The sequence below is a fragment of the Panthera onca genome, chromosome F1 (genome assembly GCF_046562875.1).
Source record: "Panthera onca isolate mPanOnc1 chromosome F1, mPanOnc1 haplotype 2, whole genome shotgun sequence".
Lineage (NCBI taxonomy): Eukaryota > Metazoa > Chordata > Mammalia > Carnivora > Felidae > Panthera > Panthera onca.
The window spans coordinates 61,139,431-61,210,724 of record NC_138355.1 but is presented as its reverse complement, the minus strand read 5'-3'; the positions used below and the strand labels follow the sequence as shown (position 1 = coordinate 61,210,724).

The 71,294-nt window shown below is 46.7% G+C and overlaps 1 protein-coding gene and 1 long non-coding RNA gene across 2 annotated transcripts; one reads left to right on the top strand and one right to left on the bottom strand.

Annotated features, from left to right (window-relative positions):
* Positions 1 to 1,477: 1,477 nt before the first annotated feature.
* LOC132685767 (uncharacterized) lies at positions 1,478 to 2,365 on the bottom strand. Its single transcript, XR_009613317.3, has 2 exons — positions 2,194 to 2,365; positions 1,478 to 1,727 (listed from the first exon to the last, which is right to left on the bottom strand). It is a non-coding gene; the product is annotated as an uncharacterized LOC132685767 (long non-coding RNA).
* A 17,779-nt stretch (positions 2,366 to 20,144) lies between these two features.
* DUSP10 (dual specificity phosphatase 10) lies at positions 20,145 to 59,342 on the top strand. Its single transcript, XM_060644403.3, has 4 exons — positions 20,145 to 20,757; positions 22,981 to 23,819; positions 54,802 to 55,173; positions 58,764 to 59,342. Exons 2-4 carry the CDS (start codon positions 23,024 to 23,026, stop codon positions 59,027 to 59,029), a joined length of 1,434 nt encoding a protein of 477 aa, XP_060500386.1. The 5' UTR covers positions 20,145 to 20,757; positions 22,981 to 23,023; the 3' UTR covers positions 59,030 to 59,342.
* The last annotated feature ends 11,952 nt before the right edge of the window (positions 59,343 to 71,294 follow it).

Genomic DNA, 71,294 nt, shown 5'->3' with positions numbered 1-71,294 from the left:
TAAATGAGACAGAGTCCCTGCCCTCCTGCCCTCATCATAAGCCCATGCCAGTACAAAGAAATGGTACAGCTTATCAACGAGTAAACAAGTAATTTCAAAGCCTTATTTGCCATGAAGAAAATCAACAGGGTGATCGGAGGCAGAATAAGACGAGTACCCGGTTTGGAAAAACTTCTAGGGAGGTGACATTTAAGCTCAGACGTGACGGAAGGAAAGGAGTCAGGAAGGCAAAGAGCTCGGGAAGAGCCTTCAGGAGGGGAAATGGCAGACTGAAATATATTACGGCCGGAAAGAGGACAAGCTCCTCCAGGAGTTGATGGGGCCAGAATTTAAAGACAGAAGAGAAAGGGCTACGATTGAGGCCGTGCAATGAGATGGGTCGGACGCTACAGCACCTTCCTGTAGACCAAGAAAGAGTGAGTTTTATTCAAAAGGCAGAGATAGCGCTGAAGCCGTTTTAACAAGGGAGTGACTGGTTGAGACTTTATTCTTTTATTTATTTTTAAAATTTTTTAAATGTTTATTAAAACATTGAAACAAGACAGAGAGAGAGAGAGAGCGAGTGGGAAGGGGAAGAGAGCGAGGGAGACACAGACTCCGAAGTAGGCTCCAGGCACTGAGCTGTCAGCACAGAGCCCGACGTGGGGCTCGAACTCACGGACCACGAGATCGTGACCTGAACTGAAGTCGGACGCTTCACGGACTGAGCCACCCAGGCGCCCCTGAGACTCCTCTTTTAAAGAAAATGTCAGTGAGGGGAATAGATGGGCAGAGGAAATTATAAAGGAAGCAGGGAGACCAGTTCCCATTCCCAGACGTTGGGGAAGTTATTTAACCTCTCTTAGACTCAGTGCCCTGATCTGTGAAATGGACAGACACGGTTCCAGTGTGTATTTTTGTGAAGACTGGATGAAGCTACGTGAGCACAGCATTTGTGTAACGCCGGCATACTGTCAATGCTCGGAAACGGTTAGCTCTTACGACCCTTGGTATCGTAATTGTTAGGAGCAAAGCAGGGTGTAGCGCTAGGGGGGAACTGGGAGTTGAAGGGGCGAGCACTGAGGGGTAAGGGGCCAGAGCCCAAGCCGAGTTGTATGAAGGCAGCCTCCGCCGGGAAAGGACCCGTGTTCTGGGCAGCGTGGGTGATGGGGGGCCGGTGTGCAGTGGGGTCAGTAACTCCTGCTCGAGGTCAGATTTATGCCAGGAACAGTGTTCACGGCATCACAGCCGATGGCCTGGGGGCCGAGTTGGGGTGCAGCAAGAAGCTGGGTCTCTCGGCCCGCCCTCTGTCGGCCCAGGGAGTCCCCTGATGAGGCACACACCACCTGGGACACAAAAGAGTGACTGGAACTTGGGGACCCGAAGGGGACAGCGTCAGCCCTAAGTGTTCTCTCTCGCCGAGCCAGGCGCGCCGTTGAGCGGACCCACGGACAGGAGGCCAACATCCCAAATGAACTGAAGTTGAGGAAGATACACATTCAGCTTTGACTGCATTTATTTCATTTGCTGTGTTTACGGCAAGGGCAGCGAGGGAAGGAAGGAAGCCCTGGAGCCTCTGGGGTTATCGTTTCTGAGTCAGGGATTTGAGGCTCCAACTTCGGCAGAAGATGGCAAGGGACCCCGGGCTGCTTCCTCTGCAGTGAGACATCCCATCTGGAAGAGGCCAGACCCCGGGATCCACCCGTGAGCAAGACTGGAGAGTAGCTGCTGTCACAGAGTTTCCAGCCCTGGTGACAAATTATAAAGCGACAAGACAAGAGGAAGGCTGTATGTTCTCTTAGTCCAAGGGACAGGAACATACCCTTGTCCGGGGGATGACGAGGGCTGGCAGGGAAAGTTGCTGACGAAATGCAGAAAGTTCTCTTTCCTGGGAAGCTTGGTGCACCCCCTTCTTCTCTTATGCCTCCGAGACGCCCCTCTTCTCTCTTCAATTCCTCACCTTCCTTCCCTCCAAACCTGGCCAAACTCTCTCCTCCCTTTGCCTCCGCCTCATCCAGTCTCAAACCCGGCCCCACAGCCCGCTTGCTTCTCATATGGAGTATCTGACCCTCCCTCAACTTCTCCAGCTCACACCTCCATCCTCTGGAAATAATATATTTTTTTTCCCCTCTCAGACAGAGAAACCATTTATTGAGCATTTCTCAGATGTACCACGCACCGAGCAACTTTTCACATTTACTTTTTCACTTCTACCTTATGAGATATGTTCCGGTATTTTCCTGATTTTACAAATAAGAAAGCTGAGTTGTAGGGAGATGAAGTCACTTGCCCAAGGTTACACAGGAAGTAGAAACTACCAGACTTGATCTGGGGTCGGTTGATTCCCAAGGCCACGCTCTTGACTGTTACACCATCCTGTCTTCAAGTGACTGTGATACACCCTGTAACTCTGGATGACCTTCACGTGGGGAAAGGGCATTTATGACTTAACAGGGGTCACAAGAGACTGAGCTGCACCCGCCCACACAGGGCAGCTCTGTCCCCTGGTGGGCTCGACAGGGCCAGGGTGCCTGCCCCCGGGAATGTGGTGCTTACACTCCTTGGTGATGGATGGGGATATTCCCCCCAAGGTGAGGATGGCCTTAGGAAGAACGCACTTGGAGAAGACCTAGAAGGTGGTTCGAGGAGCCACGGAGCATCGGAAGCAGGCATCTGACCCACTGGGCTGGTGGACTGTTTGCTCAGGTCCGGAGAAGGAGAAGGCAAAGCCACGTTGTCTTAGGTGCCCGGGTGGGAGGGAAGGGGTCATCTGCAGTTTCGTAGCCACACTCCTCACAGGCAAGGGAGCGTCTGTGAAGGTAGATATGGTGACAGAAGTGAGCCAAGGCTAGACATTCCCTTTCTGAAAATTTATTTATTTACTTCAGTCATCAAATATGCATAGCGCTCCTCCTGTGTCCCAGGCTGAGGCTAAGTACTGGGCGTCCAGGACCGAACAGGAGAGACAAATGCCCCTGCCCGTAGAGGTTTACTTTGAGAGCCTCTTGCGGCACGTGAATGAATCAGCCACCAACAGGCACCAGATGGTGCTGGTGACGTGGGATGCCGGCTCTGAAGGTGAGCACTGTTCGAGCTGTCAAAGGAATGGATCCGACAGCAAATATTCACTGTAAGAAGCTTCTTGGCTACACAGCAGAAGTTTATTCGGAAGTCCTTTCAAAGGTGCACCAGAGAGAGATCCCTGAGAACCTGCAAAATAGAATCTAAATAATCAGAAGTGTATTTATGCCCAACGTTTCAGAACAGGATGTTCCAGTGAGCAGGTACTAATCAGGTGGCCTAATTTCCACAACTGACTCTATTAATACCTGGCGGAGTCACTAGTTCTGCAAGTCGTTTGATAGTAAGGTTATTCCAAACATTGCAATTAACGCGCATCTAGTGATGACAACCAGAAATTATAGTCTCTAATATTCACTTTGTAACTAACCTTTTTTGTGACCTTGAATAAGTCATTTAATTTAAAAAAAGTTTTAATGTTTATTTATTTTTGAGAGAGAGAGAGAGAGTGTCGGTGTGTGTGTGTGTGTGTGCGCGCGCGCGCGCGTGTGTGAGCGGGGGAGGGGCAGAGAGAGAGGGGGATACAGAATCCGTAGCAGGTTCCAGGCTCTGAACTGTCAGCACAGAGCCCGACGTGGGGATCGAACTCACGAACTGTGAGATCATGACCTGAGCCAAAGTCGGAAGCTTAACCGACGGAGCCACCCAGGTACCCCAAGTCATTTAATTTTTATAAATTCCATGTTCCTCTCCTGAAAGAAAGGAGGGGCGTGCATTACATAATTTGTATGTTGCCTTCCCACCTCACATAGTATCTCTGTAAGGTTTCATGAAAGAAATCATCACAGGGGATTATGGACCGGAATGGAACCGAGCGGATGCTGGCACGTTGCGTGCCAGGTGCACGAGAAAAGCACCCCATCAACCAGAGATGGGGTCAGTGCTGACAGCCTGGACCTGGGCATCCTCTTGTATCGGGAGCCTTGGATGAGTGGTTATATAGACTATAGGCATCATTCACTCGGGAGATATTTTGTTCTTCTCCTCTTAGTTCACGGGCACGCTGTTCGTGACCATTTGTATAAATGCTGGAGGTGACTCAAAAGCAGCTGCACCCGGACGGGGCCCTCGGAGAAGGAGGCACTCTGCATGAGTGAAGTCCCAGAACACCCAAGCTTACTTCTGCAGGCATCCACACTCTTTTCTAGCATCTAACCTACTTCCTCAGGGCCAGCATGAGGAACACCTACTACTGTTCTGTGTTGAGCTTTTGCAACACGCTGTGGCTTTTGCACCGGGGTTAGGTCTGCCCCCCAGATCACTGGGCACTTTTTATCTTGAAAGCTTTTATGTGTCTGTTTGCTTGCTTGCTGATTTCTTTTCGTTCTTCCCTCTGCAACCCCCTCTCTTATCGCCCTTGATTTTTTTTTTTTTGTTTCATTTTGCGTTTCTTTTACATGTTATCTTTATTGCTTGTATGAGGTCCCCGAAGACACTCTTGCTTCCCGAATGTACGTTACCTGTTTCTCAGAATGAGGCTTTTTAAACTCTCTATCAGGGTGATCTACAAGGCTGATCTTCATGTGGTTACAGGGTATTAAAAAAAATGTATTTAGCGATAAAGACTTAATTCAGGAAATAAACAATCATTTGCTTTAATGAATCAGTTTTAAATACGGAGGATGTGGGCACTGGGGATAAGACCTGGAGGGAAAATCAGATGTTGTCAAGCCAGGACAAGCTCTTGCTCTGTGAAATGTGAAAGACTGCCTCCTTCCTTGCCTGTCACGCTTTTTTATCTGCAAAATGAGAATAGGAACGTGCACCGCAAGAGCTGTTGCAAAGTTCATATGTGGTAAAAGTGTCTGAAATCACTTTGCAAAGGACAACAGGAAATACAGTTGTAACCATTCTTATGAGACTGCATTACACTATCCTTGTTCCTGGGCATACCTCATCCTGTAAACTGTAAGCTATTTTAGGACAGAAAGTTTGCCTTATATCCAAGGGTGACATTCAAAATATTTAACAACTGGTGGGGCATCAGCCAATTAGACGCTGGCTATAAACAGCCAGAAAGCCTAAGCCGACGCTCAGACCAGCCCTACTCGCACGCATGGGAATCCCACGAAGGAACTGGTACAGTGCCTTAACATAAGGGATGCTCAGTGAATGAATTTAAAATATGTGAAACTTTGTGAAACTTTATTTCACTAGCAAAATTTTTAGAGGAACTTCAAAATAAAAATGAGCCACATCCTCTCCATTTCCCCCTGATTTCTTAGGGGCGTGTGATCTCCCCCTGCCCTACTTGACTCCCCAACAGAATTGTTTTTTTTTTTTTTCCAAGTTCAGTTCCAGGTACTAATCCCTGAACACCTGAAGCCTCTTTTCTTTTACCTGAGTTACAGATTCATTAACCCAGACTTTTTAGAAATGTTATTATTAGAACTTTAATCACCCATGTCCTCCTTTTAAGGTCTTTCTAAAATTACTTTCTGGCAATAATAATTATGTCAATCAGGGGCCAGCCAAATATAGCTGTGGCCCTTGAGCCAAATCAAGACGGAGTTTCCAGCTATTATCTATTATTTGGCTCTGAAAGGCTGTGCTAGTTTCCCTCCACCCCTTCTCTGTCCTACTATCATTCTTTTGGCATAAAGTGACAATGTGACAGCATAGCAAACAGAGTCCTGAAGACCAGGGTAGAATGTTCGACCTCAGCCTTCTTACCAGCTAGTGCTATGTTGGAATCTGGGGCCAGATTCTGCAAGCCATATATTACAGGAATGCAAAGGAGGCCATGGGATGTTAAGTAACAGGATCTAAGTCAAGGGCAAAAGCCCAAAGGGTAGTGGTGTTGGTGGGGCTTGGGAGGAGGGTGCCACTTGGGTTGCAAGAGAAACCAGGAAGCCTAGACATGAAAAGTAGCCGATGATGTGCACAGGGGGTAAGAATCTCATTGACAAAGAGATGGTACTTTTCAGAGGTCCAGGAGACTTTTCATGAATGTACCAGAGTCAGTGAGAGAAGCCACAGCCAGTGGCAGCATTGCGGGGAGAGCCCCCACCTCTACTGCTGGAGTTCTAGGACTCCATCTACATACAGGTTTAGTTCAGCCCCAGCTCTGAGACCACCTGGACCATAGTCAGGTAGCATTTCATGACCCCGCTTCCAGCACCTCTGCTCAGTACAAGGTCAACTAAGTTGTCCTTTTCTGCTTGATCCATTCGTTCATTCAACAAACATGTACAGGCTGTTTACTATTTTATGGGGACCGGGCTAAGTGTTGGTATTGCAAAGATTCTAAGGGACTGAGGTCACAGACACCCACGCCAATGGTCACATGTGAAGGGAGCAGCATGCATGAAAACTTGGAGGTCAACCAAATGGCCAATGCCAGGGGTTCAGAATGCCTGGCTGAAGGGGAGGGGACATGAGCCACCCCAGGGTGTTCATGTGGGCTAGAAGGAGCCACTGGAGGGGTTAGCCAAGGGAGTGAAGGGTTTAGCTGTTGGTAGCGGTGTGGAGGATGGCTTGCCTAACACCTGCGGAGATATCCAGGCAAGATGTTCGTGGTCTCGACTGGACCCTTCCAACAAGGATGGAGAGAAAAGTGGATTTGAGAACTATGTGTATATGTAGGCGGAGGGGGGCGGGGGAGCAGGTTCTACCCGGCTGATGAGTGACCATGACCGGTCAAGGTTGGAGAGGGAGATGTGAGATAAAATACCCTCCCTGACATTTCTGGCTTGGAGACCCGGTCGAGGGAGATACCGACTCACGGAGGACAATGAGGGAACAGGAGCAAGTTTGGAGCTAAAGTGATGAATTCAGTGTGGTGAGAGGCGCCTGTGGGGCACGGAGACTGAACTGCCAGTAGGAGACTGCGCAGATCAGTGCTACCCAGGAGCACCTTCTCCGTGCACCGTGATGAGCAAAGGAGCCCAGCCAGAAGGTATAATAATGCTCTGCTTCATCCAGACAGAGGAAAACAATTCAGCTGAACTAAACAGCGTGCTCAGCGATGCTGTTTATTTGCATCCGAACACAAGCTCCTTCTCTGAATTCAGACCAGCAGCAAACAGCGTGTGGTCCGGCACTGGTCCTCAGACCAGACTTCTAGAAGCCTAGGTCTGGGTTGTAAGTTCAGGAGAGCCTGGGCTGGAAGTCCTCTGGGCTGGAACACCAACCTCTGATGCCCTCCTCTCTCTCCCTAGAGGGTCCTGCCTCCTTCTTCACTTCATAACGGTCCTTCTCTCCCCTCAACATAGAACTGAATATTTATCACGCTCCCTTTTCATCTCAGAAGCAAAGGTGCCCCCTCACTTTCTAAGGCTACCGATCGCCCCTGTTCTGCTGACCCACTCGTCCCTCTCTCTTCTGCCAGGACTTGGGGCTCACAGCTGCTCTTGTCCTCTCTTGTACCTCTCTTGTACCTCTGCCTCCTTTTAACCAGCGGCTCAGCTCAGCTCAGCCTCCACTCCACTCTTGTCTTCGGTTCTAAAACAAAACAAACGGGCATCTGGGTGGCTCAGTCAGTTAAGCGTCAGACTCTTGGTTTCAGTTCAAGTCACAATCTCCCAGCTTCATGGATTCGAGCCCCACATGGAGCTCTGTGTGGGCACTGCAGAGCCTGCTTGGGATTCTCTCTCTCTCTCCCTCTCTCTCTCCCTCTCTCTCTCTCTCTCCCCCCCCCCCCCGCCCTTCCCCTACTTGTGCTGTCTCAGTCTCTCTCAAAGGAAATTAATAAACTTTCAGAAACAAGCCAACGAAAAGCTCCCTGGTGCTACTGCTTCCTCCGTGAGGCTCTTGGCTCCCTCCTTTTCTTAACCACAAAACATCCTGGAAGAGGAGTCCTTGACATTGTCTCCAGTTCCTCACCTCCACTGCCCCTGGGTCCCCACCTCCCGGCCTCTCTACAAGCTGCTCCCAGCTCTCCTCTGGCTCCAGGCACTTGCTCTCTTCTCCGTCTGCTTTTCCACAAACTCTCCTCCTCTCCTTCCACAAGAGCCTGGCAGGTGTGACCAGTGTGTTCTCTCCCAAGAGGGATTGTTGGAACTGTGTTCCTGGATAAGCTGCATCAACTCTGGCTTCTATCACCTTCTGCAGATGAGGAGGTTTGTACCAGGACTCTTGGAAGGTCTGTTCCAGGTATAGTTTGACTCAAGAAATGTTGACTGAATGCTTCTTATGTGCAAAGAGTTGAGTTAGGAAATGTCGCCAAGAAGTTTGAATTCCATCGGGAGTCAAGATTCACCTACCATCTGCAGTGTGACAACAGCCTACCCAGTTCCTACAGAACGCTTCGTAGAATGAGGCATCGTCCTACTCACGGTTCTCCAGAGAGACAGAATTGACAGGATATATACAGATATCCAGAAAAGGAGATTTACGTTTGTAATTGGCTCACATGGTTATGGAAGGGAGGCCGAAAAGTCCACGAAGTGCAAGCTGGAGAACCCAGGAAAGCCGGTGATATAGTACAATTGAGTCCAAGTTCAAAAGCCTGAGAACCCACCTGGCAGCGGGGATGGGGAGGTTGGGGAATCATCACTGGTGTAGGTCCTGGAGTTCTGAGGCCAGAGAATCAGAAGCTGTGATGTCTGAGAGCTTTTTCACCTGTTGGGTTCTGTTTGGACCCTCACTGGATTGGATGAGGCGTACCCATGATGCTGAGGGCTATCTTCTTTCCTATCTACTGATTCAAATGCTAATCTCTTCTGGAAACAGCTCACAGACCACACCCAGACATAATGTTTATCAGCTATCTGGGCATCCCGTGTCTCAGTCGAATTGACACATGAACTTGCCCATCACAGGCTAGCATATAAATAAGCAAACAAATAAATATGATCTGGGCTGCTCAATTTTATTTAGCCAGCCAGCAACTGTTTGCTGAGCACCTACTCTGGGTCAGACGAATGCTAGCTATGCAAATGTAATCGCGATATCTAGTCCTCACAAAACCCTGGAAGGGGGTGCCTTATTCCCGATCCAAAAATCAAACTGAGGCTCAGAAAGGATAAGGAATGTTTCACATGAAAATGAGAGATGCTGGGATTGTATTTTGTCGTCTCTTTATTATATGCTTTCTAGCTTAATGTCTGTTTTCTCTTTTGAACGTTAAGCTCTTTGGGGGCAGAGAAGGTGATACTTTTGCATTGAATCCCTAGCACCTAAAAGACAAGCGTAGTATAGCTTATTGGATTAACTAATTAATAAATTGATCAAATTAAACTCCAGAGTCTCTTGGTTCTAAAGCCCAGGCTCTTTTTGCTAAGAGGCTCGGTCCCTTATAAAGAAAGTTTGTATGCCACAGACTTTTGGGGGAACACAAGAGAGCCCCATTGATGAATTTTTAAGAGTGTTTCCATGTCATTTTGGGCGAGGGCTTGCCAGAGAGCACTCACCCTGACTGATGGGACCCAAGATGGCCAAGCTGGCAGATGACCCAACTTTGAAAGGGGTGGGGAGCGGGGTGCCGGGGGAAACACTAGAGCAACAGTCCTGAGGCACCACAGAGACGGATCAAGAGATGAATTCAGTGCCTGGTGAAAAGGAACCAAAAGAGTAGGGGATTCACTCCCTCACACATGTCTCCAGGGCCGGCTCTGTTGATCTGGAGCTGTTCCCTCCGAAAGACACTCAATGCAAGCCACAAATGCAAGCAATGCATGTGATTGAAAATTTTCGAGTAACTCCATTTTTAAAAAGTAGTTGGTATTGGGGCGCCTGGGTGGCTGAGTCGGTTAAGCGGCCGACTTTGACTCAGGTCATGATCTCACGGTCCGTGAGTTCTAGCCCCACGTCAGGCTCTGTGCTGACGGCTCGGAGCCTGGAGCCTGCTTCCGATTCTGTGTCTCCGTCTCTCTCTGGCCCTCCCCCATTTGCGCTCTGTCTCTGTCTTTCAAAAATGAATAAATGTCTAAAAAAACTTTTCTTAAAAGTAATTGTTATTAAAGACAGTAAAAGTAGTTGTAATATGTTATTTAACCCCTTATTTCTTTTTTTTTATTTTAAACGTTTATTTCTGAGACAGAGAGAGACAGAGCATGAATGGGGGAGGGTCAGAGAGAGGGAGACACAGAATCCGAAACAGGCTCCAGGCTCTGAGCCGTCAGCACAGAGCCCGACACGGGGCTCAAACTCACGGACCGCGAGATTATGACCTGAGCAGAAGTCGGCCGCCCAACCGACTGAGCCACCCAGGCGCCCCTTAACCCTTATTTCTAAAATGTCATGTCAACATGTAACTATTATGAACATGAAACTATTAATTTGATATTTTGTCTTTTTTTTGCTACTGAACCTTCAAAACCTGGTATGTGTTTTATACTTAGAGTAAATGTTAATGCAGACTAGCCCCAATTCAAATGCCCAAATGGCCACACGTGGCTGGTGGCTTCTGAATTGGATGGTCTGGGTCCAGATGTGTGATCTGTGGACCAGCTCCATCAAAATCACTGGGAAGAGTGTTAGGCAATGTAGACTCTTCAGTCCTAGCCTCGACCTGCTGAATCAGAACCAGCATTTTAACAAGATACCCTGGTGATCTCTGGGTACTCAGAGTTGGAGAAGCTCTGGTCTAGAGAACGGGCTTCCAGTCGACTAGAAACCCGGGAGGGTGAGGTGGAGTTATAGATTCACAGCCCAGCTCTTCACACATTCCCGATAAAGAGCCAGGGAAACCGAAAACACGAGGCAGCTGCGAAAACAGAGTACATTTTTATCTCCAAGGTGGTTTTGTAAACTGTGACCTCTTCGTGTTGAGAAGTCCACTCTTTAGACCCTTGCACTGAGATCTTATAATAACCTAATTGCATGTCGATTACCTTGGAAAAGCAAAAGTAACAAGAAATACGTAACTGCAACATTAAGTCTGCGATTTAAAGTGGTTCTTTCTTAACACAGGATGGAAAATTGGGACTGCAATCTGTATTTACTATGGAAACTCCTGACAGGCTCCAAATTCAGGATGTTTAGCTAAAAGATTAAATATGCATTTGGGGGAAAGCAAACATATTCATATCTTTCTTCCTTCAGGCTAAATGGACACAAATAGGGGCTCAGAAACATGACTCGGGGTTATTTTTATCTTTCCAGTCTCTGGATTGCTTTAGAATCCCAAAGCCAGAAGCCTCACTGGGATTTACTAGTTTTTCCTAATAAATTGTGGGGCGGGGGGGGGGGGGGGGGTGAAGTGGGATATTTGTTTTCCTTCTGTATCAGTAATCTTATCTTAGATTAGATTTAAAAAGAATTTCTGTTTTTAGATTTATCTAGTGTATCCTCATCACCCTTTCACCAGTTTTAAACTCTTGTACCTAGAGGCACTGAGACAAAGATGCTCTCAATTCAGTGTCTTGAGTAATTCAGGACAGGAATGGAGATGTGTTAACATGTGATACAATGTTTCATTTCCCAAGCTTTCCTCTGCTTTGTCCACAAAAGGAAAGAAAGATATATTGGTCAGGGTTCTCCAGAGAAACAGAACCAAAGGATGTGTGTGTGCGTGTGTGTGTGTGTGTGTGTGTGTGTGTGTGTGTATACTCAGAGATACAGAGCGATTTATTTTAAGGAATTGGCTCATGTAATTATGAAGGCTGGCAAGTCCAAATTCTTCAGGATGGGCAGGCAGGCTGGAGACCTAGAAAAAGCCGATGTTGCACTTCAAATGCAAAGGCCATCTGCTGGTGGCATTCTTTCTTGCCTGGGTGAGATCAATCTTTGTTCTATTGATGCCATCAACTGATTAGGTGAGGCCCACCCACGTTATGGAGAGCAATCTGCTTTACTCAAAGTCTATCAGTTTCAGGGTCAGTGTTATCCAAAAAACAACCCTCCTGGAAACATCCAGAATAATGTTTGACCAACCAGCTTGGCACCATGGCCCAGTCAAGTTGACACATGAAATTAACCAACAGAGACCAAGATCATAGTAGCTTAAACACACAGAGGGAAAAGCTCTGCGTCCTTTTAGGAGAGAGGCACCATCTGCTCCTCCTATTGTGGGATCAGAGAAACTTGCCTTTGGGGTTTCCCTGGGCTTCAATAGAGTGACTCTCCATTCCCTTCAACTTCACTGAGCTTCCCTTCGCTCAGCAGGGCAGGGACTGGCTTCTTTCATCTTTGAGTCCCCGTGGCCGGGCACAGCAGCCGTCAGCTGCTGCCTGAGTCAGCATCTCGGAGAGATGCATCGAGACCAAAGCCCGACCGCCTCCTTGCCATCCCAGTGTCTGCTGGGGACAGCCAGGCTCAGCTTTGGTGCTGTGCGTGATCTGGCTGCACAGCATCCCACAACCCCTTGCAGCAGCCAGATTCTGTTTGCGTCTCTGTCTTGCTTATGAAAACAAAAATGTCTGGAACCATCAACATTTCCTCTATTTGTCCACTCTTTGCTTTGTCTCTCTCTCCAGGTGTACCCTTCCCGACCCTGTAGTCAAAAATACAAGCAGAAAAAAATATATATATATGTATATATATACATATATATATATACACACACACATATAGATACACACACACACACACACATACACACACACACACACACACACACACACACACACACACATATATATATGTATATAATCTCTGTCTTCCTTTTGCCTTCTTTCTTTCCTTCTTTTGGTCCTTCCTTCTTTCTTCCACAACTAAGTTTGATGATTGGAGGGCAGGAAGAGGGAAGGCAAAAGTTTGACCTTTTGGAAAATAGTCACGAATGCTAGATGGGCTGGGAGCAACCCTCGGTGCAATGTATTGGATGATCTTGGTGGGTAAAATGTCTAAGTCTCTATGCATATTCTGGAGAACGCATGTAATACATGAGGATTGGGACTGTGCATGGAAAAGGGAATCAGAGCCTGGCGGCGTTTCTGTTCTGTGAAGAATACAGAGGAAACACTTCAATGGACGGGTTGTTGTTACTCACCTAATTTAAAGTTCACAATAGCAATTTCAAGTAGTATCCATTTTCCTAGTTCCTAGGAATAGGAATTGCAAAAGGAAGCACTGGAGGAGGCTTAGAATTCCCTGCAAATTACACGTTAATGCGTTGCTTCGAAAGGGGACACAGTCGCTCAGCCGTGCGCACCTGCTACGTCCCACGCTCTGGGCTCTGGCAGGTGAGTGAGATGCAGCTCCGACTCTGTGTGGCTGCCTTCGGATCCAATCCATTTATCTTCCTTGAATTCTGAATTTTTGTGAACACTGGAAGTGTATGCATCAGTAACATTTTCTTCTTCTCTGAGATTCCTACTTGAACTAAAAATGTAGTCAACTTCAATAGGGATCTTACTCTGACCCATTGAATAACTTGAAGTGACATGACCTGACCTGACCTGCATTCATTTGGGCACCTATTATTATTATTATTCAGGGTGTTACAGTGGGCTCGGTCGTCAGCCCACAGTGGATGCTTCAATTCACCCAGAAGGGGACTTCTCCACCACATTTCTATATTCGTGGCACTCGGAAGCCAAGAGCGTAATTCTAAAGTGGTTGCTTTATGCACCACATAAATCAGGGGCAAAACTGAACACCCACCACCCGCCCCCTCTGGCAGGTGTCTAGGGGGACATGGGCCACATTATCACAGAACACTAGAACCAGGACTTTTCAGGTTGGAATAATGCCAGAATATCTTTTTTTCTTTCTTTTCTTTTCTTTTCTTTTCTTTTCTTTTCTTTTCTTTCTTTCTTTCTTTTTCTTATTTTTATTTATTTATTTTTTTCTGAGCACATCACCGACTCCCAGGAGAAGGCAAAGTGAGCCTCCAGGCACCGGTCTGGATGCAATGCCTCTTTCTGAAAAAAGCGATTCATCAGCATCAGTCACATGCTGGAAAATAAACACTGGCCAGGCGGCTGGTCCGGGAGAGGAGCACACAGAAACGGATGCCTTTGGATGCTAAAAAAGGGAAGATGTTGAAAGTGAAAAAGAACGTGCCTTCCTTCTGGTCAAACTCAAGCGAGCAGGAAGGGCGAAATTTTCCCGAGCGTGAAAGATATCACAACACACGGGGCGGCCACATATGAAAGTTTGAGGATGGACCAGAGTGAGATGTGTGCTAACGGAGATGTGCGCTATGGACCAGAGTGAGATGTGCGCTCACGAGAAAGATGCTGATGTTTGCGTGGAGGCCAGGAGAAAAAGAAACTGAAGTTAAACTATGAATGGAAGACTGAGGAGCCAACGCGGCGATCCACAAGCAACGGGGCTCCCGCGGTTAATATCTGCGTTAAGTATTTCAAAAGAGGACTGAATTTAGGGACTTCACAGGGGCCTTGACTTCCCCCTACCGCGGAAGGCCCAGATCGGTAGCTTCAAAGGCGTCAGCCCAGCCAAGCTGCGCATCTAGGGGAAAAGAGTTCAAGGGGCTGAGTTAAGAAAAATGCGCAGTGGGGCCGTCCCCTCGCGTGGAACGTTCTGCGCTCCCGCTGCGCGCTAGCTCTGGGGCCAGGCGCTGGGATGGGAGCCTGAGCGAGACGCCGTCGGGGTAATGGAGTTGTCCTAGCCTCTTCCTGGACTCTGGCAGCATAGCCTGAAGCGGGGACCAAAACACTGACTGAGTTTAGAGCACTCTTTGGGAGGATTCTGGAAACACAGCGGAGGTTTTGATCCCGTCCCAAACGTGGAGGATCCAGCAGTGAGAGAGACCATGTGAGGACATAACGGACTCCAAGCAGTGCAGGAGAAAGCAGGGGAAAAAACAGCGAAGTCTCACAAGCAGGCAATTAAAAGTACGCTGGCAGTCTGGAGGCTGAAGGGGATGTGATAGAAGTTTATAAAATCACAGAGAGAGTGAATTAAATCACACAGAATGGTTAAAAGCAGATGTTGTGGCGCCCGGTTGTCTGGGTTCAAATGTTGCCTCTGCTGCTTTGTAGCTGTGTGACCTGGGGCAGATTCTTGCCCGGTCTGTATTTCTGTTGCCTCCTCTTCCAATTAAGGCTAATAAAAGCAGTGCTTCCTTATAGCTTCAGGGTGGATGGGAAGATTTCAACGAGTGGATGCCGTAGATCACCGACAACAGCAGTGGGCCCAGAGCAAAACGCTCCTTGCGTGTTAACCCGTTATGATTATGTTTCCAACTGCCAGATCCTGAAAGTCAGTGCGGTCAATGCTGAATTGTAAACAAAAGCGAGGCACATCGGACACGTTGGGCAAAAGGGAAAGGAGTTTATTCTATCCAGGGGCGGTACTGTCCTCAGCCACCCAGGGTGTTAGATTAACGCCTTCTTCACTCCTTAGACCTGAGGCAAGCCGGGAGGGGCTCTAGGAACGCTGAGCGGGAGTGTTTGCCTTTCGTCTTTGCAGCCGGCACTCACAGCCTCCTGGGCTTGAGCCACTGTGGGTCCAAGAGCATTTTCTAATGAGAGAATGATTGCTCAGCCTGGCAAACGGGAAAACGGGAAGTCTTTGATGTAGCAGCTCATAATAATAATAGGCCATCCACTGCAGAGCAAGGCATTGCTGGAAACCTACCGCCAGTGAGTTTTTTGTTTGGTATTTTCAGAAGGAAAATTGTGTCAGTGATCCACACACTCGGGCCTAGCCAGAATTCTCTTTTGACAAAGAGCAGTAGGCATCTCTGAGGTCACAAACCGAGGGACGAGCCGAGGGGGACGAACAGGTAACTGCTCGGAAAGGGGACCGGCTTGCCTCAGTTGACACAGGGAGTTTATTAATTCCCCCAACAGGGCACTCGCTGCTTGCACTGTAGAGACCACGCTGGACCTTCAAGTGAAGTTGAGGTCAAGTCCTGAGGTCAAGCATGGCTTTGACTCGGTTATTGCCATTCGCCGGACCTCAGATTGCCTTACGGGCAAAGTGATGGGCCCTGAGTCAAACACAACAAAAGAAAACAAAACACCAGCCAGAATCCTTTCTTCAAAAGCAATCTTACTTTGGAGTCTCGGGAATAAAAGAATACATCTCCAGTGTGTGAGGAAGGAGGAGTGGTCCCAGAGCTCCTTCAGCTCACCCCTCAGGACTTTTTCTTTTCTTTGTTTTTTTCTTTTTGATATGTATTTTTTTTTTAACGTTTATTTATTATTGAGAGACAGAGAGAGATAGAGCATGAGAACGGGAGGGGCAGAGAGAGGTGGGGACACAGAATCCAAAGCAGGCTCCAGGCTCAGAGCTGTCAGCACAGAGCCCGACGCGGGGCTCGAACTCACAAACCACGAGCCGGTGACCTGAGCTGAAGCCGTAGGCTTAACCGACTGAGCCCCCCCAGGAGCCCCCCAGGGCTCTTTCTTTAATCTTCCCCTGGCCTGGGCGTCTCTATTCCATGTGGCTCATCCTCACACGGTTTGAAAAACACCAGCCTAGATCTAACACTGTCCAGTTCAGATCTAACACTGAGTGGTTCTGGTCCCTTTGGCCCCAAAGTGACCTCAAATCAAAGGAGAAATTGCAGGTTCTAGAACGGCACTGCCCACAAACCTATGTCAAGTGCATAAGTCTTTTTGAATTTTCTAATAGCTCTATTCTAAGAAGGAAAATAAACAAATACAAAAATAGGGAAAATTAATTTCATCAACATATTTTATTGAACCCAACATATCTGCACAGTTCCACATGTAGTTGATATAAAAATAATTGAGATATTTCACATTTTTATGTGAAATTTTCAAAATCCGGCATGTATTTTGTTATTTTATTTGTAAAGTTTGTTTGGGAAAGAAGAGAGAGAGAGAGAGCATGAGAGAGGGACAGGGAAGGGCAGAAAGAGAGGGAGAGAGAGAGAGAGAGAGAGAGAGAGAGAGAATCCCAAGCAGGCTCCATACTCAGCATGGAGCCTGACTTGGGGCTTGATCCCATGAACCATGAGATACTAACCTGAGCCGGAATCAAGAGTTGAAAACTTAGCCAACAGTGTCACCCAGGCACCCTCGGCATTTACTTTAAACGCACAGCACATTTTAATTCCTATTTGCCACGTCGCCAGTGTTCAGTGGTCTCATGTGGCAAATGGTTACCCTACCAGAAAGCACAGAAGCACAGAATCTTAAATGGCTCGGGCATAGGTCCATCCTATCCATGACTTTACCGGGAAACATCTGCGGGCTCCCCGTTTCCAAACTCATGGAGAGAGACAAGCAGATGGTCCCGCTTGTGTTTCCACGGCCGCACCAGATGCTGCGGGAGCCACTCGTCTTCTGGGCCTGGAAAGTGCTGCACGACGTTTCATCAGGCTGGCCTCGGTGACCTCAGCTGCTCGACACCTCACCTTTCTGTCACTCAGCTCATGCTCCACCTCTTGTGGATCCGCTGTCACCTTTACCCTGGGATTTATTACTTCTAAGTTTTCCTTAAGCCTTTCTCTACCTTCATTCTAGTACTTCCAGGAATCCACCTTGACCTGGAGGAGTATTTTGAAAACTCGGCTGTCACACCCATCCCTACCTTCTGCCGTCATCATCTCACACTCATCGCCATTTGAGTGCGCATTAAGGAAGTCGTTTAATTAGTACGTGTTTTTTTTTTTCCGACGTTATCCATATTATATCTTCTGTGTCAGTCTAAGTCATCTCCATCTTTTGGCTTTAACACATAGTGCTTTGCGCTGAAACAGTATTTTCCTTATGATGTTTGTCGGAACAAAGATATGGCTCAGCATAATCACGTTAGAACACTCAAATACGGCGAAGATGTTTTGCTGTTTCTTTGGGACTAAAACTGAACATTAAGGCTTTGCTGGTTATTTGTGTACGGATCAGGTTCATAGCCATCGACTGGCTGGTATTACAGATAGCGTTCTCACATTTATGACTCAAAACAAAAAATTAAAGGAACACAATCACCTCTGTTTGTACAAAAGAAGCTCAGAAGTGTAACGACTGAAACAACATCCACCTGTAAACTGTTTCCTACCATTCTATAATTTGAACATAAGCTGTACCTTCAGAGATGCTTAGTTAAAAAAAAAATTACATGTTTGTGTGTGAATGATCTGGTAATTCTTCCATGTTTCAAGTTTGATAAATGAGGAGGAATGTTGCCATTTTTCCTAATTTTGCAACTTGGATGGCTTCGATTCTTAGTCAACTAAATTATAATAATCCACTAGTTTGAAACTATAATAAAATAATCATCTCATTAAATGGGTTACATTTGTTTTTGAAGTGACATTCCCCTTCTGGGCCTGTGGGAGAAGCTGTTATAAACTCCTCTGTAATTGTATAAAGCCTACTTTGTTTGGGCTTAGATCGTGAGGCATTAGCAATGAATTCATAATCTAGAGATCACAAGTGCTTTGAAACAGAGGCACCCAGTTATCAGCACAAGTGTTCGGTTCCCCGGCCCCTCCCCACCAGGACTTTTCCTTCTTCCTTCTGGGCTGGGGTATTACCGTTTTACAGATAAACAAATGAACACAGTGACTCTGGATGAACAGACACAACAGATGTGTGTCAGAATCAGGACTTCTATCCAGAACTCTCTGACCCTGAATTAGTGAACGCTTATTCAATAGTCGTCTATGGTTAGGGAAAAGCAAGCTATTAAAGCTCCAAATAGATCCAGGGTAGACCCTCTGGGAACTTCTTCTCTGATGTCTATGGAAATTACCCAAAACCAACTTCCTCAGCCAGGACCTGCTGATCCCCAAGGTGTAAGGACGAACGGGCTTGCCCTAAGTACTCAGTTATCATTAAGGGTGTAGGTGCCTTGGTGTGTGAATGCAGAAGGGTTACACAAAAGATGATCACATGATTTTTTAAGATGATTGTATTCACTTACTGCACGTTGAAACCCTGGAGTGAAAGCTGGACTGTGTATGTGGACGCACCTATGTGAAAAACTATACAGGTATTTTCCCTCCAGAGGAACCCGAAGGGGTTGCTCATAGTAGCTCTTGGAGCACAGCCGGCCATCGTATGGCATCTTCTGATTTCCGATCTGCACTTAAGGCAATTATAAGAATATGTCACCGCCACTTAGCTTACTTAATAGGCCTGGAGCCTGAAGAATGTCTCCAAACACCTTCAAGCTCCTAAGAGAAAAATCATCGCCAAATGTCTGCAGTGCTCCTAATGCAATGTCCTCCACTGTAATTATTTCACTCCTTCGCTCCCGTCCGAGACCAGTGAGGGGAACGGAAAAAGCTCTTTTCTCTTTAGGGCTCTGTGACGCAAGGCTCTCCGCAGTCCATTTCGTCATCTCCACCCCTTTTCGCACCCCAAGAAAACCTTCCCGCAGTGGCCCTGATATTTTCCCGACCAGGCGCGAGCCGGCTTCTCGCCCCCCACTCTTTTTCTCCGGACGCGTGCCTGGGCCCGCGACTTCCGCGGGCGGCAAAAGTCTGGAAAACCCAGAGGGTCGGCGCCGCCTCCTCGACGCTCCGCGAGCTACACGCAATCTGGTTGTTTACTCTCAACTCCAGCTCCTGTCCGCCAGCGGCGGGGTTCCAGCAGCGCCGGGCTGACTGTCCGAGGCTCGCCTGGGGCCTTGCGGGGTGGCGGGGCGGCTGCCCAGGACGCGGGGAGGAGGGCGGCAGGCAAGGCGCGGGGATGCCGCGCGCCGGGCGGCAGACGGGTCCCCGGGGGTGTGGCGAGCGCACTGCGAGCCCGGTCGCGACGCCGGGCCTCGTGGGCGCGCACCCTGTAGCTTCTGGCCTGGACGCAGGCCGCCGCCACCTCTGAGCAGCCCTCCGCAGCGCCGCCTCGGCCGAGCCCCGGGACGCGGGCGGGGGGACGGCGGGGGCGTGACCAGGGCGCAGATGCAGGCGAGCCAGAGGGCGCCGCGCCACCGCCGCGCGGGGTAGCAGCAGGGCAGCCGGAGGGGCAGCGACATCTGCGGGCGGGCGGGCGGCCGACGCTTCCCGGAGACGCAGAGCCGAGTCGCGCGGCCCGAAGACGCGGGGCGCAGCTCGGCTGGGTGGGCCTCGCTCCCCGGGGCCGGCCCGCCCGCCTTCTCGCCAGCCGCGCCCGCGCCCCGGCCCCCAGCGCGCGGCGGGTGCTCGCGGGCCGCCGCCGAAGCGACGCCCCTGGCAGCGCGCTCACGTCGGTCCCACGGCTGGCGGCTCGGCGACGTCCGTGGCTCTCGGGTTCGCGTTTGTCAAAGCACCTCGAGCGACTCGGAGAACCCGGTTTGCCCACTGGGGACGGTGATTGTTCTTGTTTCTTGCCTGGAGAAAGTTACTCCGACACTTTTGATCTTCCGTCCCGAGTGAGAAGGAAAAGGAAAGCGTGGTCTGCCCACCGGGAGCGGGGGTGCAGGGGGCGGGAGGGGGATCCTGGCAAACGGACCCAGCCAGTTTTAGCCGGAGCGGCGAGTCCAGCCCACTGACACTTCAGCCCCGGAAAGGGTTAACCGCATCCAGCCGGTTCGGTTTACATGTAAATAGAGAGCAGCTGCTCCGCGCGGGCCCCGGCTGGCCCTTTTAAGTTTTTGATTGGTTGCCAATGACATCACCGCCCGTGTTCTAACTCTGAGGACCCGGAGCGGCGTCGGATAAACCCTCCTTAAAGAGACGAGGCCACGCCTCCGGCTCCTCCCCCCAGGCTGCCCATTGGCCGCGGGCCGCTGTGAGGCCGCGGTCGGCTTTCTCCGGATCCCTATTGGCCCAACGTGCCGTCGGTCGGCAGCCGGCCCGCCCCCCCAGAACCTTACATTTACAGTGTAGCAAAAGAGAAAGTAACTATGTTGCTGCTGGAGATCAATGAAGCCAAGTGAATGGGGGCTGAATGGGCGAATCCCTAGCTGAAGCGGAGCGCCAGATGGTGGAGGGCTACGCTTATTTATGAAGTAAGTGGAAGTCACCGCGGCTGCTCCCGAGAGCCTGGGAGTGTAAGGCGGTGTGAGTGTGAGTGTGAGTGTGAGTGAGTGTGTGCGATGCGATGCTCACGGGGGAGCCACAGCAGGTGAGGTTAGAGGGTTCCGGCTGTTGGCTCACGCTGCCCTGTGCGTTTACTCTGTCTGCAGTCTAGTTGGGTTTGGAAAGAAGAAAAAATGAGGTTTGTTGGGATGCTTTGCGGCAGTTTTAAATGCCAGGGGCTTGTTCGTGCGCTCTGTTGCGAAGGGGGATAAGCGCCCAGGAGTGGGGAAGTAGCATTCTCGAACGACTTAATTTTCTTTCCAGCCCCTGCCTTGAGGTGGAAGGACGACTAGCAAGGGAGAGGGGGTAGCTCCGTGTTTCGCTGGGAGGTTTCCTGGGCCAGTCTGGATGGTTTCACGGGCAATATATACGCCCGACCCTCTGCTGCAGGGATGCAGATCTCTTTATACACTCCGTGCGCGCGCGTGTGTATGTGTGTGTGTGTGTGTGTGTGTGTGTGCGCGCGCGTGTGAGCCGCGCACTCCGTGTGGAGGTGGGGTCCCAGCCTGTGTCTCCGTGAAACACGCTTCTGCGTCCCTCGCAAAGAAAACGGGCTGTTGATCCCGGGACGAGCCCTACCTGGTAACACAATAGCAAAGACTTTCCCAGCTTGGTCCAGCTGGGAAACAGTTATAGCTTCTGGAATAGTACTTGCTCTTCAAAAAAAAAAAAAAAAAAAATACTACGCAAGGGAGGGAGGGAGGAAGAAGAGAGGGAGGGGGGAGGGAAGGGGATGGAACCTTCTCTCCCATCCAAAGGTGGGAGAGAGAAACCTGAGTCGGTGGGGATCTGTGGACGTGTTGGGTGGGTGCCTCTGTGTGTATGCGTGTGCGCGCGCGTGTGGATTCTGCCTGTGACACTTTGGCTCTGTGTCAGAGAATGGTGACGGTCGTGTGTAGAGGGATGATAGATGACATTTTTCCAGCCATCTCTTAAAGTTCCTTTAGGTGAGCAATTCTTGCATGGGGTTTGGTTTCTTTTCTCTGTGCATGTCTAATAGCAGAGGACCCAGGAGGGTCTGGTCAGAGAGTGCCCCTGTGCCCACGGGAAGGAAGGAACTGTTCCTTTGCAGGCGTCCTCTCATGAAACAGGAGGTGGACCTAGCGGGCAACCCTTCCCTGCGCCCTTTAACAGGGACTGGCTAATTGGGAAGTCCTTTCTACAGAGTTCATCCTCTTCAAGGGGCAAGGGTCTATCTGTGGGGGATTGAAATGTCCTCTATGGTGGCTGCCTGCCATTGAGAGAAGCTCTGGGATGCACAGCGTGTGCCAATAGAGAAATGAAGGAGGGAGGAGAGTCGAAGTGGTCCTTTCCTTAAAGGCAGGAGTGGGGGTGGGGGGGGCGATGAGGTCGGCAGCAGAGGAGCAAAGGGTGATGGGTCCGCCAGAGCTGGGGGGTTACAAGACTTGGCTCCTTGGCCCGAGGCTTTGTTTCAGGACATCTCGTTCGTAACAAAAGGGGAAATGCAGATTAATTTATAGGAGACTGACAGGAAACATGGGGGGGGGGGTGTTTAATGTGACCGTGCTGTGCCTCTCAAAGGAGTGGGAAGCGAGACTAGCTGCTGTTAAAGAGATTCACGAAGGGGGACACTTTCATTCTGATGTGCAGAAAGTTGCCATCCGCCCCCGATGTATATTTAGCTGCTGTATATTTTGGTGAGCCATGCCAGCGCTCTCGCTCTTGGTCATTGCTTTGCCTTTGCAGCGGGTGAGGGGATGAAATGGAAAGTATGTAAGGGTGGACAAGTGGCTCTTTCTCAGATGGCTGCCCGATGCTTCTGCCCAGGAGATGAGGCCCAGAACAGATGCCTCTGAAGAGCCTTCCTTTCTGTCTTCAGCTTGTCTGAGTCTTCGTGCCTTTGCTGTCTCCGAGGCCGACCTTTGCTGTGGGTCCGCGGAAGGTTGTTCGTCAGCGTTGGTGTAGATGGTCCATGCAGCCGTGGACTTGGTGACCACGTAGGCGGGGGCCCTCAGGTTGACATCCTCTTGGCAGCTCTAAGGACGAGCTCCAGGCTTGGAGAGTGGCGTGGTAGAGGGCCCTTGGGACCCCTTCCCTCAGAGGGAAGCGGAGACCTTGCCCAGGTTTTGGAGCCGACTGCCTTTTGTGTCACGTGACTTTATTCTCTCTTTCCCCCCTCCCCTTCTTTACAGACTGTCTTGAGTTCTTCTTGAATTGCCAGTTTTCAGCCTCCTCATGCCTCCGTCTCCTTTAGACGACAGGTTAGTGGTGGCATTGTCTAGGCCCGTCCGACCTCAGGACCTCAACCTTTGTTTAGACTCAGGCTACCTTGGCCCTGCCGCCCCCGGCAGTAGCAGCCGCCCTCCGGTCATTGCCACCACCGTCGTGTCCCTCAAGGCTGCGAATCTGACGTATATGCCCTCATCCAGCGGCTCTGCCCGCTCCCTGAATTGTGGATGCAGCAGTGCCAGCTGCTGCACTGTGGCAACCTACGACAAGGACAGTCAGGCCCCGACCCAGGCCGTCGCCGCTGCCATCGGAACCTCTACCGCCTGCCCTGCCAGCCAGATGGTCAACAGCAATGAGAACGCAGGCCCTTTAAGTCCGTCAGGTGGGGTGGGAAGCCCTGTGTCAGGGACCCCCAAGCAGCTAGCCAGCATCAAAATAATCTACCCCAATGACCTGGCGAAGAAGATGGCCAAAGGCAGCAAGAGCCACCTGCCGAGCCAGGGCCCCGTCATCATTGACTGCAGGCCCTTCATGGAGTACAACAAGAGTCACATCCAAGGAGCTGTCCACATTAACTGTGCCGACAAGATCAGCCGGCGGCGACTGCAGCAGGGCAAGATCACTGTCTTAGACTTGATTTCCTGTAGGGAAGGCAAGGACTCTTTCAAGAGGATCTTTTCCAAAGAAATTATAGTTTATGATGAGAATACCAATGAGCCGAGCCGAGTGATGCCCTCCCAGCCTCTTCACATAGTCCTCGAGTCCCTGAAGAGAGAAGGCAAAGAGCCTCTGGTGTTGAAAGGTAATGCCCTCCCTGCCCCCTTCCCCGGCGCAGTCCCGGTCAGCCTGGGTCCAGTGCGGGTTCGGTCTTAGAAGTTCCGGCAGCCTCCTTACCCTGGCGACCCGAGGCCAAGCCAGACTTTCTTCTTCTCGTCTTCCCTTCTTTGCCCTTCGTTGTTCTGGTAAGAGTGAGAAAAGCCCAGTAACACAGAACCGGAAGCCAGAAGCCCTGGGTTCTAGTCTCGATTCAGCCGCTCAGTTGTGTGGTGCAAGCATCTCACCTCTCTGAGACTGTTTTCTCATCTTTCTAAAGAGGGGCTTTGTGCCACCAGATGGTGTCTCAAGTCCTAACTGGGCTGGTAGCACCATTCCAGTCAATAACCAGCTGGAAAGGTATTGTCTCTCAGATTTAACCCAAGTTGATGGAACGGAGGCAGCAGCAACTATGGTGAACTACAAGTAAACCTACAGGTACCGGTTCTTTTGGTGGGGAAGCTTCTTCCTCACCTCTCTGGCCAGCTGGGCTTTTAGGTGGTTTATAAAGTGACCTTCAAGAAGGGCAGAGACCCTTATTATAAGGCCCCACAGAAAGCGTTAAGTGTAGCCAAAACATGCATTCTTCTGCCAAAGCTCCAGGGGGACAGAGACATTTTTATGAAATACCTCCCCAGCCCGTTGTTCTTTCTGGCCTCACCTGGCAACCGTTGGCATCATGGCTTCTTCCAGGATGGAGTGGTGGGTCACTTGCCCACGTACCCTGGATGCGTAATAACTGTGAGGTCAGCGTTGCTGAGCCCTGGCAGGAAGAGTTAGTTACCCACTCTTTCCTGAGCTCCTTTCCACCCAGGGTTGCCAAACCCAGCAGGGGAGCCCTCATCTGGGATCTTTCCCGGTTGCTCCTCCTTGGCGTCCGATATTGTCCTTTGGGGCAGTACGCACTGCTGTGCGTCATCCGTGTCTTCTGTCCTTTGGTGATCGTGAGAGACAGTCATCCTCTCTCTTTTCTTCTCTTGTATTTAGAGCTAAGGTATACGGTTTCTGGGCCACATCACCACCAAGTCTCCTGAAGTGTGTTGACCAAAGGCATTGCTGGGTTCCTTTAAATACCTTCCATATTTCACTTGCAGCAGGCCACTGGGACGAGCAAGTCGGTTGTTCTGTCTTTGTGTGACAGTTCCGCCATTCTCCTTGTCTTCCCAGTGACGCATTCTGCCTTTTCTTAAGTAGTGTTGTTGGAAATACGGTTCTGAATGGCTCTGATATTGTCCCCCGATCCCATCCTCTCCTGAGCTCCTCAAGCTTGCTGTCATTGTGCTCCCACAAAGGCACAACTTTTCTTAGGGTCGGTGGGGTCTGGTGGGAAGGAGAACATAATGGAGGTCACATCCAGAGAGTTTCAGCAGGGCCCAGACTTTTTTGTTGTGGTTGATGGGTTTTCTCAGGGTTATGGATATATTCAGATTTCCTCTGTGGAGGAAAATCTGTGTATTTTATCGTTTCCTATTCTGGTTTGGTTGACTTTGAGTAATTCCCAGTAGGCTTACCCAGCTAGTGTTCTCTCACCACGGTCATGGCTTGTCTTGTCTTTTTTCAGGTGGGAAAAAATACGACCTACAAATTTCCCATTTGTAATAGTGGGGAGCAAAGAGAGGGGCTAGCCGGTGGTCGTGCGGGGCATCTCTTTGCTCGCGTAGAGGAGATGTTGTTAAGAGACAGTAGACCTTTTACGTCTGTATGATCTGAGGGCAGGCATCAAACAATAGAAATGAAGATGACCCTGACCTTGAACACTTGGGTGATTAGGAGGAGTTGTAGATCCTACCCTCTCGTTTGCAGCGGACACTGTTGTGTTTGGGGGTCGCTTGTCGATCGCTGGAAAATGAGTCTCCTGGGTGCTATGATGGAAGTGGGGTTCCTCTCTGGTGGATGCAGCTTGAGAGTCCAAGCAGCCTGGGCTTGTTCCTCGGTGTCACTGAGTAAGACTGCCTCAGTGGGGCGGGGCCGGACATGCTGCTGACCTCACCACTGGGCACCCTGGGCGGCCGCCCCGAGGGCTCGTCATTTTCGGGTTGGTGAGACACAGCGGCGGTCGACCTGGAAGACGCGCTGGTGGTAGAGGTTGGATTATTTGTAGTTTTGGGGGCTTTTTCTTCAAGTATCTGGGAAGTTGGTTGAAAATACATAGTTTAGGAGCAAAAGGGCGTGTAATCTCATTAATTTATTATTGTCGTCATTGCCGTTTTGGTCTCTTTTGGGGGAACGGCTTAACATTGGGACCAAGATGGGAAAGAAAGGAAAGCGATCGTGATGAGAACCCCCCCCCTTTACCTACGCTTTCATCTGGGTAAATAAACCAAAGGTTAATCCCGTAGCACCACTGAGGTGAAGAACGGGGTGGGCCTCTCGCAGAAGCGCATGGCCAGCAACTTCTCCCAAGTTCTCGAGTGGGTCAAGCCGACCACTCTGGTCTGGGTTCTCTGCTGGGGTTCATTCTACTAACCCCTCCCTTGGTGATGTAAGATTTTATTTTAGCGAGGTGGGAGCGGTACCATTTTGGAATGAGCGATTTTTGCAGGGAAGCTATGGGGGTGAAGGTGGTTGGAAGTCTAAGGCGGAAACTTCTGGGGCCTCATTAATTTCTCTTCAGAGATTTCGGTACAATCTTGGGTAATTTATGGCTGGCCCAACTGATTCTCCGGGTTGTGTTTGTAAACACTGGTTGCTACCCTCCCTGTCCAAGTTTTATGTCCCCCTATTTCAATGACATGTTCTCCATTTTTGGTGCTATCAAATAGAGTGGCTGCTCAGTTACCATTTTAGTAATGCTGTGTCAGGTTGGGAAGAAACCGATCAGAGGCACAGAAGCCCCTGGGATTAAGTTACTGTTCTAATTTACAGTCCCCTCCCTGTGGTGACCTATGTCTGAATCTATGTTTTATTCTCAGCTTCCGAAGAATAAATGGCATCAGACCATGAGCTTCTGCTCATCCTGGTGAAAATGATCCAAACGAATAAATATGTAGGGATTTGCAAAGTCTCTGAAAGGGCCACAATCTGTTTCACCCCAAGTTGCTTTTTGGTATAATTTCTAACCAAACGGAGTAAGAAGACTAGACTGTTCCGGTCCCTTCCTTAATGGGAGCTACCACCTTTGTCATGGTGTTTATAGGGTACCCTTACTTTTCAGGAAAGCTGGATTCAGGGAACTATTTTATTACCGATAGGCCTATGTTGGAAAGGATAGTCTATGGCTTTGCTCCTCTCGAAAGACGGTGTGTGCCTTTAAAACTTTAGTAACGATTTTCAAATAGATAGAAAAGTAGTCAAGAGGTTAACGAGCACCCACATGCCTATCACCTAGAGTAAACAGTTGTCACTATTTTCCCAATTGGCTTTCTCTTCCTTTTTCGGTTGCTGAAATATTTCCTAGCATAGACCATAATGTATTCAAATATGTTTCACGTTGGAACTCAGTGTCTTAGCCTTGAGAAGGCTGGGGATATTTTATAGTCTAGCGTGGACAACATTTGCACTCCTAAAACCTTCAGGGTCTTGTGACCATTTTTGAGAGTTTTTCAAACTCAGAATTCCACTCTGGCTAGGTAGCTCTCAGGTCTGTGGAGAAGCGAGTGGGGGAGGGGGCTCTAGGCACTTCCTTGGGGGTCTGTAGGGCCCATGCCCATACTTGCCCTGTGCTGTCAGGATACAAAGACTGACCGACTGCCTCGGTCCCCCACAGGCCTGCTGCCCTGGCTACAGGTGTTGAGTGGGGAGCAGGGGAAGAGAGGAAATCACGTCAGGAAGGCTGATCCATAAGGAAGATTTGATAACATAGAGAGTTAGATTGTTATACCATAAAACCTTCCATCATGATTCCTGAGGAATGAACAACATAGACTGCACATTTTTCCATAATCACAAAGGATTCTGAAGTTAACACTTCTGGGCAATACTGAGTTTGACAACAAAATAAACGCCTGTGCTTGGAAATCAGGGACCCTGTGACAATATTCTATTCCTGCTTTGTTTTGGGGGGGAACAAACAGGCTTCCTCTTGTCTCTCAGGGTGTTAGGAGGATTTTTTTTTAAGATATGTGAAATCAAGACATACCTACATGCACGAACTTACCGTTGTTATTCTGAACCTCCGCTCACCATCCAAATGTGCCGAACGTTTGCCTTGTAGCAAATGGTGGAGACATTCAGGCGGGATTTGGGATCCGGTCTGTCTGAAGCTAGTCTTGGTCCCCTCTTACCGGCCATGCGCCCTTGGGCAAATTGCTTAATCCCTTACTTCCTTAGTTTCTGCACTTATAAAAGAGGATATAACAGTAGCTAGCTCATAGTGTTAGATTAGGAATCGAATGAATTCATGTGTGCAAACTGTCTAGACCGGGTTTTCATATGTGGTAAGCATTCAGTAAATGTGGCTTCACATTGTTATTACTATTGGTTGGGGAGAAATGGTGGTGCCAGTAAAAAGGCAGTCTGTGCTCCTTTGGCAAAGGAGTGCAAATAGCAAACTAGATATAACAGAGAGGGAGAGAGAGGGAGAGAGAGGGAGAGAGAGAGAGAGAGAGAGAGAGAGAGACTGTGTGTGTGTGTGTGTGTGTGTGTGGTGTTATGGCCTAAAAATAACTTGGTGACTGTTACCTAATTTAAGTAGCATACGATTGGAGTGCCAAATAATTATAAAAACATGTTAGGTCAAGAGGCCAGGGTTATTTGGGCATATCCTAGAGTTATTTATTTGTAGGGGAATCTGTAAAAATGTGATGATAAATCTGTCCAACTAGCGTCCCATAACTAAATGATGAAAGTATAAAACCATTAAGCGTCGCTTTTTCTGGCCTCTCGGGCTGATTTATTTTTGGAAGAAGGATTGTAGTCTGACTATAAAAGGGTAGGTGGAAGGAGGGGGGGATGTGCTTCATTTTCAAAGGTTCTCAAAGCTTTGAGTTGTGAGGAGATGGCATGTGAAGGAAGGGCGGGGAATCGTGGGAAGGCCTGTTCTTGAAGCGAGACCTGGGTCTTTGCTCTCAACGGGTTCACGGTTGCCTGTGTTTTGAGCTCTTGGATATCCTGTCCTTCTTCCTAATTAAGATGTAAGTGAAAGGATGTAAGTGAGCTCCCCGCCCCCCATCCCTGTCCTTGCTTTATCCGTTCCCCATTCACTGTGTGCTCAGCAAAGTGTGGTTTAGCCCACTTACACCTGAGCTCAGTTCTAGGCTTTTCTATTGACCAACTGTAGGTGTCCTTAGGGAGCTCAGGTCACCTCCCAGAGCCCTGGTTGTTTCTCTGCTGTGAAACAGGAGTAATTCCAACATCACAGGATGAACTGAGACAGCGGAAATCAAGTGCCTGGTGCGTGGCTCTCAATCAAGCAGCCCCTGGGCCCTGTTCCCCTACCCCTGTGCCCTTGCAGATCCTCTGAGGTTAGACACTGGTCACTGGGGAGGATGGCAAGTTGCTCTAAGCACGGTACTATGGGAGCATGTTAAATATCAACCACTTGTCCTTACCAATTCAGATCAGTTAAGTTAACCATCTGGCTTGTCAAGGACAAGTTCAAGAAACTCCTTTCCTGGCAGTAGTAGATCATGATTTTAGATTAGAAAAAGGAGGGTAAGGGGAGGGAGTTTTGACAAAATCACAGGAGCAGAAAAACTCTGCACAGCCTAGGCGTGAGCCTTTGACCAGGAGCAGACCCACTCCTCACTCCTTAGGCTCAGCATTGCCACCAGCCAGGCCCTCCTGCCCCAGCCTGGGGGAGCAGTTTGGGCATAAAAATGTGTCGATTTGCAGTGCTTTGGCGATTTAACTCAAGTAGGTAGGCAAGGATACACTCCACATTAGGGAGAGAAATTCTGAACCCAGGAGAGGTCTTCTCATGTTCTTTGAGCTCAAGATCCCAGTTTTGAGAACAGGAAGGGACTTTAGACGACCCCTAGTCCCACAGTCGTCCCTGCAGGCTGCCCAGTGGAATCCACTGGGGTGATTTAAAACCTGCAATGCTCTGTTCCCACCTCTGGAGATCCTTGTTAAATTGGTCTGGGGTACAGCCTGTGCATAACGCTTCCCTGGTGATTCTGACGTGCAGGAAAGTGTGAGAACCATTGATCTAGTCCAGTCTCATTATGCAGTTACTGAAATGGGGCCTAGAGAGATTTAACTTGCCCAAGGTCACATGCATGATTAATTTTAGAGCCTTGGTCCTCAGTGCTAAAATAGGTCTTGCCAGGTTGGTAGAGTGTGTGTGTGTGTGTGTGTGTGTGTGTGTGTGTGTGGTTACCTAATGATAACAGGATCTACTGTATAGCTTACAAATATGAAGTAATATTTAATCAATCATTTTTCCTATTGATACCATTTTTGTTGAATTTTGAGATTTCAGTCTAGAACTATAGGGACCTAAGTCTAAGCTCTTTTGAAAACCAGCAGCTCATGGGCCCGATATTTGCCTGGGTCCTAGATTAATAGGTCAAATATTGACATTGACTTAAACCCATCTTCTAGGGAACTTAATGGTTTATGAAAGAGCTGGAAAACATGTATCAAAATGCACCCTTGTCCCAAAGTATCTCAGGTTTCTAGGGACTTTTTGATGTGTTGGTCTCCATGGATATACAGCCCGTGGGTAGAGGAGATGCATTCATTTGTTCAACAAATATTACTGAATACCTTCTATGTGCTGGGTACTAATTTTTGAGCTGGGGAATCTGTAGCTGTAACCCTCAAAATCTAAATGCTAGCATGGGAGCATATACAGACCAGGCCAGTATATTCCAGATCCTTTCTACCTTGAAGATCATGCACCTGTTTGTTTTCTTCATCCTCTCGTGCTACACAATCTTGTTTAGGGAGCAGTTCATCTTTAGAAATGCCATTCTCCTGGGAAGTACATGTTTGTGAAGCATTTGGCATTTTTCTCCTTTATTTCTCCTTTGCAAGATAAAGTCTGGCCTTTTCTAAGCACATCTTCATGGGCCAACAGGATTTCTTTCTAAGACTTGATCCAAAAAGAAATGACTTTTTAAAAAAATGTGTTGGTTTTTAATGGAAAAGGGAATATGCACTCTCTCTCTGCCTTAGGAGCTCAGGGCTGACAGGCCTTCTCCAAGCATTAGAGTGGAACTTTGTAATTTGGACCTAATTTTGGACATGTTGCTGATAGGAATGGACTGGTGTTTATTTTTTCCTGCATGCTCTCGACGAAAAGAGGGCATGCTAAGCAAACAAGCATTGTAAATGATATTTCAAAGACAAGGTTTTAGCCTGCTCAGGGAAAAAAAAAAGAAGAAGATGATGAAGAAGGATGATGAAGAAGAAGAAGAAGGAGGAGGAGGAGGAGGAGGAGAAGGAGAAGAAGAAGTTTGCAAGTACAATTAAAAACCACTCTAAGAGACAGGGCTGGGGTAAAAACACAAGTCTCTGTCATTTCAAAGCCTGCGTTATTTCCCCTAAACCATATGGGTCCCTCTTGGGCAAATGTTCATTGGCTGCGTTTCCATATACTATTTACTCTTCATTCATATTGTATGACCTTACTAATTCAGAAAAATTGGAGGGAAGAGAAAATGACGAGTATGAATCACAGCCTGAATTTTACCGTACATTTTCGAAATGTACATTTTATATTGAAGTTGATGTGTGTTTTCTAATTATGACGTCTTTAACTCTTGAGATGTTTTCATCCATAAGCCAAGAGGAAGATAATAATATCTTTTTTTTCTAGCATGTGCCTCATCTCATCTATTACTTATAAGTGTATACACACACATACACACACACACATATATGTATATATATATTTATACACACACACACATACACACACACACACTTTCCAATCTTTCACCCCAGCAAGACCCCTATTTTATATGTAAATGAAAGGGAAAAAACCTTGAGCCTCTGCTCTTGGAGAAGGAAATGAGCCACACAGCCTGGTACTTACATATAAGATAAAGGCTGTGACCCCAAGCCCTGCCTCTGGCAAAGTGGAACATCACTAACAGGAAGAAAAGAGTTTGTGGATTCATCAAATTATCTGCATTGCCTTTGAGGTTTTGTTTGCAGTGAAGGCCTACTCATATATATATATATATATATATATATATTTTTTTTTTTTTTTTTTTTTTTAATTCACCTTCTAAGACTCGAATTTCATGGAAAACAAAACGAGGCCGAACATCCTCAGGGCTCCACCAAAGGGTTTCATCTTCTTTGTCTCACCACCCCAACAGGACCCCCGTGGGGCATCTGTTGCCAAATTTCTCCACCAGGTAAATAGATAAAGCTGTCTGGTCCAGGGGTAACGCCCAGCTGGTGTCCCCTTTGAGGCACATCCACTCCTCAGCTCATAATGGGAGCTCAGCTCACCTTCTGTGGTGTCCCCAGGTGATGAGGCAATCACCTCTTTGCGTCAGAACATCAGTAGCTACTTCTTTAATACTTCATATTTATTCTATGGAAGGAATCATCCCACATAGTTTGAATCACGGCCCCAAGGTCCACAACCACTGGGCTAAATATCTGCAGCTGTTGCTACTGGCAGGTGAAAAGAAAACACAGATTGGGAGGTACATAAGGAGAGGCAGTGGAGAAAAGGGGACACGACAGTATGAGGACAGAGGATACCTTCAGGGTTATGGTGACAGGATCATCCAGGACCTGGACTTGAGTCCTGGGTTCTAGTGTTTAAGACAGTGAATTGTTGTCATTAGTTATTAGAGCATCTGCTTCCCTCTTATGAGAGGAAGTCTAGACGCAGACTTCTAAGAGGGGGGCTTCTTTGGAGGGATAGGGGACATTTTCTTGGGACTTGTATTTCTAGTCTTATTAAAATAGCACATTTTTATGATAAGACTTTATAAGGATGGTTTTATGGTTCCCATGAAGTGATATTTTAATCTGATCGCAGAACACCATTTAATCACATATAACTACCCTGGGTCTGGCCAATCTATCATCCCTGAAATTAAAAAAAAAAAAAAAAAAAAAAAGATTTTCCCGATAGTCTGGGACAAAAATTAAGAGCTCTTGAATGCTTTCTGTGTGCTGGGCACCAGGCCGTCCTTTCTGTGTCTTATTTCTTTCTCAGAGCAGCTTCATCAGAGCGGTTTCAGATCCCCAGTTTTACAGATGCAGAATCTGAGGAACAGATTCAATATTTTCTCCCATGTTATTGACCAGTGAGCTGGCGAACAAGAACAGAAACCCAGTTCTTACAATGTTGGGGCCCAAGTTCCTTCCAAGCTGGCCACATGCTTAATTATCAGGGAGCATGTATCTCATTCCCAGTGGTCGCCTTAACTGTGTTTTATTCTCTGATGCGCCCTAAGTTATATTTTACCTCCTCATCCCCTCTATTTGCTTGTATATCCTCAATTGAAAATGCTACTGGTGAGAATATTGGCCCCCTCTGTGTCCTCAGAGAAGAGCCGTCTTCTCCGTGACCTCACCCTGGGTTCTATCTCAGCTTTTGGCAACTTCAAACTTTTTAAGCTTGAAGCTTTTTAAGGAGTAACAGATTGATTAAAGAAACTTTGAAAACCACAACAATTATCTCCAACATTATGCGATGTTTATTGCCTACCAGACTCTGTGCTTGAAGCATTATAGCTCATGATAACACTCCAGTTTCTATACGAGTGCCTGAGACCCAGAGAGGCCCAGGCACCTGTCCGAGGTCATTGGACTGCGAGAGCCTGGGCACAACACTGTTGGGTTTCTGTCAATGGGGAGAACCTCAGGATACCTGTAGATGTGAGGGTGATGTTCTTTCTGCAAGTATTAATCTATTCACTTTCTAGAGTGGAATTAGAGCAGGAAGAAAGACGGGGACAAAGTTAGATCTAGGAAGTAAGAAGGAATAGATGATACACTATCTGATACGAGGTGTGTATAAAATGAGATAATGTGTGATGACAGCCCAAAGACCCTAACGTATCCATTATCCATTCTGTTAGTGTGAATAATAAACATTAACTATAGATTTCCCTCCCCCCCCCCACCCCCCACCCTGAATTGTGTGAAGAAGGAACTTCTAGTAGGTTCTCCTTATCCTTTGGGAAAGCTAATTCTCTGGGATAAGGGAACAGAGTTCTTACCAAACTATTTACTTTTTATTCTTTTTCCCCTCTGCTTTCTTTCTCCTTTCTTATCTTTCTTCTTCCCTTCTACAGCCTAAGTGTACAAACACAGCTCAGATAATCAGGGAGTGTGGCAGGGATGGACCCTGGAAAAAGCATAACTGACACCCTTGAAGGCTAGCAGAATGGCCCCCTGGGAACCTGGGCCGGAAGCATCATTCATTCAGGCGGTACTACTGAGCATTTGTTCCAACTATCCCATTTTACCGATGGGGACGCTGATTATTTACCCAAAAGCATCTAAGTAACTGGTCGCAGAACTGGTATAGGATTCGTGTTTCCTAACTCTAGTTCAGTAACAAATTATTTATTATTATTTAAAGTTTATTTATTTATTTTTAGAGAGAAAGGGTAGAGGGGCAGAGAGAGAAGGAGAGACAGAATCCCAAGCAGGCTCTGCACTGTCAGCATGGACCCAACCCAGGGCTCCGTCCCACAAACTGAGAGGCCATGACCTGAGCTGCAATCAACAGTCAGACACTTAACCTACTGAGCCACCCCCCCAGGTGCCCCGTGATTTTTTTTTTTAACCCCAGTGGGAATGTAATCCTTTGGTTTGTATCTGAGTTGTTATTAAATATGAAAATCTCAGGGGTCCAGGTGTTTGGCCAGATCACTCCATGTTTTCGTTCCCTTTCCCTTTGCAGTGACTTGGTAGCTGACTTCTCAATGAGTTGGTCCGCTGATCTGTATTTGTAGGCACTGTTCTTTTTCAGAATTTATATCTCTTCCAGCAGGCAGAGTGTAGAATGGAGGTTAACAGCACAGGTCCCATGGCCAGGCTGGCTGAGTTGGAAATCTGACTTGGCCACCTATTAGAAGCATGCACTCGAGCACATTAAATGCGGTGTGCCTCAGTTTTCTTATCCATGGAATGGGGAGGGCAAGGACACTTTCCTCGTGGAATTAATGGAGGATTAAATTAGATAATACATGTACAGGTGCTTTGAACAGTGCCAGACATATAATGACTAGCATTTATTAAAAAGGTTTCATGATTATAATATCAAATACCCACCAAATAATTCATCATTAGCTACTTGTGTCCAGGGGATACAGGAGTGCTATAATTCAGAAAAATGACATTGCCACTGGTACAATATAAATAGAAACGACTCTCCGTTGCTTCGTTTAAAGGTTTGAGACAACCCAGTGTTTCTGGTGGGGTGGATAGATACCTACATCGTATTTTTTTCTGAATCAGTGCCATCCTGGAAAATTATATACTATTTCTATGTAAGGAAATCTTACAAAATTAAGTCTTAGCAGAGACTCAATTGTATACCCATTGTTGGAATATCAAGGACGTTTTAGAAAGGAGAAAACAGATCATCTACTAATCTCCCTGACCGGCCTAGTTTCATTTTTATATCTTCTCTTCATTCTTTACCCATATATGCGCATATTTTGCAGCATTTCTCGTATAGAAACTGAAATTCATTTTCCCTTTATATCGTGTGTCCTTTTGATTCCTGTATTGGCCATCAGATTTTCTTTTCATGTTGTAACATGTCTTAAAGATGCCTCACGTTGTACTTAACTAATTTGCCTATTAATGAGGTTAAGGTTATCTCCAAATTTTCGGTATTACAAGAGAAAGCTCTTAGGAGACTCCCTTGCCTGGAATCTTCTTCACCCCCGCCTCCACCTTGAGGAATGGTGGCTGGGGCCAGCTGCCTTGGCTTTATGGTTCCCCCTCTACCGTGATTCCCTTCCACTTGTCTATTCCTGTTTTTCTCTTGAGGATACAAGAGCCAACTACCTATCAAAGTTACTGATTTTTAGGGAGGTCTTTGTCCTCGATCGTAGGTCTCCCTGCACATTCCAGCTGCCTGTATGGCACCCGCACCCTAGAGGGATATGTTGTAAATCTTGGACTTCTGCTTTGGTGGGCAGAGCGAGGAAGTATCGAGGCACCACTCAGCAGTATGAAAATAACAGAAGCGTTTGTGGATGCGAACGGTCCGGCAGGGCCAACCCTATGTTGTGTCATAAATATGAGTCACTCCCAGTTTCATGCTGCTGATAAGACACTTTGGAAGGGACATCATTACAATAACACCACAAAGAGTTAGACTTTGGGAGATGCTGAGTGATACGTGTTTCTGTGTTCCTCCCTCCCCCTTTCTTTTTTTTTTTTTTTTTTTAATTTTTTTAACGTTTATTTATTTTTGAGATAGAGAGAGAGCATGAACAGGGGAGGGGCAGAGAGAGAGGGAGACACAGAATCTGAAACGGGCTCCAGGCTCTGAGCTGTCAGCACAGAGCCCGATGCGGGGCTCGAACTCACGGACCGTGAGATCATGACCTGAGCCGAAGTGGGCCGCTTAACCAACTGAGCCACCCAGGCGCCCCCCTCCCTCCCCCTTTCTTAAGCCCTGGGGTTTCAGGGCAGTGTTCAAGTCTTCTGAGCCCTGAAGCTGGTGCAGCCAAAAGAATGCATCAGAATGGAAAGACTATTCCCATTAGTTCTTTTTGCCAAATTGAGGTAAAATGCCCTTTAAATAGGAGTTAATTCTCCAACAGATAATTAGCTTGTCTTCCTTGATAAGGTATGTGAATTGGATTGCATTTATTATAATTAATCTTGCATATTATGTAAAAAGTGCATCCGCCTGCCCTTCTTAGGGGCCCTTTATTCCTACCTTGAGGGTGGCTGGCACCCCCCACCGCAACTCCAGTGAGAACTGAATGAATTGCAGGAACGCCAAAGTGACGGCCGCTCTCCCTTATAAAAGCTGGGAGACGCTGAATGTGGGGCACCACGATTAAGACACAGAGCTTTCATATTAATATCGGCATCGTTTCCACCCACCCCCCAAAAAAACCCAAAACCAAAAAACAAACCGTGGAGAATGTTTTGGGGCCTGAGAATCTCCTGCTACAAAGCTGCCTGAATAATTGCTTGAAATCGGTCTCCTGCTAAGTGATATTCTTCTGGATTTACAGGACACAGCTTTTTCTAGGAAGTGAAGGGGGTGGGGGGGGGTAACCGGTTTGGTAGACTTAGCTGGTGGCTGAGCAGTGACTCTGGGAGGTGGCCTGGGGTGAGGAGGGGCTGCTCAGTGACTCAAGAAGCCAAAACTCCTCCCTATGGTTTTTCTCCCCCTGCCCCCCTTTAGTCCCCAGCCATTCATACTTGCCCCTTGCAAGTGGCCCTTCTTCATCTGGCTGCGCCGTGATTTGGGGCATCTTTCCCCATTGAAAGCTGTTGCCCACAGTCCCTTGATTTTGCCGTCTGAAACGTACGTTGGGGGAACGCCTGGGTGGCTTGGTCAATTGAGCGTCCGGCTCTTGATTTCGGCTAGGTCATGATCTCACAGTCGTGGGATTGAGTCCCGCGTCACGCTTCTGGCAGAGTGTGGAGCCTGCTTGGGATTCTCTCTCTCCCTCTCTCTCTGTCCCTCCCCTGCGCGCGCTCGCTCTCTCTCTCTCTCTCTCTCTCTCTCAAAATGAATAAACATTTAAAAAACAATGAACACGTGTTGGGGAGACACGGGAGCATGGGAGTAGAAGAGCCCACTAGGGATGATCTATCCGAAAACCTCTCTATTCCAAGTTACGGTGGTTCTTTTCTGAGAAAAGAGGGGCTCTTTCCTGTTCTGTGAAGCTGACTGACAATGTGGCTTTTGGCATTTCAGATTTTAGTCATTTGCCACTGCCTCTACCTACGTGTGACATGTGCACATACATATTTGAGTTAACATTTATAAAAGGGGATGGGATGGCACCAAGCACTAACTCATTTAATGGAAATAACAACGGCTGTTATCTCTGTCTGTGCTATCCACTACGGGAGCCATGAGTCCCATGTGGCTACTGAGCCTTTGAAATGGGGCTAGCCCAAACTGAGATGTGCTGCACGTGTAAAATAACACCGGGTTTCAAAGACGTCGTGTTAAGAAAAAAAGTAAAATATTTCACGAACTGTTTTAACATTGATTGCATGTTGAAATGATACGATTTGAGGCATGTTGAAGTAAGCAAAATGTATTGTTACGGTTAATTTCATCAGTTCCTCTTTACTTTTTTACATGCAGCTACTAGAAAAGAATCTTGTTACATAGTAGCCAGCATTACATTTCTTTTGAGTGGTGTTGATCACTGTATAACAGTAACAGTATTATCTGGATCTACTTCTTAGATGAGGAAACCGAGAGCCAGGTTAGGTCGATAGCCCAAAGTCGCACAGCAGGAAGTCAAACTCAAGAGCCGTCTGACTCCAGGGCCCATGCTCTTCCCCACTAGTGAACTATACTATAGAGAACTTGTCTGGCTTTTGTCCTTGGTTCCTGGGTCATAACCTCTAATGGCAACCAAGCTTATGCTAATGAGATGACTTATGCTAATGAGACAGCTTATGCTAATGGGATAGTTTTTGCTAGTGAGATGATTCACAATAGGGGTAGGCCATTGGAAAGACAAAGAATGCCATTAGAGGATGGGGGCTTTGTATTAGTTAGACCTCCTCCTGGTAAGAAAGGGGAGCTGGCAATTGAGTTCAGTCATGTGACCAAATGGTTGAATCAGTCAGGCCTATGTGATGAAACCCCAGCAAAAACTCTGAACACAAGAGCTCAGTTCAGCTTCCCTATTAATGAATGCGCTGATGTGTTTGGAGGGTGATGGGGTCCTCAGGGCATAGAAACTCCCGTGTTTAGGACCCTCCCAGACCTTGCTCTCTGTGTCTCTTCATTTGGCTGGTTCTTATTTGCATCCTTAGAATAAAACTGTAAGAGTAAGTATGGCATTTTTCCTGAGTCCTATGAGTCATTCTAGTGAATTATCCAACCTGTGGGGTTTGAGTGTGGGAATCCCACAACTTTTGCCTATCGGTCAGAAGTGTAAGTGGCCTGGGACTCCCAAAATTATGGCTGGCATCTGAAGTGAGGGCAGTTTTGGGGGGACTATGCCCTTAACTTGTGGATTCTGTGCTGATTCTGTTGTTAGTGTCAGAGTTGTGCTGTAGCCTTACAAGAATAGACACCTTTCATCTGGATATATATTTTCGGGGCACAGTGACTGGGAAAGCAAGGTTCCGTACCTTCACTTGCTGATCTCCCTAACCCCATTTCATGGGTGATGGTGGCTAGTTCCATTCTAGACACGCAGAATGACTCAGCCTTTGAGTCATTAACCACTAGCCAATGCTTTTGACCACTAGGTTCAGCCCAGAGACGGGAGACGGGGAAGTCTCTGAGACCAGCACAACCAGTCCCCTCCAGCCTGCAACTCGTAGGGTCCCCTCTGTGTCTTCATTTCCCAGACAGCACCACTCGAGTGCTGGGGACATACGTACTGGCATCTCCTTGATGCTGGAGACTTTTAAATATTGATGTTGGGATGGAGATCCTTTTGGAAACTGATGTAGGTTGATGCTGTGAGTAAGGAGTGTTTTCCATGGCATGTTTTTTTTAACAGTTTGCATCGTCTAGAACCATACTTTTGTAGTCTGTGTTCTGCTACATCTCATAAATGCTGTGCTCAAATCAGCTGTTGTCTTTTCTTTGGAAACTTTTGTTTGGATTTTTAAGCCACGATCCCGTGTGTCTTATCTACTGATTTTTGTTTGGTTTCTCCTCCCCTGCCTAAAATAGACCCTGTCTCTTGCCTGCGGTCCTACTAACCATTACCCTTCTGTTCATACTCAGGCCTGGCCCCAGTCCTGCAAGGCCCTCTGAGGTCACCAGCTCCTGGAAAGTGGAATCCTGCAAGGGCATCTTGGGGCTGCCCTCAAAGGCACATTTCTAAGAAGAGACAAACTTAAACTCTGTATTGTTATATTGCAATGTATATGTATATATATATTGCCTATATATATTGCCTGTATATACATTCAGGTTTGTGGTTCTGGGAACAGGTTACTCTCAGGCACCTCTCCCTGCCACTCTCAGCGACTGTGGGGGTGTCAGCCAGTCCTGGTTTCTAAAAGGGAAGTGGGTTCATCAGAAACAAGTAAAGAGGTACAGAAAGTTAGGCGTTCCATTCTCACTCCCTGCCCCTGAGCCTCTCACCTTCCAGAAAACCAGAGGCCCCTTGTCTGCCTTTCGAGAGCACCCACAATGTTATTCCTGGGAGAGATCCCCCCCCCTTTTTTTAAGGAAGAGGAAGCTCCTATGTTTGAAGAAAAAGCTCTTATGATGTAATCATGCTTTACAATGGCCTTAAGATTAAGTAACTTACCCAAAAGTGCATGGTTAATGAGAGGGGTAAGAGGAACCCAGAATTCCTGATTTTAGATCCAGCGTTGTCTCCCTTCAACAGGAAGCAGAAGAAATAGCCCCCAGGGGTGGTGAGAACTCTCTGTCTGCACCATCTATCTGTTCCTGCTCACTGTGCCCCAGTGGGAGGGCCAGTCTGTTTGCTCAGTACCAGCCTCCAGCTCATATTCAGTGCTTAGTGAACGTGTGTAGAACTGAACTGGGGACCCCTTCCACTGTCCCACGATGTCCCACAGGCTGCTGTGCCCTCCTGAGCCTTTTTTCCTCCTTTCCATCAATCTCCACTTCGTGTTTCTTTTTTTTCTTTTTTCTTTTTTTTAATGTTTGTTTCTTTTTGAGAGAGAGACAGAGTGAGAGTGGGGGGGTGGGGGGGAGCAGAGAGTGAGGCAGACACAGAATTGGAAGCAGGCTCCAGGCTCTGAGCTGTCAGCACAGAGCCCGATGCGGGGCTCAAACTCACGGACCGTGAGATCATGACTGATCGTGACTGACTGAGCCACCCAGGTGCCCCCATCCTCTCTACTTCTCACCACTCAGATAGAATGTCCAAGGGAGAGGCATGGAGAGAGGAGAAAGCGTTAGAAGCCACCAGATATAAACTGTCTTGGGTCCCAGCCCTCCCACATCATAGCCAGTCCCCCGTAGGCTGTTCATCTCCAGGAGACTTGTTGGCCCTCCTTCCTAGCCAGAGAGTGACAAGATTTCTGTGTCCTCATGCTGAATTCACCTGTTTGGTCCTACACTGCCTCCCATGAGTCACAGCTTGATGGTGTCATTTCAGGTTACTCTTTAGTAGGTTCTTCAGATTTCTGCCCGTCCCTTTGTTTTCTCTACTGTTCCTTTATCCTTCCTTCTTTGTCTCATTAGATTTATCTTCAGAGACATATGTCTGTTTTTTAATCCCTCGAATCCCTAACATTATGCTGAACCACCCATAATAGGTGCTTGCCAACTAAACGGCCTTTTCTCATCTCAAGCCAAAGGTCATGTAATCTAGAAACATTTAATGAGCATCTATACAAATCAGGTATTGCTCCAGGTGCTAAACAGTCAACCCCTTTATAATTTCTTTTCATAACTCCCAGTATTAGCTCATTAAGAGTCGCAGTAACTCCCTTGTTCCCCGTTGGCACTATTATTAGCCCCATTTGACAAATGAGGGAACTAGGGTACAAAAAGGGTAAGGCAGCTTTGCTAAGATCATACTAGAAAGTGGTGGAGGCAGCCTGAGCCCCGGCGCAGTGAACTGTTAGGCTCTGTTTCCTCAAAAACAAACAGCATATGGACATTCTCGGGTGGGGGTGAGGGTGGGAGAAACTACATTTTACCAACAACAACCCACCGGCAAAGAAATAAGAAGCAACTTCAGATTGTGATAAGTGTTTTGAAGACAACAAAACTTTGAAATTGGATGATGTCACGAAAGAGTGCCATCAGAGGTAGGCGGTAAATTGGAGGCCGGGATGACCCCCGTGAGGAGATCACATCCGACCTGCGTTCTGAGCCACCTACGTGAGAAACGAGGGGAAGAGGGTTCCGGGAGGAGGGAACAGCGTGTGCTAAGGGAGGCAGACCCCCCAGGCCTGGCACACTCCGAGACCGCTGCCCTCGTCCTTGCCATCGTCCATCCATATCTGGTTTATGGAAGCTGTGCTGAAGTTATAGAGTGCCAGACCTTGGGGCACAGATTATCCACACTCCCGACTTCATAGAAGTGGCAACAGGGGCCCCAAGCTAGAACCCAGGATCACTTCAGCTCAGGAAGAAGGGCTGCGTTTCGAGCGCTGGCCGTTGGGACTTCTGTCGCCCTGAGCAGTGGTGGGCATTGGCATCGCATTCAAGGGCGTGTGGCCGGGAAGTCCGATGGTGTCCAATGTGGGGGGCATCCCAGGCTGGCTCTCCATTGCACATGTCCCAGGTTGAACCGACCACTACTCGGCTGGCCCTCCACTTAGCTGCAAGTCCGCGTCCCTGTACCCTCCCAGCCCATCTCCTCAGAGATGTACTGGCCTCTTGGTTGTTTCCCCCTTAATTTCAGAAGGTGGTCCACTAGGTGGAGACGTGCTAGCTTTTGACCTGGTGTGACCTCCTGTGTCTCTCAGTGCTCCAATGAGGTCTTCCCTGGCTTCCGGCTGACCTTCCCAAGCTCAGCCCTCACTCTGTGATCTAACTGTTGGGCATGGGCGGCTGGGTGAATCCATTGCAAGTGGAGCTCACGCCCGCTCTTTCTGGCAGTTGATCGCTAATGCTCAGGCTTGCTGAGTATTCTTGCCAAATATAGAATTCGGCTCTGTGACTTGAGGAACTTGTTGCTATGCCTTTCGCGAACTGAAAACATTGGTTCTGTAAAACAATTCAGATTTTGATGTTGACATTTAATCTTTTCCCCTACCACTTCCTGAATTCCCTAAGCTAGAGCCTTTGACCTCCAGATCATATTAAAGCATCGTCATACAAGCTGTCCGGACGCAGGCTTTCATTCAAAGCAAGCTAAGAGGCACACAGGATTTTTGGCCGGGCACTTCTTCCAAACACGATGATAGTGAACCCCCACCCCCACCCCCCTGGGGCTTTATTTGTGTAACTTTGCCTTGCTTCCTGCCTTTCCTCCCCTCCTCTTGTCATGGATGTTTCCAGATGACCTTTTGTGAATGTAATTTCCAATGAGAATGTTTCACAGTAGAAATATGCTCTCCCTTGAGGCTTGCTCTTGATATTTCTAGAGGTTTATTTAATTGGACTCTACCGAAATCCCATTGGGAAACATACTTTTGCTGTGAAGTTGTGATGTGTTTAATTTGGGGTCTTAGACAAATGTCGGTCCTCAGGGGAGGTGGACCGCTAAGCAGCCGTGTTCCTTATGTCCAGTGGGGTTGTTTAATGAATAGCTTCACTGGGCTTTCCTCTGTTTGTTTGTTTAGCAATGCTTCATTATTTAAACTTCTGCACTGAAAAGCAAAGAATGTTTTCCCTCTCTTCAGAGAATTAAACAATAATGGAGAGTATCTGGTTGAGCTCTTGGGAAAAATATGGCTTTGTGTTTTATAGCACTCTCCTATTAACATTCTTCCCTCTGCAGCCTTCCAGTATGATCTCATGGATTTTTTTTTCCCCTCCCTTAATCCGTCTTGATGGATTAACGGGTATTGAGCTTTTTAGGGAACAGAGAAGGTGGAGCCCTCGCATGGTATAGAGTAGCCTCCCAAATACACGGAAATTCTCCAGCAAAAATGTTCTTTGGCCCAGAAGGATGTAGCACGGAGGGCATTGGGTCAATGCTGATCTGCAGGGAGGTCGGTATCTTTGGGAAAGGAATGGGCTTCTCTGCTTGCAGCTGGTTCATGGAACTAAGGTTCTGGGAGGCTCCATGGACTTGCTTCTGATGGCTATGCTGGTTCTTCAGGCACCGTCTTCCTCCTACCTTGGAACATTTCTGGCTCGATTTTAAGATCTTAAAATATGGTACCAACTTGGTTTGGCTCCCAGGGGCCAGGGTCTCAGGTAATTGATAGGTTTGGGTGTGGTTCTTCAAAAGTAGGAGTTATAATTTATATTTTTAAAAAGAAAGCCTTACTGGGAATTTAAAATACTGTATTAGTCTGCAAAATACCACAGACGGAGTCACTTAAACAACAGAAGTGTATTTTCTTACGGTGCTAGAGGCTGGAGGTCTGAGATCTGGGGGCCAGGATGGTCAGGTTCTGGTGAGGGTCCTCTTTTCCTGGCTTGCAGATGCTCGCTGTGTCCTCAGTGGTCACAAGAGAGTCACCAAGCTCTCCGGTGCCCCTTCTTACAAGAGCATTAATCTCATCATGAGGACGGCACCTCCGTAACCTCCTCTAAACCAAATTATCCCTCAAAGGCCCCATCGCCAAATACCACCATGCTGGGGGGTCGGGCTTCAGCATGTCAATTTGTGGGGTGGGGTAGGGGACACAATTCAATCCACAGTAGGTGCAAAAGATGTAGTTTGGGAATGAAAAGTCATGATTTGGGCCCAGGTTTTAGAGTATAGGTAAATTGCACCATCTGGTAAATTAATTTTTTTCCCTTTCTCTTTTGATCCCCTTTTCTTTTCAAACACATATTAATCCCCTATTATGGACTTCTGAACACTCAAGAGCTTCCCACTGAACTTAGAATAAAATCCTCGCTGCTGAATGTCCCTAAGAGGCCCTCTGCAGACTTCTTTGACCTCCACTGGTCACTCCCTCCCCCCATCCCTCCACCTGCTCATTAGGCTTTAAGCATTGGGCTCCCTTGAGTCACTGCAGACCTAGCAAATGTCCTGCCCTTGCCAATGGTGTGGTTCTCCCTGCCTCGTCTGCCCTTCTGGGCCCCCTCCCCTCTACCCCTTTCCCAAACCAGCTAATGCCTTCTCATCCCCAGAGAGGCCCTGCCTGGACCCCGTCTAATTAGTTCCCTCTCCTAGCACCCGGGAACTGGAGGGCGCCCCATGCCCTCATCATAATTAATCATTACCTTTTTCCTTGTGTGTTTTAATGTTTATCCTCCATCTCTTCCCACTGGACCCTGACCTGTGGGCAGGGAGAGAGGTGGAGAGAGGGAAGGGGCATCTGTGGCACGTCTCTCCAATCCCAAAATGTTGGGGAGGGCTTGCTCTTAGAGAAAAGAGATTATAAAAGTGAAACGTACGTAATATCTCTGGTGTGTCCGTTTAGAACAATCCAGAGACTTGAGCTGAGTGTTTGCGATGCGCCTTTCTCCCTGGGAACCGGTTGGTCTGTGCTGAGGCTTTGACACAGTTCAGGGCTGGACGGTCAGAGAAACGAGAAGGGAATCTGAACTTGCAAGTTTCCGGGGACATGGGGCTCGAACTTGGCTGTCCTTCTTCCTGTGCATTTCCCTCCGTATACCCAGCCTGTATTTTGATAGGCACAATTCCTTTTTCTTTTAGGTTTAGTTATTTACTATTTTGAGAGGAGAGCGCACAGGCGCGGTGATCAAGGGGGGGAGGGGCAGAGAGAGAGGGAGAGAGAATATCCCAAGCAGGCTCCCCACCATCAGCCCGGAGCCCAACGTGGGGCTCGAACTCACAAACCACGAGGTCATGAACTGAGCCCATGTCGGACGGACGCTCAACAGACTGGGCTCAACAGACAGGCGCCCCGATAGGCACACTTCTTCGTGGAAAGCTATTCACTTGATTGGATTCCAAAGCCCTGTCATGAAAAGAAGACAATCACTTTCACTCTCTTTCATTGGCATTTTTGTTAGTGGGAGTGAAGCTCGATGTAGAGGCAGGCGAACTCCCCATGAACATGAGATTCCACAGGCTGGTCTTCCCATGGTGCCAGAGTGGGCACCCGGACCCATCAGGCATGGCTGCTCAGACCAGTCCAGACCAGGCTGAAGGGTGAACAGAAGGCTTCTCCCAGCCCCTCAGGCAAAGGGATCGACCCCTAGGAGTCAATGATGCCCACCCCTGCCTTCCAGATGGTTCTTCCGACAGAATGGGGAGAGTGAGTGTGAAGGTGGGGTTCTCCATTAACAGGGCCTCGCTATGTGGGGGTGGGGTAAGGGGGCCTGACCACTTTTCCCACCCTTACCCTGGATTCTTTAAAAATAGGTTTCAGGGGCGCCTGGGTGGCTCAGTCGGTTGAGCGTCTGACTCTTGACTTCCGCTCAGGTCATGATCTCACGATTCATGAGTTCGAGCCCTGCATCGGGCTCTGTGCTGCCAGTGCAGACCCTGCCTGCGATTCTCTCTCTCCCTCTCTCTCTCTCTCTTTCTGCCCCTCTCCCACGGGCTTGCTCTCTTTCTCAAAATAAAAATATAAAGTTTTAAAACATAATAAAGATAAAAATCGGTTTCAAAAATATTCTGTGGATTCATTGGCAGTCCAAGCAGAAACCAGTTCTGGGTAGAACCTCTCCCTCTCCTGTTTCCTTCCCCTGTTCTCCTGTCGGGTTTCTGAGAGAGGGAGGAGGTAGGGAGGGAGGCAGAGAGAGGGAGAGGAGAGAGAGAGGGAGAGAGAGAGCTGGCTGTGAGGGAGAGGGACCCAAAGCTTGGTCTTCCTTCAAGTCCCAGGGACTCTGGCAGATACCTGAGGGGGGTCCCGGCTGTGGGAAGTCTGAAATCTTACAGTTTGATTCCCACTCACTCCGAAAAGTCATCTGCTCGCTAAAATAACACAAAGCTGTTTAATTGTTGTCTTTGTGGAAAATTACATGACTGTCATCAGCTGTTGCTTCTGGCGGTGCTTTCTGTTCTAATGTAAATAAATGAGGTAACAGATTTAAAGAAACAGGCTGTATTTACATACTTGTGAAGCGGCCTCCCAAACCAGCTGCTTGTGGTATTCAAGTACACACAAATGAGACTGGTGGTATCCTGATCGCTGGGTCCCCGTGAAAGCCTTAAAGTTGGGGGTGGTAGGAAGGGGACATGAGAAGGGCGCCTCCCCTCCTGGGAGGAGGTGCCCCTTTGGTGCATTTGAGTGACTTCAGCGGGCTGAAGTGGAATCCCCAGCCCTTTTCTGACCGGTTCTGGCACGAGGGCACGTGTCTACACCAGAGGCCACTTCCGAGCTAGGCGGTGTGGGGTGCTGGGGACACAGGGAGAATCTTTTCAACTTGGACAGAAACATGCCGGGATCAGCGTTTCTTGGAAGGTGTTCAACCAAAGCTTCGTCTTCAACGTTTAAAAAAAAAATTTTTTTTTAATGTTTATATTTGAGAGAGACAAAGTGCGAGCGAGGGAGGGGCACAGAGAGAGGGGGGACACAGAATCCGAAGCGGGCTCCAGGCTCCGAGCTGTCAGCACAGAGCCCGACGCGGGGCTCGAACTCACGAACCGTGAGATCCTGACCTGAGCTGAAGTCAGACGCTTAACGGACTGAGCCACCCAGGCGCCCCTTCTTCTTCAGTTGTCGGAAGTCGCAGTTCCTCAGTCATTGGATCTTTCCGACTCCGTTCACTTTTTTTGAGGTAAATATTTAGGCAGGGATTTATTAGAAGTTCTTTCTGTTGAGGACATTACAAAGATTTTATCAATCAAAGAAGAGAGCAGCGTGTCTTAAAACATAAGAAAGAAGAGCCCCCAAGCAAATTATATACAGAAGTATCTAGAGATAAAAATGAAGCTAAGAGCTCGTTGCCAATTATACAAAGATTAGGAAGGAGCAAAAGTGGAATTTCGTTCTTGGTATATATTATAATCAAGTATTAGCTTATTTGCAGAATGCTAGATTTTATAATCTACCAAGCTGTTTTGCTGGGAGCAATGGCATGTCATCTGAGGGGTACACAAATAAGTAAATTACTCGAGTTATAATGACTATACAAGCAATGTCTTGCCGGTAGATTATACATGTGTATATATGTACATATACGTGTGTGTATACATGTGTGTGTATATATATATATATATATATATATATATATATATCCAGAAAATTTGCCAGAAATGCATGTATTTTATGCTTGTTTCACAACCCTATATATCTCCCCCTCCCATTCTATTGAAATCTTAGAACATGAATAACTAAATATAATGAAGTTTCCAATGGAGACCACCAACCACAAGACCCGCCCCCGTTCTGCACGCCACTTCCTCCTGCGTTTGTCTAAGCTGGGACCCAACAGCACTGAACCTGACCTTTACAAGAGCAGAGCTGCAGGCCGGCAGCCCGGTGGCATCTTCCAGCACCCTTTCCCTTGGGACTGGCGCTGGAAGATGATCTCCGATTCCCTCCGCGTACCTTTCTTCAAGGTCCCCCCTCCAGCTAAACCTATGACAGCTCTAGAGCAAGGAAACCCCCCCCCCCCGAAGTGCTCCTCATCTTTGTCCCCCGCTGACAATTCTTCTCCAAATAGCCACAGGGTTTGAATACCTTCTTAAAGATACCAGGATGGATGTTTTACATACAGTTTCACTGAATCCCTACCACCCACCTGAACAGAAGTATTCCAGATTTATACTTATGGAAAACTCATCCAGGAGCACCCAGTAACGTTCACAAAGCCCCACAGCTGGCACACGACAGAGTCATTTTTCTGAATCAAGGCAAAGCTTTGCCCCTCTGCCTTATATATCACAGATGGCCTTCTAGAGCTGGGTTTTAAGATATATCTGTAGATAACGTGTATCTCCTACCAAAGAGATCAGACAATAAACAAACAGATAAAAACAAAAACCCGTGAGGCAACATGTATCTATCTTTCTGGAACACTTAATGGTATTTACCCAAATAATCAACATGTACTCAGTTGGCGTCAAGATACTGATTTGTTAAGAATTTTAAGCTTAACGTACCTCTTGTATATGTGTTGTGTTCTTTTTTCACACTTGGACATTTCACATGTAGGCGATGATGTGATAGGATTGTAGGGATCCTAGGGAGACTCATCTCTGACTCGTGGTCCCGGCCACCATGGCTGCTGGACCCAACCTCCTAAGTCTCTCTCTTCCCTGGGTAACAAAAGTGTTTCTTAATCCCTTTGTGTCCTCGTCTACCTAGTGACACAGTGCTCTCACTTGACTCATCCTCTCTAAGATAGCCTCCCCACGTTGCCTGGGGACAGGATCATATGACAGCTTAGGTGACACCACCTGGCATTGAACTTGAAATCATTCCTACTATGAAATCCTCAGTTGTGTCTGTGGACTATGAAGACTGTTTCATGTGAAACAAGCCAGGGACAGTAACCTCTGTGGTTCTAGCTGGCATCCCCAATACTTCCCCTGTGAGGGTGGGTGATTTTCTGCCTCGAAAAGTATGAATTGACTGTGACTTCCGCTCTATGAGAGTTTCAGTGCTAGAAGCCTGACGTCCACTCTGGTTTCTCCAAGCTTTGTTTCTTCCACAAGGATCCTTGTGTGTATAGAATCTGGAGAGTCTGCTTCGATATACTGCAGTTTCCTTGGAGGACCCCCAAAATAGGATCCATTAGGGCCCATTTTACACCGGTATCTTTCTCATTTGTCGTAATATCTAACTCATATAGCATCGTATCCATATGAAGAGACCTATGAGATAGATACTAGAGCTAACTACGTGGATGTGGACACCGAGGGGCAGGGACGTTACGTAACTTGCCCAAGGTAACATAGCTAGCTAGTGATGGCAGCCAGAGGTTTAAACCCAAGCAGCCTGGCTCCAGAGTCTGTGTTCTTAACCACGGTCATCAGAGCACCAGTTTGCTTTAAAAGACTCATCACCCAGTAAGGAAAAGTAGACAACAAAAAGGAGTGATCAGCATGCTGTCAGCAAGCTTCTAGAAGAGTTCCATTTTCATCCCCCTCCACCTTCCTTTGGGGGTTAATTCCATTTGCTGACCTTCAGTGAGGGTTTTCCTTCAATTTCTGGAAAGTGCTCACTTTCCGGGCTAGCATGAAACGAAAAAAGCGTGTGCGCGAAAGTGCTGTCCATCCCCAGAATACGGAAATCTCTTGCTTGTAGATTCTGCATTTGGATGTGGTTCTTTAATTTGCCGCCCAGAGCCCTGCTTCTGAATCACATTACAGAAGGCTCCTCTGTTTCTAGGACGGCGATAGTCAACACGGCAACAGGAACTGAAACAAATCTACCAGGAGGTTTCCCACTCACACTGGGATCCATTGCTTCAGCGGGACGGTCGCCTTGCTGTTGGGGGAAACCAAGGCGACCTGTATTCCTACATATTTTTCTCTAGGGGTTGGGTATTCTTGGTTGTTGCCATTCGGAATCAAAGTGCTGACCATGCTCATTTTGGCAGAGAACCTAGTTTTGCCGATAAGGTTTGAAATGTTTGCCCCCAGCAATGGTGCTCCTGCCTAGAAAATATTTGCACGGTTAACTGCAAGCAATTGTGTGCATAAGAAGATCAAGATCGCTCAGCCCGGTGGGGACTGGGGAGGCGTGGGGGGTGGGGACAGGGATGGGTGTAGAGCACTTTTATTTAAAACACCATCCTCCTCTGGAAAAAATAAAATAAAACCAAACAGGAAGTCAAAAACTATGCAGTCGTTATTGGGAAAGCTAGGGCCAACAAATGAAATCAGATATATTCGTTTAGGCAGGATAGGGAGCTATTTGTTTTCTTTATGATAAAAGTATATTATTTCAGTGTTAAAACTGCTCAGATATGTTTGTCCCTGGTTCTTTTTAAGTAAAAATTTAAAAGGAAAAGCTCTGGAATATTAGCTTCCTGATCGTTGTTTAGGGTCTTCTTTTTTTTTTTTTTTAATTTATTATAATTTATTGTCAAATTGGCTACCTATAACACCCAGTGCTCATCCCAGTAGGATCTTTATATTAAGAAATTTGGGGGAGGTGGCACCTGGGTGGCTGGGTCGGGTAAGAGTCCAACCTTGGCTCAGGTCATGATCTCGCTGTTCGTGGGTTCGAGCCCCGCGTCGGGCTCTGTGCTGACAGCTCGGAGCCTGGGGCCTGCTTTGGATTCAGTGTCCCCCGCTCTCTCTCTGCTCCCCCACCCCCCACTAGTGCTCTGTCTCTCAAAAATGAATAAACTTTTAAAAAATTAAAAACAGATTTTTTTTAAAGATCTTTAAAATGGTAGTTTCCCAAAGTAATAGATGTAGAAAAGTGCTTACCATGGATAGTTGTTTTCAAGTACTTTATTTTTACTAAGCAGTTTAATCCTCAAAACAGTAGTGTGAGGTACTCTTATTGCCCCTGTGTTCTATCTGGGGGAAAGAAATTTGCTCGTGGTCCGGAAGCTAGTGTTGGCGGTGCTGGCGCTCAGACCCAAGGCGGCCGGCCTGAGGACCACGCACAGCACTTAGAGTTCTCGCGAAATGCAGTGCAGACGATCAAAGGGAGATAAGGACAAGGAGGGTAATGATTGTGGGGTAAGAAGACATTACGTATCAGATGCCTGGCTATATATCAACATGCTTACCTAGGCTGCTCAGACCACAGCCCTGTGGGCAGGTGACATTACGTCCACTTTACAGATCAGTAAGCCGAAACTTAATGAGGGGCAGTGATTTGCATCAAGACTCACTGCTCTGATGGGGCAGAATCAACATCACACCCTGGGTCTGTCTGCCTCTATCAACTGCTCTTAACCACCAGCTACTTTGTCTCTACTTTGCTTGTCAGTTATCCTGCTGTAATGTTCTTACGTAGTGAAGGACCAACAGGATGGAATCAAAGCTCCTCGCTAGGTGATCAGGCAGTTCAGCCTCTAGTGATACATGGTAGCGTAGGGTCCGGGGAAGGTGGTTGGAAGAGAAAACCATATCAGCCTTAGTCTTCCCTCTCCTCCTTCCCCGGCTTCCCATTCCAATTCCCTAAGAGAAGAAAAACCATCCTCCCCGCAGACATCTCTCTGAAGAACCACCACGGTGAGATTCGACCCGTTCATTTTGCCGGAAGCTCCCTCCCAGGAGAGTTGTGTAACTGCGGCGTGTGGATGTGCATGACCCGTAGGGGGACTGATGCTGAAGCTGGTCAGCAGACTGACGAGTGAACAGGAGGCGATTTCTTCGTACCCCTCAATGTGAATTCCCTTGTCCAACTAATGTGTTTGAGTCCGTGGCGTTTCCTTTTCTAGCCTCGTCATCTTCCAATATTCTATGAACGGAGTCCCCACATGGCTGCAACATACAACATACACGTAGTTTTACACGTGAGCACCCCCTGTGAGTCGGAGCCTTCTGTGTCTGTCTGTCTCACATTCCCTCCTCCCCTCCCCCATGGGTTTTTTCCCCCATTAGGCAAATGCAAGGCCCATGCCACCTGTTAGCATTACATCATTGGCTCCCCAGAACACAGTTGCACCAAAGGCCTTAAACAAAGTAGTTCTTCTTGTATTGTTTGTACTCAAAGAGCTGATATCATGCCAACTGATGTCATTGTATGTCTTTGTGTAACTGCTATGGCAACTGGGCAGGTGGGGAGCCTCCAGCTGATGTCATTGGGAAAGGAGGTATAGAGACAGAATTTTAAAAAGCTGTACGGTGCTTTTTTTCTGTGTGTGGGTTTTTTTTTTTTTTTTTCTTTTTTGGCATGCGTTTTTTTTTTTTTTTTAAACTAGCCGCTTTTAAGACAAATTACAGCTTGAGAACCCTAAATAAGAACAGAGAAAAGTCCCCTCCCCACCCCTTCGAGACTTCTTTTGAGTTTATTTGGTTCTTTCCTCTCATCTTAGATGAAAAAGTGTAACGACTGCCTTTTTCTTAAGGGGAAAAACAAAGTGAATTAGGTTCCCATCACAGAATCAGTGTAAATCATTTACTTGGATTTTATGGAGGCAAAGCTGAGCAGATTTTAAAATAACTCTTTAAAGTCTCTTTCGTGGCATTTGTGATGGTAACAGTGGGTGATTTCAATTTGCTTTTTTTTTTTTTTTTTTAAGTTGTCACTAGTGAAGTCTTTCTGGCTTTCCATTTCCTCTGTCTAGTTGACAAATAATCTCTTAGGGCCCAAACTTTTTAATCATGATTTCGTAGCAGAGTACGCTAATAATATGTAAGGGCAGAGTTTAATTCTAGAAATCCACCAAAATGACTCTGTAGCCCCTGTTTTCCTTTTTGAAAAGCAAAGATAGGTTTTGACACTTACAGATGAATGAAATCACCATAATATTACCCTCTTTGAATGATCTTTGTGTCATCGCTGGGCCTTGATGAAAATATGACTTAGCCTGTTGTCACGCCTGGCTGTGTGTGTTTGGGGCAAGAACAACCTGAGACTGTCTAGGTTGTGGCCTGGAGATCCCTGCCCTAGTTGCCAAAGATGAGACTTGAAATGGAGGAGGGCATATGTTAGGTTCAGAAACTAGAGGACAGATAGACTTCCTGTGTTTATTTCAACACAACGGTATCCTGTTCACGCTTTGTGTTTCCTGCCTTATCTCCTGAAACTATCAAGACAGATGTAAGGCCTGTATCAGGAGGCATAAATGTCATGTTCCGGAGGCTTTCAGCTTCTAGGAGGTCTCTAACTTCCCCCTCCTTTTATTTTATTTATTTATTTATTTTTTTTAAATTTTTTTTCAACGTTTTTTATTTATTTTTGGGACAGAGAGAGACAGAGCATGAACGGGGCAGGGGCAGAGAGAGAGGGAGACACAGAATCCGAAACAGGCTCCAGGCTCCGAGCCATCAGCCCAGAGCCTGACGCGGGGCTCGAACTCACGGACCGCGAGATCGTGACCTGGCTGAAGTCGGACGCTTAACCGACTGCGCCACCCAGGCGCCTCTCCCCCTCCTTTTAAAAGGAAGGCTAGGGTATCTGGTTGTTTGATTAGAATGGGAGCCCACACGGCGGTAATCCTATCAACTCAGGTTTCATAGCCCTTGCACGTGTATCATGTAATTCGACTGTTGTAACAATCCTTTGGGCTTAACCATGTGTGCGATGTATCTAACAAATATTAAAGGAAAAACTTAAACGATACTCTGCGATCCATACATTTCCTAACTCAAATTCTTTTTTGCATGGTCCTTTAGCTTTTCGTCACGTGTATGGTGAATGTTTTTGGATTGGTTTTGTTTTGCTTAACGTTAAACAGAAACATTGTCTTTGTTTTCAGATCCCTTTCACAACTTTCAATGGCTGCGTCACATTCCCTGGGATGAATATATTAACTTTTCCTTTTTTTTTTTTTTTTTTGTAATTTGTTTTGGTTCCTGGCCTTTCCTATAAGACAATAATGCTGTGGTCAACGTCTTGCCACATCTAGCTGGATATGTTTGGTTAGGTGATTTTCTTAAGATACATTCCCATAAGTGACGCTGCAGTTGTTGATGGGGACGTTTGCACACTGCCCGTGTGCATTCATTCCAGACCCCCAATCACGCTCAGGGGTAGATGCCGTTACCCTCAGTTTGCAGATAGGGAACCGAGACACAGAGAGAGAAATTAACTTGCCTAAGTCACAGAGCCAAGAAGTTGTGTTACTGGGACCATAGCCAAGGGAATCCGGGCCTTCCAAGGTCCCTGTTCATAGCCACTTTGCCATGTTGGGAGCAAACTTCTCATTCTGGGTTAGGTAAGCATATGGAAGAGTGCAAGGCACGTGCCTCCAGTGCCTGGGGAGGTCGGCCATGCTTTCCCTGGCTCTCGAAGTACAAGGTTCTATGTAGGCCACTGAGCATATGGCTCTTTGAAGCAGATCAAATCTGCTGCTGATAAAATTGCCTGATGCTGCACGGAACTCTTTCCAGGGGAACATGCCACAGTTTGTAGAAAGAGCACATTTCCAAAGTACTGCCTGCCATGGGATCATCTGAAGCTTGTCCTGGATCTCCAAAAGGACTCACATTGTTGTTCTCTCTCTCTCTCTCTCTCAAGTTTATTTATTTTGAGAGCGAGAGAGAGAGAACATGGGCGGGGAAGGGACAGAGAGAGGGAGGAGAGAGAGAATCCCAAGCAGGCTCCCCACTGTCAGTGCAGAGCCCAGTGGGGGGCTTGAACCCACGAACGGTGAGATCGTGACCCAAGCCCAAATCAAGAGTCTGACACCCAACCGGCTGAGCCACTGGGGACGCCCCCGGGGCTGGCACTTGGGGTCCGATTTTATTTTCTAAGAGATGCCTAGGCAGCAAAGCATAGTTTATTTCCCGGGGGGGGGGGGGGTAGGGGACGGTGGCACCTTCTTTCCGCCGGCTCTGAAGTTCTAGAAGTGGTCACTCTCACCTTCTGTGTGTCTGCTCCAGGTGGACTTAGCAGTTTTAAGCAGAACCATGAAAACCTCTGTGACAACTCCCTCCAGCTCCAGGAGTGCCGGGAGGTGGGGGGCGGCGCGTCTGCAGCGTCCAGCGTGCTACCTCAGTCTCTCCCCACCACCCCTGACATCGAGAACGCGGAGCTGACGCCCATCCTGCCTTTCCTGTTCCTCGGCAACGAGCAGGACGCTCAGGACCTGGACACGATGCAGCGGCTGAACATAGGCTACGTCATCAACGTCACCACTCACCTGCCCCTCTACCACTACGAGAAAGGCCTGTTCAACTACAAGCGGCTGCCAGCCACCGACAGCAATAAGCAGAACCTGCGGCAGTACTTCGAAGAGGCCTTCGAGTTCATTGGTAACTATCTCCCGCGGGGGCGGCTCGTCTTCAGCCTTCCTTTCCCCCTGCAGCTTTCGCTTTGATAGCGAGTCCAAGGCTGATGCTTGGGCTGCAAAAAAAAAAAAAAAAAAAAAAAAAAAAAAAAAGGCGGCTCAGAGGTGTTTTCAGGCCTCCCCCACCTGGACCAGCCAAAGTATTCTCCCAAGTCATGGCCCACGGAATGCATGGGAGCCCCTGGAATGGATTGTAACGAATAGGTGATTCCCTTTGGTCGGGATCTGGTCAATCAGAAAGCTGCATCCTTGTGGTTCTCCAGGAAAAAGACAGTAGGGCTTGGTGTAGGTAGGTTCTGGCACGTCATTTCAAAAGAAGTAACAGGGAGGAAGGCATAGGAGGACAGAGCTGCTGCCATGGCCATCTGGTCGACCATGGCTGTGGGTCCCTTTCGGGAAATGAAGTGCGAGGAAAATGACACCGCCTCCAAACTTGCCCCCACCTCCCTTACCTCAGGTTAAATGAATTTGCAGTCGGTATAGCTTCTCTACATGAGGTTGAGGCATAGGTAGCATTTGCTGAAAGGCCGCTTCTGAAGAATGTTCTTCAGGAAAGCGGTGCTGTAGCGAACATCCTCAGGTATCACATCGGTGCGGAGGAGAGGGAGGAGAGCGGAGGGATGAGTTGGTTTTTTTCCCCTTCTACTTGCTTTGTGTCAGTTCGTAGACACGGGGTAGCAGAAGCGTATGAACGTGTTAGCAAAATGGTACTAGGTTTCGTGAGACAGCTTACCCCAAACCTGCTAAAGTAGGAAAGATCAGGTTGTGTAGCCTGAGCAGTTCCCAAGGAGGGGAATTCTAACCACAGCAGACTTTAGTCTCCAGAAGGAGGTAACCGCCAGCCTCACCCTGATCCCAACGGAACCTTTTGCTGCTCCCAGAGCCTCGAACTGTTTTAAGGCTCTAATGATCATTTGGGGGAATACCTAGCCCATAACCAACAATTTTTTTTCAAGTGACTCCAGCCTTCATTAACCACAAAAAGGTGATTGAGTTCTTTCCCTAAATACTGTAGCAGGTTGTTACTGGCCTCTGTCCCAGGAAGAATGCACTCATATTTGGTGATCCTTTTTCAGAAAAAAAAAGCCCTGGGTCTGATAGGTTTGCTGTGGATTTGGCGGTTCTGGCCACATCACCCAGCTGTTTTCCTGGCCGATTGTGCCTTCAATGCAGGACCATGGAATATGCAGTCTGGAAGGAAATTCTGAGTGGTCCCTGAACTCAGAAAAGTAAAGTGACTTCTCTAAGATTATAAGAATTTTAGTGGCCAAGAAAGGACCAGAACGCAAGGCTCTTGACGCTGAGGCAGGAGCCTTTCTACGATATGCTAGGGCGATGTTTCCACTGCTCAGTTGGTTCCTGAATGGCAACACTTGTGGATGCAAAGGTGTCTTAGATATTTTATTCATAATATTCGAGTCAAACCTTGAGACCCGAGGAAGAAATGTATGTCACCAAGTTGACGAGGAACTTTCCGGTTGATATATGGTGTTATGACTGCAATTTTATCTGATTTAATTCCAGTTGGGGGAAGTTAAGAGATTGTTTCCCATTTAAGGAGTAGCATAAGACATGCTTGTTCCAACAGGATTTCAATCCAAGCACCTGCATTCCTTACAGGTTATTCAGGCTTATCTGATTTTTTAGAAGGAAAACAAAGCAAATAACAACTAGCATTTAACCTGAAGAACAACTCAGCATCACAGCCTGCAGAGGCACAATTTCATTTTTGTCCTTGTATCATTAGATAAACTGAAATTGTGTAGTCTTGCTTTGGGGAAAACAATAGGCTTTATAAACATAATAACATTCACTGAGAGTCTCATATAAACTGAGCAGAGTTTAGGGTTTCACGGTGCCAATTTATTTATTCCCGAATTGGGGGATATTATTCCCAGATTCCCTGAGCCTTGTTAGTTAGTATTATTCCCATTACGCAGACAGGAGGATTGAGGCTCTCGGGAGTTAGGTGATTCACACGCGGTGTTCATCTAGTGTGCCGTGAAACCAGTGGTCAAACCTAGCACTTTGCAGCTCATTTTCCTACAACCATGCTTCCCAGTCTTAGTGTGGAGGTGAATAAATAGCGTGTGCTGAGGAGCAGAAACTAGAAAAGGGAGCTGCTTTCTTCAGCTACTGTCATCTAGGAGAAGTAAGCTTCATTCATAGATATTTAAGATGGAATTTTGTGTGAGGTTTCTTTTCGCAGTTCGCCGGAGGGTAACCCATAGAAGTGGTTTAAATTAGGGGAGCCTTGGCTGGCTCAATCAGAAGACCATGCCACTCTTGGTCTAGGGGTTATGGGTTCGAGCCCTATGTCAGGTGTAGAGATTACTTACATAAATAAATAGACTTTTTTTAAAAAAAAGTGGTTTAAGTTAGATCACTCCTCTTTACACCCCTCCCCTACTCCTCATCTAATTGATATCCCTTCAGAGAAACTTTCTTTGGGATGCCTTTTGGTCTAGAATTGTCATTAAGAATCCATGTAGGCAGTGCCCACAAAGCTATTCTCCCGGGCTTCTAATATATCTGAAAACTTACAAAGTATTGCTTCTTTCAATCGTTCTGGGTCCTGGACCATCACTAGAATTCCTCCATCTTGCTCCCCATCGCCATGTTGGAACAGCATACATGGATGCGGGGAGGGATTGGACAGTCACACGTAGGTGATGCCCCCTGTGCCCGAGCACTGCAACTCTTTAGCTACATTTGCAACAATAGACTTTTCTGGTAAGAAGCCGCACATAGCAACTTTCTCGTTGCGTTTTGTTTCTTTGGCCTCGGAGTTTAGCAGGATGGAAACCCTCATCGATTTAACACCAGTTCCTACAGATCAATCCTATAATAGAAAGAAAGAAATGCAGGGCTTTTTTTTTTTTTTTCCCTCTCTGTCACAGCTGGGACGGACATTGTTAAGAACACTAGTGTTGAAAAGCGACACAACCTTGAGATCGGAATTAACATCCTTGATCCAAAGGGTCTCCTTCATCAGTGGCTTGCTTCATGGGCAAGTTAGCTGTGTTGTGACTCTGGCTGTAAGTAGGTTGTCACCACCTGTGATGTGAACGGTTCCTTTAAATGATTCTTTTACCTCGTCCTCTATTTATTTATTGTTTTTTAAGTTTACGTATTTATTCTGAGAGAGAGAGAGAGAGAGAGAGCGCACAAGTGAGGGAGGGGCAGAGAGCAAGAGAGAGAATCCCAAGCAGGCTTCATACCGTCAGGGCAGAATCCAGCATGGGGCTGGAACCCACGAACTGTGAAGTCATAACCCGAGCTGGAGTCGGACCCTTAACCCGCTGAGCCACTCGTTCTCTCTTTAAGTGTAGACGTGTGGCATCTTATTCACGTTCATATTGCTGTCAGCCAGTTCTGGAGGTTGTGCCATAAACACACACAATTAACTAGCAAATTCTAACTGAGCTCTACAACCGCTGGAATTTATTCTTTTCTCGACAAAATATAGCCTTGTGACGTCTGGATAAAAGCTAATCTCTCTTTTCCCATCTCTCCCTTCTTTCCTGCACCTGTTGCCTCCCTCCCTTTTCCCAGAGGAAGCTCACCAGTGTGGGAAGGGGCTTCTCATCCATTGCCAGGCGGGGGTGTCCCGGTCCGCCACCATCGTCATCGCGTACTTGATGAAGCACACTCGGATGACCATGACTGACGCTTATAAGTTTGTCAAAGGCAAACGGCCAATTATTTCCCCAAACCTTAACTTCATGGGGCAGTTACTGGAGTTTGAGGAAGACCTGAACAACGGTGTAACACCACGGATCCTTACGCCAAAGCTGATGGGTGTGGAAACGGTGGTGTGACAGAGGTCTGGATGGAAAGGATTACTGTTCTCCACTAGGAGACGAAGAGAAAGGAGGATGGATTCTGTCTTTTTCTCTCTTTTTCTTTCTTTCTTTCTCGTTTTTTTTTTTTTTTTTTTTTAGATGGGGGTAACGTTTGTGAATGGAAACAAAACTTGTTTAAAAACTCTTTATTTTTAACAAGTGTGAGAAGAATTTAACTTTTGATGCCCATTGAGATTTACTTCCCGTGAACTGACGAAGCAGGGAGGCTAAAGGAGTAATTTTTTTAAGCCAACAATAAAAATATAATAAAAGCTGTTTCTTCCCCCTTTTCCTTTTAAGCTATTTGTAGAGTTTATGATTAAATAGTCTGTGCAGGTTCATAGACCGAAGATACTACTACAATTGCAACAAATTAAAAAGAACCAAAAGGAAGCGGCAGAAAAAGACATCGAATCACAAAGGCCCGACATCTGTCTGGGTCATCCACGCAGAAAACAAACACCCAATCAAACCAAGCCCTGGCGTGCTCACTGGTGCAAAGAGAAAAATCAGGGCAACTTAAGTGGTCTAAGAACCCTTCACATTCTTTAAAGAGACAAAAGATACTGTTGATTTTGTGTGTTTCATACTCTGGATTATTTTTTTCCCCTCTCTTGGGTTTAAGAGATTTTTTGAAATAGCAAGGGACTGACCATGTTACCATAAGCCTTTACTGGCTTCTCGTGCAATAATACGGGGTTTTGAGTGTGCAAACCAGTGAGAGCTGGCAGCCAAATAATAGGCAAATAGTGTAAATTTGCCAGCTTGGAGATAGAAAGGAGTTCAATAAAAATCAGTTACTTTCCTCCCCACCTTTTTTCCTTTATTATTATTATTATCATTTTTTGGATTTGATTCTGGTTACAGTGCCATAAACCTTGTTACATATGTATATCAGAATGTAAAAAAAAAAAAAAAAAAGACAAAAATTTATTTAAAAATATTTTTCGCAAAAAACAAAACAAAACAAACTTGATGTGTTTCTGTTGATTGTGTAAAAATTTATTTTCATTATATAAATGAAACTCATTTGGGGATGTGTCTTTTTTCCTCAACTCAGGTTCAAGCATCTCTTACCTCCGGTACCTTGTGTATGTAACATAATTTGGAAAGAAACACATGTTTTTATATGGGGAAAGAAAGATGAGGAAGGGAAAACATTCTGTGTTCTCAGGGCGAAGCGCAGAGAATTAGCAAGGAACCCAAAGACCCCCGGTCATTGGCGTGCCCAGTCGTCACCCCCTCTTCTACCAACGAAATTCTCTCCAAATTAGGGGAAATGTCAGGTGAAGTCACCTTTGAGGTTTGGGGGCGGGGGTTCCACTCCAGCCTTTGAGTTTTGATGATCAGGTCACTGCTAGATTGATTAGTTAGAATTCTGTGATCTTTTGCAGTGGCGATCTGATAAATATGTGTGAGCATCTGCCATTTAGGGGTCTTGACGGTCCCTCCCCTGCCCCATTGCCACTTTCTCACTTGGCATCTTTGGTAACATTAACCACAGAGAGTACAGAGCAGCAAAGTGCAATTTCCTGCTCTTTTGACAGCAAACTGAACTCAGCTCCCTGGGTACAGTGGCTTTCCCATCACACCTGGTTAATCCATAGCTGGTATCCCGGGGGTTCCCAAACCACAGAAAAGAGGGTGTCGGGGGAGGGGAAGAACACGATCTCAAGGTTTTCTGCGTTTTATTAAAATACATGTCTAGAGGGAGCTGGCCATAGGGAAGAGTCACAGCAAATTGGAAACACGCCTGGCATGAGTCGCTGAATCGAAGAATCCTGCCATGTCCTGTTCTAGATGACTACACTTGACGTATTTTTGTGAGCACTGCTTAGAACTGTTGTAACAAACTATTTTTGCCAGTTATTTTTTTAAATAGCTTTTCTACTAGAAGTGAAAAAGAAAGTGAAGACTGGATTTAATGAGAATTAGCTGAGAGCTGTTTGAATTATGTTTACTACGAAGTGTTAATCAGGTGAAAAGTAAATTTCTCTTTTGGTGTTTTCTCTTCTTCAGACTAGTACTTTTCTTGATGTCAGAACATATTTAAGGAGTCAAGTTGTTATATAATTAGTGATTTAAAATACATGGTGATTTCCTAGGCGTTTCTTTTTGTTTACTCTAAATCCAAAAGTTAAATTTCTGATAGAGTGTAAGGCTTTTTTCCCTTTATTTCTTTATCTTTTCTCCCCCCCCCCGCCCTTTCTTTTTTGTAACAAAACAAGGAGAAGAATCAATACAATTTCTCTTCTTTAGCTACGTGGAAATGATTGATGGTCTTTGAACTTGATGATTTTGAGAAAAAGACTGTCCTGGGGCCGACAGGAATCCTGCCAACCCACATACCAAGAATTCTGAGAGACCCAGGACTTTTTTGCTAATCTGTTTTGAGTCACTTAGCCTCTATTTCTTCATGAGGAATGTTAACCACTTCATGAAAATAAAGTGGATTAACCCAACTATGGCTCTAAAAACCAGACTTCCCAGGTTTCTGGGCCTTGCTAGGTGCCTCAGCTGACTGGGAAATAATTGAGTGTTGTCTTCCTGAGAAAGCAGAGCTTCTGACCGACCAGTGCATGCGTCATTCTCAGCATCCAGCAAGGGTTGCTTTGTGCTGAATGGGTGTAATGATTTAATAGCAGGAGTCTGTTATGTACAGATTCAGCAGATACAGCTGCCATCGTTAACCTTTAGTTGAACAGCCCAACGGGTCTAGCCCCTCGATATACATTTATTACAACAGTTGATACTTTTCCAATCAATGCATATTAACCAAGAGATGGAGGTTGCATTTCTTTTTTTAATTTTTTAAATGTTTATTAATTCTTAAGAGACAGAGCATCAGTGGGGGGGAGGGGCAGAGAGAGAGGGAGACACAGAATCTGAAGTAGGCTCCAGGCTCCGAGCTGTCAGCACAGAGCCCGATGCGGGGCTCAAACCCACGAACTGTGAGATCATGACCTGAGCCAAAGTCTTATGCTTAATGGACTGAGCCACCCAGGCACCCCTGGAGCTCACGTTGCAATGAACAGCTTGTGCTAACTGCTTTGGGATCAGGACAAGCAGGAGGGAGGTGGGGCATGAAAGCTGTCAGATGCAGAAATATGAAAGAAGAAACATACACAACCCAGCAATCACATGTTGACAGTAAATGAGGAAAGGCGACCTTCTGGAAAGGTAATAAAGCACGGGAAAGAGAAAATTGGAGGTTACAGTAAAACAAAAATGAAAAGCTATATTAAAATAAAGAACTAGGACCTGAATCACACTTCAGAAGTTGACTAAGACAGAGCACTGATAAATTGCTCTAACTAGGTCTCCTGGAAGGTAAAATGTCTGGCAAGCCAAATTGAATGGATATAAGCAATGTGGCTAACACCTTGCTTGTGAACAGGCTTTTGTAGATAAGCCACAACACGTTATACTTATGGTTTAGCCCCCAAACATACAACATCCGGTCTCAGGAAACGGGGGTTGATGTTTGCTTTCAAGCTCTAACTGGAGACAGTTGTTATGTATGGATGTGGGCAGAAAGTGAGTATTAAGCACCGGCCCCCAGAAGAATGGGCAAGAATAAGGTATTTAGATAAAAAGTCCCAAGTTAAACCTGTCCATAGAGAACTGCCTGCCCGTGCAGAGGTGATTGTGAATGCCGGTGTTTTCCAGGGTTCCTGATTTCCTTTCCTGTGACAACTTTGCCGATGTTTAGTGGAAGACACATGTATCAAGGTCCGATCAGACGCCAAAGTGCAGAGAGAGAGAAAAGGAGGGGTTCGTCGGGGGGAATTAGCCGTGGGTCTAGTGAAGAAGTCAAGGGGAGTGTGTTGCCTCCAGGTCTGATAACGGGCTGAAGTCCCTGTGGGTCAGTGGAGCCAACAGCCCGGGAGAAAAGCCGGCCATGAAGTAGAGGAGGACAAACAAGTGGAATCTGGAGGAAGAACTGGAACCCACATTTGCCTTTTATCAACCTTGATGATGTGGGTGACCTTGGAGAAGGATCTGGGGCCCTTCGCCAGGGAGCTGACCACGGACTGGTGCAGGAGTTGCAGAACTGAAGGGGGGGATCGGCAGCAATCACAGCTGCTGCCCGAAGCCGGGGTGAGCCACCAGATCCCTGAGAACGGTGCCCTCTGCAGAGCGAGCGGGTGGCTGCTTCACTTCTGCCTCGCAAGTCTCATGTACATTTCTCTTCCGGGGAACCCTAGCCCCGCGTGAAACAGGAAGGGAGAATGCAGTTTCCGATTCAGCTAAGTTGCTACTGTAGGAAACCACCACAGTCCATCCTTGCCAACTCCTTTTAACTCTACGTAACTTCCCAGCGAAGACGTTAGAAGATGATGTTTCTGTCTAAGAAGATGCAACTGACGCTTCTACAGTTGAAAACACACTAACCCTGTCTCCAAAAGAGGCTACGTAGCCCCCTGCGTTGTTACTTTATCCATTTTTGGGTGATGTTCGTTCCTCCTGTGGTTGAGATCCACTCTCTCTTTGCTATTCTCGAATTCATTCATTCATTCATTCACTTATAATGTTTATTTATTTTTGAGAGAGAGAGAGAGAGAGCACAAGCAAGGGAGGGGCAGAGAGAGAGGGAGACAGAGAATCCAAAGCAGGCTGCAGGCTCTGAGCTGTCAACACAGAGCCCAGCGCGGGGCTCAAACTCACAAACCGTGAGATCATGACCCGAGCCAAAGTCATATTAACCAACTGAACCACCCAGGCTCCCCTGATATCCTCTAGTTTAAATGCTGAAATGTAAGGATGTTATAGATGGATTTATGTTTGCCAAAAAGATATGCTTTTGAAGTTTTAAATCCCAGACCTCATAAATGTGATCTTATTTGGAAATAGGGTCATTGCAGATGTAATCAGGTTTTAAGGAGGTCACACTGGATTAGGCGAATCCAATTACTGGCATCCTCGTACAAAGAGGGAAATTTGGACATACACAAAAGAACAAATGTCACATGATGAGGGAGGTAGCGATTGGAGAGCTATGTCTCAAGCCAAATAATCAGAAGTTTCTGGATTCCACCAGAGAAGCTTGGGACAGATTGTCCCTCAGAGCTTCCAAAAGGGGCTAACCCTGTTGATACCTTGACTTTGGACTCCTAGAAGCCAGACTCTAGAGAATACATTTCTGCTGTTTTAAGCCACCCAGTGTGTGGGACTTTGTTATCGCAGCCCAACAAAGCTAAAACAAAGGATAACTACCTTTCCCACGTTCTATGTTAGATGGGAGCTAGAGGAGAAAACAAGAATTGGTTAACATAGAATCAAATATATTTACAGGAAAGTAAGAAATATTTGTAACTCTTATCACCCGAATTTCTACAACTGATCATGTGGTCTTGGCTGATTTTATAGCCTCCTTCCTTCGCTACCCATTCCATGTACCCTTTGCCCTCAGCAAGTACATCACCTGGTCATGCTTCTTTGCCTCTTGGGGTGAACGACATCGTCACCTTTGAAAGATCTGAGCTTCAGGCTGTCCTGTGTGCATTGGGTCGTTTTCCACTTTGGTTGCAGGACGTGAGAGCACAAAAGCTGCCCTTCATCCTGATACACTTCTACTCCTATAGTCTAGTGGTAATCCGATTTCCCTCTGGTGGCCACAATCATCCCAGCCAGTTCGGGAACCCCGTCTTCGTTGGCTGGTTCTTTAGTATGAGGAGCCCAGCATGGCCAGCATGCAGCGTCAGCTTTCAGTGTAATGGAACTATTGCTGGATGTCCCAGAAGAAGCATCTGCCCCTTCAGAACTAAGCCTCCTAGACCGGCAGAACCCAAAGTTGCAGGACAAGTAGGACGAATTTTACAAATGGATCATGAGGCGTAGCATCGAGAGGAGCTTTTCCCATTTCTGTCCCTTGATTTGGGGACCCACAATCCTGGATAAGGGAGAAGGAGCAACATCTATTGGTTGACAATTTAGAGGATTTGCTGCACCTTACAGAACATCACCCCTATCCTGAAGAGTGTTTTTATTCACATAGCACAGTAACTGAATTATCAAAAGGACCGTTCCACTGCTTCAGAGTGATGGATAACATGGTAAGACTAGTGAATTGCACACGCATGAGCTGGTTGCCACACTTTATTTGCTGTAAAATAAGTTCCTCGGCCAGAAGCAAAGCATCATGAAATACCATGATGGTGAATAAGACATAATAATTCTATACGTTTGCAGACACTGACTTTGGCAAAAGCATTTCAGGCATTTGCCTTCAGGGAAGGCAAATCCACATAACAAGTTAGTTTCTATGGAGTGTGAACAGGAGACTTCCCCTTCCATGATAGAAGTGATGTGATGTAATTAACTCACCATCAGAGGCCTGCGATTCCCTAGAAATGGTGCTATTTTAGGGGCTCAGTGTGGGGCTCTGCTTTGGATGGGTTGGACACTCAGCAGTGGCTAGAGCCAGATCAGCCATGGTGAGTAGAATTTCACGTTGCTGAGCCCAAACATACTCTCCATCTCTGCCCCCATGGCTACTTTGTTCATGATCCCATTGGTCAAAGACAATGACTAAAGAATGGGACCGGACAGGTCCACAGAATGTGTCATTTCGACCATTATCAAGATTCTTCTGTGCTGAGTTTGAGCTTTGCTGAGTATTTGCATGTGACATTCTGTGCTCACCGAGAGAGTTCCATCACTTACTTCTCCCCCAGACTTTCTCATCACCAGTGTTCCAGTCATGTTGAAGTCCCTGATCATCATCTAAACCATTTGCCACTGCCCATGAGGCAACATAGATTCATACCTCTGGCTATCTCTCCTTCCAGACACAATGCATGACCAGGGACACTGCTGGACATTCTGCCCACTGGGGAAATTCTCCATTACTATTCTTCTGGGCCATGCCAGAGTGTGGCTGAAGTGATATAGCCATTTGTTTTGGATGAAAACTAGGATATCACATAAAACTTTCTATAAACAAGGTCAAATCTTTTTCTGTGAGTCTGCTGGTCACAGAGAACATCTCACGAAGCCACGAGTGAGTTCCAACAATAGAGACCATGGGTATCCGGATCACTGGCTCGTTCAACCTACTTCTACCTGATCTCATAGATTCCGTGTCTACTTAATAATGACATGTTGTTCACGCCCAGCTTAGAGGTTTGGTGGGCTGACAACACTTAGTTTTTCATGGTGAGTCCATTATAACTTGATGGTCCATGATCAAGCCTCCGGTTTCAAACTGCTATTCAAAAGGAGAATAGTTTTTCTGAAGAAAGCATCACAGTTGAGCTCCAAGATCCTAAAGGTATGCTCTAGGATTTACCTAACAGGTGAATGCTCCACACAGGATCCCTGTCTAACACACACACTTCTAACACTGTGGGATATACTGGATCTAGATAGAAAAGCAGCTTGCATGAGAGTCTTGAGCTATTGCGGAGACTTTTCTTGTTCTGTACCCCACTCAAAATTAATGATCTTTCAGGGTTCTTGTAAACGGATTGGGCTAGCATGCCCAAGGATGTAAGTGTTTCCTCCAAGATCCCCCAAAGCCCGTTAGACATTGCGCCTTTTTCCTAGTGATAGGAGGGGTCAGGGGCAACAACTTCTCCTTCACCATGAGGTGATATCTTGGCATGCTCCAAACCACTAGACCTCTAGAAATTTCACTCACTGTATGCCTCTGCATTTTGTGGGATTGATTTCTTATCCCCTGGTAGGTGTGCATCTTAACATATCTAGAATAGTTATTTCATCCTCATTACCAGGTATAGTCAGCATGATATCATTAACATAATGTACCTGCATGATGCCTTGTGGAATGGATAGTCATTTATGGCTCCTGTGGACTAGATAATGACAAATTACAGTTATGATTACTATAGAATAACACTAGCTCTGAGGTGGGACAGTGAGAGTATATTACTGACTACGCCCGCTGAAAGCAAATTTCTTCTGATGGTCTTTAGCAGGCTTAGCAGCGATTGTTCTTCCACGTAAAATAAACATTTTAGACTTTGCAGGGCGTATCGTTTCTTTCGTAACTATTCAACTCTGTTGCTATAGCACAAAAGGAGCCAGAGACAATATATATATATGAATGAATATAGCTGTGTTCTAACAAAACTTTATTTATAAAACAAAAACAGAAACAACCACCGTAGTCCAGATTTTGCCCACGGGCCGTAATTTGCCAGCTCCGGGTCTTTACTCATGGGTAGAGAGAAATACGCATCTGTCAGATCAATATGCCTAGCCTGGTGCCAGGAGCTGTGTTGGTTTCTTCCATCAGTAAAGACCACACAGGTAATAGCAGCTCTAATTGGAGCCAATACCTGACTGAGATCTTAAAACCCACTATCATTCTTCAAAAGTCATCTGCTTTCTACATACAGCAAGTATGAGGAATAAATGGGGACATGGCAGGAATCACCATCATTGCATTGTTTTTAGTCCTTGTTGGTGGCCCTAATCTCCACAATCCCCTTGGGAGTCTAATATTGTTTTTTGTTTACTATTTTGGCATGTAGCTGATGGCTGTATAACAAAGTGCTCTAAAATTTAGTGACTTAAAACAATGGAAATATATATATTTTTTTATTCCTTAATGTGAAATTCGGTTAGGTTCGACAGAGACAACTCATCTCTGATGAACTCATCAGGATAAGAAATGTCATCTGGGGTTGGAGAATCTACTCCCAAGATGTCGTGCTCCAGTATTTCTTATAGCTAGCTTGGACCTCAGCCGTGGTTGTCCACTGGATATCTTGGCTTCTCCTCACATGGACCTCTCCATGGGGATACTTGGGCTTCCTCAAAACATGGCAGCCCTTCTTCAAGAGGCCTGGAGGAAACCTGCAAAACATCTAAGTCACCTAGACTCAGAAGTCCCATATCACTTCTATCATATTCCATTTACCCAGTGAATCACTAATTGGAGTTCAGATTAAAGGAGAGAGGCATTATACTCCATCTCTCAATGAGAAGAATGGCAAAGAATTTGTAGCCATCTGTAATCCATCACTGTTCCTTGCACAATAAAGCCAGTATATGGAAAAGTAGTCTGTAGGAGGCAGTAATGTGTGAATGATGGTAAAGAGAGGAATGCCATTAACTTCCTTCTTAAAGTACCTCAAATAGTGTTGGAGTTCAAGGCTAACATGTGAAATCCACTCTTGACCCAAAGATTATCTTTTTCCATCCTCCAAACCCAAACCCCAGAGGTATGGGGATAAAGGGCACTGGAGGACAGAGATCTATTTGGTGGATGCTTGTGCATCTGGTTCTGACAGGAGTATCAGTTTCCTAAGAACTAAACCACCATATTCTTATTTCACCCAGAGCAGAACTTCTACAACATAATAGATTTTTGAAGTGACAGGTTTGAGAGGAATTTTATATTCCATAACTCATGGCTAATTCTCTGAACTGCCTTTCCTCCCTTCAGCTTGATATACTATAAAGACAAACCTGAATGTTCCTCAAGGGAAAAAAAAAAATCCACAGATCTGTTGTATCTCTATGTGCTATTAGAAAATGTCTAAAGAATTAGTGACCGAACTACTGGCCTGGCATTGGAACTTGGAATGACTCCTCACCCCTGGGAGAATGGATGCCCCACTTGGCTATCCACAGCATGAACTTTTAGCCTTTGTGCCTCGGTGCTTGGATTCTTATTGGCCAACTGTGGGATCTTGGAAATAGTTTCTGCTTTATCTTTGGTTTACTCAGAAGTAGACCACGAGGATGGGTTCCAGACCAAGTAGTCAGTTAGGTAATCTCTGCTAAAACCAGTAAGGGAGAGGGGAATGGAGACGGGGTAGGGAAAGAAGCCAATAAAGAATGAGTTATCAATAGTTGTCATTGTGGTAGAGCTTAACTCCGGGGTAGATGAAACTCAGAATTATCCTCCCAAGGAGTGAAGGAGTGTGTGAATTTAGATGAAGGTTAGTTGGGTGGGGGAGGAGGCATCAATTACCCAGCACTTCTAGTCATAGAAGGCAGGCAGAGGGACCAGAGGAAGCCCTTGGGCAAAGAGTCACAGTTCCCGGCATTTAAAAGATAGGCTGGCCTCTTCTGGAAATGGTAAGTGACAAGGAATAAGGGAGAGCACTGACTGTGTGCATGTCTTACAGGCCCCATAGCTGGCAGTGCAGACGATTGGTTCCTTGGGGTTCCTTGCCCTTTTGGCCAGCTACTGAGTCCCAGTGAAAATAGACATATTTAGAGAAGAGTAGGAAACCTTCCCATAATAGTTCAGAAATTCAGAATGTTTGTTTCCTATCTTATTTCATTCACTATCTATCTATCTATCTATCTATCGTCTATTTACTAATTGGACCCTATATCCTCCATTCTATTTCTTCTCTCATTTCTCTCTCATCCTTTTTGCTAAGAGTTAAACTTGCTAGGGGTGCCTGGGTGGCTCAGTCGGTTAAGTGGCCGACTTCGGCTCAGGTCATGATCTCGCGGTCCGTGAGTTCGAGCCCCGCGTCGGGCTCTGTGCTGACAGCTCAGAGCCTGGAGCCTGTTTCAGATTCTGTGTCTCCCTCTCTCTGACCCTCCCCCGTTCATGCTCTGTCTCTCTCTGTCTCAAAAATAAATAAACGTTAAAAAAAAAAAAAACATAAAAAAAAAACAAAGAGTTAAACTTGCTATATCACAGTCTACTTCCAAAGGATATTTGTTCTCTGATCAGTGGCTCTTTACGTATTCAGACCCAAGGCCCTGGACACTCTATTTTTCTCTTTCCCTGTACCTTTCATTCAGTCAGCGCATGAACCATTCAGCACCTTGTTTCCGAGGTTTCCTTGTTCACTAAAACCAGTGCTCCTTCGTGATGGAGTGTATGGGGGAGGGGGTGGCGAGGGTAAGTGGGAAGATGTGGTTGAAGAGAATTCTCTAGAAACCAGTTGTCTTGGGTGCCAGGATAAGGTTGAGGTGTTTCTCAAGGGGCTGCTGACCCCTCTGCAGACATATTTGACATACAATCCCTTTACGAAATGTTTAAATTATGTTTCCTTCTGAATTATTTTATGAGTGGATAAACCCTAAGTTCAAAGGATAAGAGTCATCTTTTTCTTCATCCCCACTATTTTCATCTTAGAGGGTAAGTGTGTTCTCTTCAGCACAAATGTCAACTGAAACGGCCTGGAATACCAAACGCTACATTTTTTTTTTTTTTTCTTAAGGACTCCTCTTGTGTAGTAAAAATTACTTAGGCCTAGAAGCCAGATCCTGTGTGACATTGACCAACTCATTTAACATCTCCGAGTCTTAGTTTCCTACTTCACGTGGTTGTAAGAATGAATTGAATGAATGTGGGCAAAGCACCTAGTGTGGTCCTAACACAAATCTAGAAGACGGATAAATGTTACTTCTCTAGATGAGAGGTTTTTTTTTTTTAATTTTTTTTAATGTTTCCTTATTTTTGAGAGAGAGAGAGAGACAGAGTGTGAGCAGGGGAAGGGCAGAGAGAGAGGGGGACACAGAATCCGAAGCAGGCTCCAGGCTCTGAGCCATCAGCACAGAGTCCAACGCGGGGCTCGAACTCACAGACCGCGAGATCATGACCTGAGCTGGAGTCGGATGCTTAACTGACTGAGTCACCCGGGCGCCCCAGACGAGACTTTTTGTAAGAAAATGATTTCAGTTTTCCTACATCTGCTAAATCACTGGGGGACCCACGGACTAATACTTTCATTTATGATTTTTTTAATCGAAGTGTAATTGGCACACAATGTTACATTAGTTTCAGGTGTACATATTGATTGGACAATTCTATACATTACTCAACGCTGATCCCCGAAAGTGTAGCCACTACACAATGTTACAATATTAGTTACTGTATTCCCTGTGCTGTATTTTGCATCTCCATGACTTACTTATTTTCTAACTGAGAGTCTGTACCTCTTAATCTCCTTTATCTGTTTCCCTCATTTCCTCACCCAGCCCTCTCTTCTAGCAACCACAGGTTTGCTCTCTGCATTGAAGAGTCTATTTGCTTTTTGTTTGTTTACTCATTTGTTTTGTTTTTTAGATGCCACATATGGTGAAATTATCTGGTATAGAGAGTCCAGAAATAAAGCCACACCTATATGGCCAATTAATCTATGACAAAGGAGGCAAGAACATCCATTGAGCAATATTTTACATGACTTATGTTCTAGTACATTAAGAGGAGAAGCCAGAGAGGCAGAGGCAAAGGCCGAAAGAAGAGAAGAAAACACAACTATGGATCTGTTAGCTCTTGCTTCTTATAGTTCACTTCCCA

Bases quoted from the DNA above. Each gene is read 5' to 3' on its own strand.
- DUSP10 (XM_060644403.3), top strand. From the start codon at position 23,024: ATGCCTCCGTCTCCTTTAGACGACAGGTTAGTGGTGGCATTGTCTAGG. The intron at 23,820-54,801 runs GTAATGCCCTCC...TGTCTGCTCCAG, and splicing joins AGAGCCTCTGGTGTTGAAAG to GTGGACTTAGCAGTTTTAAG. The intron at 55,174-58,763 runs GTAACTATCTCC...CCCTTTTCCCAG, and splicing joins AGAGGCCTTCGAGTTCATTG to AGGAAGCTCACCAGTGTGGG.